We start from the raw sequence: 72,089 nt of genomic DNA, 5'->3' as shown, positions 1-72,089 counted from the left end.
GTCCTTTATGCAATAGAGAACATATCTTGGATAAAACTAATGTGCATTCCACTTGATTTCTTTCTCTTTAAGGTTTTTAAAAGCAGTAGTCCACTATCCTCAAGGGTATTTTTGCCCACTAATGCTTGAGAAAATCTTCTAATGGATAATAATTGTATAACATTGTCCTAATAGGGGTATTTTCTTCCATACAAAAATGACTTATGATCTAGACAATCAGTAATTGAATTTATCCCAAGAAACGTCCTCCTTCATGCTTACGACAGGCGCTTAGGGGTCGAAATGTTTCAACTAACACCGCTGGCTCAGGGTGATTCGTCTTTTCAATTGATCAAATAAATCCAAAACACTAATTCCACCTACCCTAAAATCTTTGGGAAAATCACAAGGCCTTAAATGTCTAAGGCCAATAAGATTATTTTCTTGTCATTATCAGGTGTTTTGATGACCTTCTTGATGGCTTGCCTTGCAGCTCCTTCACCTTCCCCTTTTTTTTTTTTGATCTATTGTAAGGCCCATTTCTCACCTATTCCTGTAACAGTTACTATGTTATTTTTGAACGAATGAGGTTTTGGAGGCCTACTACAAATTCAGCCCACATAAATCTTTTTAAAGTTAAACAAAGCAATATAATCCTCAATGGTTGGGGTAAAATCAATCATGTTGAAAGTAAAGCAGGTGTAGGCTGAGTTCCAAAAGTGAGCTAGAGCTTGGATCAAAGGTTCCTCTACAGTAACAAAAAGCAATCTGCGATGTCACCATATATTCCTCAGAATGTTTGCTTCTCATTATTTTCCAAACTATTCCAGATTCCCTTTAGGTCCTCGATTTCATTTTATTGAACATCAATGTGCATATATCTAGTCAACCCTGATATATGGTCCTCCGATAAACTGTCTCCTCGTTCTTTTTAGCATTCAGATCATACCTGTACTTCAGTATATGAGTAGTTCTGGTTCAAGTACTTTTTCTCCATGTATGAAAATTTTTACAAAGAGATATTCACCCACATATCAATGCCTTCTTTCATGATATTATGATGATATGCACCAACAATTGAAAACAAAGAAAGAGAACAAAAAGAAACATAAGTCAGTTCGTATGCTTTTATTTCATGATAAAATAAAGGTAAAATAAATATTTCCTACCCCATCATGATATTTGCCCGAACATACTTTTATTAAAACAACAATCATACCCATACATGTTCCCTACCCAACATGCTTGAATTAGGAAATTACAACCTAACTGTATGTTGTCTAGTTTGCATGCTTCTATTTGAAAGTAAATCTATTCGATAGACTAAAAGGTAAATGTTAAGAGCTATAATTCCTTTGTATACTTATTAGGTTGATCACTGTCAGGCGGAGTTTCAACATGGTTTCTGTTGGGCAAAGGTTCACTATATACAGGGTTTTAGTTTTAAAGTAATAGAGGTACACAAATTGTCCTTGTTGTTAGTGCCCCTTGAGCTGCCAAACCCTCAATCCTCATCCATTATAGACTTAAGCGGAACAAGTCCAATTTAAGGGAGTACATTCCTTATGTATAACACGAATGGTTGCTCACGAAGATCATAAGGGCATGTACTTCAGGAGTAATTCACTAGCCTATACGGAAGGCTACTCACGAAGGGCACTAGCGATTCATTCCCACTTAGTGGGATAGAGCTCGGGAATAGAGCTTATGTCATGCAAGTGCATGTGATGTGTGTAAGAAATAACTCAGAAACATTTTACCCATGACAAACAAAAAAACCGGTACTGAAATATTTTGAAAAATATTTAACTCATCTAAAAATAATGAAATCCAATCATTAGTGCAATTATTTACAAGAAATCTTTAAAATATGATGCATGATTATGAGTATTGAAATAAAAAAGATCGTAATTCAAATTTGTAAAATTCCAATTACTTGGACAACATATAATTGGATTGGGCCCGACTCTCAAAGTCCCTAGTACAGTCGTCAAGCTGTCATAACCTTATTAAAATGAAAATAAAATTTAAAAATAATTATGACTTTATTTTGGGAAAATTCAAATTTTTATTTAATTTAAAATTTAGTCGCCGTCGACTTTTGGATTAGGTAGGTCGAATACCTAAAATTTATCTTTAATTTTTTTTAATGAAAAATCATTTAAAAAGAAAAAATTGGTCTGCATATTTCCAAAAATTCATTTTTAAGGATTCGAGAGTCGATTACGCGTGGGGAAGGGTGAGCACGCTCACAATGCCCAAAATTGGTACCTCTCGGTCATATGTTGTATAAGTAGTGGAATTTTTTCAAATTTGAGCTCAAGATTTAAATTACGATCCTTTTATTTTTATGAATTAAAAATTAGTGAATCTATTTTTAAAATATTCGAGTCAGTGAAAACGATTTAATTCACTCGAATTTATTGAGGAAGGATGTTCCCTTACTACGTGGACTAATAGAATTTGAAATCCAAAATCCAATTACTTTGGACGTAATTTCGTTAACCCACGACGTGAGACGACATTCCCTTTGAATATTTTATAGAACGAGAAAACAAATGCATAACAGATGAATGCAACAATAATCAGTAACATATATAAAATGGATGAAAATATCGAAAAATATAACAACCAAATAATAAATAATAAAATAGATAGATAAATGAAAAATAACAATAGAAACAGTAAAATATAATTGGTTTTTATCAAAATTATAATAACTTTTTATAAAGAAATATACATGTACATAAAAGCTTTATTTATAATAAAATAAAATACGTCTATATATTTGAAAATATTATAAAGCATAAGTAAATACTAGCATAATCCCTTTTTATGTTCAAATAGTCCTTAGAAGGGCACTCCAAGTTTTTGGAGGTCTACCATAGATTAGTTAAACAATTAGATAGTTTATAACTTTGCAAAACATTGAATAAATTGCCTTGTTAAAAAATATTATATAGATATTCAAATATTAAAAATATTATTTTTAATAAAATATATGTACTTATTTTTTAAGAAAAAAAACAAGTGAAATGTATAAATATATTACTAAAGTAAACAAATAAAAACTTGACACGTGATTTTAAAATGTGTTCTTTATATATATATATATCTATTTAGAACTAATATTATAAAATTAAGCTAACAAAACAATTTATGATAGATAGATACACCTTTAAAACATAAGAGACTATCATAAGGTTTAATCGAAATAAATAAAAAAAATATATATAATCAATAAGGTATTAATCCCATTTTGTTTCCAAGATTTAGCAAAAATCAGTGACTAAAACCACTCCACAACAAACTTCAACATTCAAAGGTAGAAATCATGCATATTATCACATTAAATAAATGGAGGACTAACATATAATAATTCATCAATCAAATTGGCCATAGTCAACAATTTACCCAGATCATAACAATTAAACAGATGTCGACAAAAATGTAAAACAGTGAAGTTTAAAGCTCAAAACATAAGCATAAAAAGTTTCTATTTAGTGACTAAAATAAAATTTTACAAAACTATGATGACCCTCCACGAAATTAGACCATGCCCTAAACACAAATCCTAATCTCCATTATATGACGTCGTTTTAGGGGGATTAAATACCCTTTTTATCTTTTTCGGCTGAAACCCCCTCCCATTTTCTTTCCATGTGTTTCATTCTTTTCCTCTCCCACCTCTCTTTTTTCAACCAAGAGAGCCACCCTAACATAGCTCCGACGAGGAGTCGATTGCTCCTCGTTAGCTCCTTACACCTCCTCTCTTCAAACCCCTAACACCAAATCTAACCTGACCCTTAACATTTTCTCAAAACTAAACCCAAAAGGAAAAGACAAACTACCTTTGGTACTCTGAAAGTCTTCTCAACTCCATTGAAGCAAGGATATATGAAACCAACAAGTAAGTTTTCTTCCTTTGGTTTTTCTTTTCTCATTTTTTAATGGTTGCTTATTTTCTCTCATTTTTTCTATTTTTCTTTCATTTTTTACTCTCTCCCATTTGAATCCCACCTGAATGGTATCTCTCTTACTCTTTTTTTTCTTCACTGATGCATGTTGATTTGATGATGAGTTGTGAAGCCTCCAACATAAGGCATTATTACCTTGTCTCAATCTTTGGCAGTCCCCAAATTTCCTCGGGATTTCTTTTTGTTTGAATAGATTTTTATAATTTGATTTTGCTCTTTTTTCGTTTGACTGATTGATGATGGATGGATGAAACAACGGCGACGTTGGAGTGATTGGTATGATTGGCAGAGGTGACAGTGATGGAAGAGGTTCAGCCTAGGCAACGGTGGTGGCAGTGGGGAGCGGCTAGGGCTCCAAAACCTCAATGTAATATGGACCGTTAGATCTGAACTGATCCAATAGCTCGACTAGCGGGTGGCTAAAGGGTTTAGATAAAAACCCTAACTTCAAGCGATCTGGACTATTGCATGGGTCTAGGTGTAATGGTTGGCGCTGGGTGGCGTTGGAAGGGTTATCATAAACCCTAATATCCTCTCACAAGCTTCTTAATTGGGCCTATTGATTGGTTTACTGTTGGGCTTGTTGTTTGGGCCTTGGCCCGTTTGTATCCGAGTCTACCTTGTGTAATCTGTTAGCATATAATAAAAAATTAATATATTATATATATTATTTAATACTTAATAGCCCTTTAAAATAACATACTAACCTAAATTTATATTTAAACTTAATTAAACGTAATTAACTAAACCTATATAGCAATAATAAAAAAACAACAATTAATCAGTAATAAAAATATGCATGCACATTCATGACATTTGTTAACAGACCTTATACAAAATAAATGAAGTGAAATACTATAGGCTAACTAATAACTGTAAATAGCTATAATAGTATTACTAAACTAACAATCCAGATGAAGTATAGTGTCTACACCCTCCAAAGACGGACCTATATCGATTTGTGAAGTGGCCTAAGGTTGTTCGCATTCAAAGGAAAAAAATGGATCCTTATGCAAAGATTGAAGGTCCCACCAACATGGAACCAATTTAGTAAGACATTTGATGAGAACCTTAAGAGAATCAACCATAGAATCCGTCATCAGAGGTGATTTTCTTAGATTCATGTCTTGTTTGTTATGGTGAATATGTTGAAATACATTACATTTTATTTTAATATTGTAAATTTTGATTTATTTGTTTTGTTAAGTATTTCTACTTAATTCATTTCGTAATTAAATTTTCAAGTTTGTTTTTATTTGATAATTAAATTTGAGTAATAAAGAGCAGAAAAATAATATTTACCAAATCATTTTTGCTTAGTGGAATTTGTAAAAAATGCCACTAAAATTCATGCTCTATGGTGACATTTGGAGGAAAAAAGCCATTAATTTCATACAAAATTGCAACATTTGTAAATTAAAACTCCACTATATACATAGTCAGTAGCAACGTTTTGACTAAAAAACGCTACTATAGTTCACAATATATAGTGACATTTGGGGGATCAAACGCTACTAAAGACAAGGCAATTAGCTACACTAGAGAACAATCGTTACTATATATCACGACGATTAACAGTGTTTTTAGTACAATCTTTCATGACGTTTTATTTTACAAACACCACTAACAATTGCGGCGTTTGATTTAGCGTGCTATTTCTAGCACTGGAAGAGTTTTAGCGACGCTTAAAAACACACTATAAAGTTAAAAAACGCCATTACATACCTATTTTGTTGTAGTGCATTTTCATAGTACAAATCGATTCTTGAATCAAATTTCATGGCTTCATTGGTTTCTTTTTAATATAATATCCTCATGACTGCCACATTTCATGATGGTTAATTGCATCCCATTTATGAGGGAAAGAAATCTCCGATTAGAATATCCGATTTTTTGCAGCCTGCTAAAATGTCTCTAATGGTGGATATTTTAAATGAAGTGTCGATGAGACCAAGATAAACTATACGAGGTTGATTGGCATGTTGCTGGAAGGGACTAGTTTCGCATATGCATATATTGCAATTTTGAGTCTTTTAGTTGGATTGATGGGTATAGTGAAATATAAGAAGCACCCAAATGGTTTATTGGGGGATGGTGGTGGAGCGGAGAACAATTGGAGAGATGAACGCAAAGAGAGGGAAAATATAATGAGAAAATTGGGGTTTAGTCCCTAGATTATTTAGTATATTAGAATTAATCTCAAATACAGTTTAAAATACATATTATTTGTTTTATAAAGATATTCAAAACTTAAATTGTTCTAATGGTCAAGCAATCTAACTGTAATTTTTGTTTAACAAAAGAAATCTATTGTGATCTATTTTGAACATCAAAATAGCCACATCAAAACGATCATTTTGATATGGTGTCCATGTTAGAATTTGTTAGCTATTTCATTTTGTCGTTAACAAGGTCCAATAACAATTGAAACGAAAATCAAATTTTAATGTTGTATTTGATAAAATTGAAAGTTTAATGATATAAATGAGATATTGCCTAGAGTTTAGTGGTATCTAGTGTAATTAACCCAAATTAAATTAGATTGCTCTTCATGAGGATTAAACCTAGACTGATAGAACTAAATCATAATACATATACAACATTACCCTATAATTTATCATGTCGAATAGAATAAAGTATTAGATGCGAAAACATACCTGAATTAATTAATATGTTAAAATGTTTGAGTCTTTCTTTTGTTGTTATCTTCCAAAAAGATAAGTTGCCTCTTCTCATAAAAACTATTAGATGGGATAAGAGTAATACAAGTTAACTTATTCTTAGGATCACTACATCTTTACATATACTAAATATTAGATCAATCTTTTAAGTATTTATAATTTTGTCAATCACCAAATTATAAATACAATTTATAGTATCTACACTTTAATGCCATGAAACTTTAATACCTATGACACATGTAATATAATTGGTCACTTAATTTTATGTCATACTTTATGATAACATTATACTTATGTCCCACAATTGTAACACCCTAAACCTGTAAACGTATACTATTACAAATTAAAGATGTCACATCAAATATTTAAAATATTTCTTAACCCAAAATGGGTAAATTTTTGTTTCTTTCACAAGTTCTGAAATTTAACATTTACTATAAAATAATTAATCACCAAAAATAAAAATATAATATTCTGACTTGTATTTCAAATCCAGTTTCACAGATAACAGGAAGTTCTGCTCTGTTTCATATAATAAATAAAATTATCTAAAAATTGTTTGATTTAAATCCAATTAATTAATATTTAAAACATAGTTTAATACCATAATAAATTTATTCATACTATTAATCATAGTTAATATTAACTATATTAATAATTTACAGACATTTCTTACTCGAATACATGCCAGCTCAAAAATTTAGAATACAATAGGATGTCATTACTGTTTCCTATAAATATTCCTTGATAATTGATGCCAAGCTCAACTCCTTACTCCTCTCAATATGTTTTACCTACACGTGAAAATCATCATACGCTAAGTATACACTTAGTGAGGCAATCAATAGAAATATTCAAGGCAATGCAACACATAAACATAAATGTATATGAGAAACCATATTCAATGCATTATGATCACTTTGCGTATAATTTCAATCATGCAACTACATTAACATGATACTAATCAAATATAAATTTCTTACCAGTCTACTTGTCATTTATTCCATAAGCTCATAAGCTTATTCACCTGTATATCAATTATTAACCAATAAGCCATAGCCCAATTTAAACCCCGAGGACCCTGGATACTCAAGTCAAATATGCAGCGAAGTGCTTACACATAAGGTTGTGGCCACCATATGCATCGAAGTGCTTACACATAAGGTCATGCTCAGCATATGCACTAGGTATCCTTTAGTGCTAAATCGATATGCAGTTGCTACTAGACTTTATGGCATGCCAACTATACCATGTACCTCGATGACTTACTTGGGCATATAGTCTATTTTCATTCCATCCATGGAATTGTATATTAATATAATTTAACATTGGGCATTTCATGCTGCAATAACATTCATAGTAAACATCATATATATTCATGATAAAAATCATATATAATAATAATCAGTGACCAATGCATTTTATATTTAACCTTTGATATATTTTGAATATGTGAATCATATGATAAATGACACCAGTATCATGCCAATACGAACAAGGTAGACTCCTCACAAATCTTATTAATAATGTATAAAACATCCATGTTTTATGTCATGCATGCATTGCACTCACTTTGACACTTTAGATACAAGTCAAAATATAAGTCTCATTAAGCTTTAACTTTATCCTTTTTTTCCAACTTGGTTCGATCCTAAAATTTATCACAATTTCATATTCTGGCAATTTGCACTACTTTCAAAGAAACATTATTTTGTATTAATATACACACTTAAAATTTATTTTTTATACCCATGGAAACTAGACTCCTATAAAAAATCTAACCATATAAGGCACTTCTTCTAGTTCAATTTTTACAATTTATAACGAATTTTCAAAGTTGACTTACATAAGCTGTTTTGAGCGAATATGCTTCCCTATTTTCTAACCTATCCACGATTAAAATTTCATATCGTTTTGTATACTCTTTGAATTCAATAGCCATTTTTTTAAACAAAACTAGACTGATATACAAATCCAACGGTATAAAACTCACCCTCTAATCCTTTCTGTAGTATTTATGTTGTTTTTGTAAACTTACTGTTCAGATCACAAATCTAGGCAGTTTCACCAAATGCACATATATGAATAAATTACAAAGTCACACAACATTAGGAGTCACTTCTTACCATAGCAACTCCATCACTGGCTCATCGCAAGATAATGTTTATTCGATAAAATAAGTACAAATTAAATATGCACTCACCTAGTGTCCTTAGCTTGCAATCTTCCTTAGAAATTCACATTTCATCCTTAAGCTTCTCCTTAGCTTTAATATTGCTTGATCTTGATTTCAATCATAATCTAAATGAACGCCATTTACAACGCATATACAATTCAAACAACATGTTAGAATCTTACTAACATAGGCACTCAATAGAAAATAAATTCCCAACTTTTTCATATTTTTTATTTAAATCTTCAACTTTCACCAACTTTTCAAAATGGTCCAATTTCACATTCTAACATCAAATTCAACAATTTGACATTTATATCTAGCTTAGTACATAAACTATTAAACAATTACACATTGATCCATAATTTTACATAATTGTTGAATAGGTCCCCTAACTTTCACAAAATTAAAAATTGGTAGAAACAACATTATAAAGCTTTTAGAACCTTATAAACGTCATTTCTAAGCCATGGAAATTTTTTCACATTTTCCCTATTTTATTCTTTAGGATGAAAATCTAGGGTATGTAGAATCATGATTTCTACTTTGATTCAAGCATGAAATCAACCTCTAAACAACATTTCAAAGCCTCTACAATCAAAATCCAAACAAAATTTAACCAAACCACAAACTCTACAAAACCCTAGTTAGTCCCGAAAGAAATTAGTGTACTTCTAAGGGTTTTTAAACATCAAACAATCTTGGAAATGATTCTACAACATCAATAACTTCAAAATCCATCATTAATTCATAAAACCCTAACATGTTCATAAACCCTAAAATTTGGGAACTTAGCATTCAAGCATGATTAGCATGCAATAATGGTACCAAATGATAGAGCTCTTCGAATAGAACAATTTTCTATTTTACGTCTTAATCCAAAAACCAAAGGAAATTGCTCAAAAATGAAAAATAATTTTTTCTCCATACATTGCTCACGGCTTGAAGAAGAAAACATGGAGAGATAACATGAAATTTCTAGTTAATTCATGTTAATTTGTCATTTATTAAGCTTAAATGAATTTAAAATTCATTTAATTGGGAAATGACAAATTTAGCCTTAATTAAACTTGATAATTACGTCCATACCAAGCCACATATTACTTATGATCTTTCCAAAGTCAAATATGAACAAATTATTATAGCATTTACAACTTTGCCATGCACTTTTCCAAAATTTTCAATCTTGCCATTTTCATCCAACGGTCCAAATTGAAAATGGAAATAAATTCTCAAATCCAACGATCCATATTATTTTCCATCATTTTAAAATGTGGAAATAATATTTCTAAGCTTAATTTAATATCCTTCAAATTTTCTCAAAATTTATATTGGATCCAATTTACTGAATTGTTACCGAACTTCAAGATTTTATTGCTTTTAATACAAAACCCGAATCAAAAATCTGATTCCCATTAAAGCATCATTCTTGGGGGTGAACTATTCATTTATGGGACCAAAACACCTAACTTTTTAAAATTAGCCTTTTGGTCCCCTAACTTTTGAAAAATACACTTTTGGTCTCCTGAACTTTATGTAACTTTTGAGAATTAACACATACTTTTGACCTTTGAGATCAGTGAAGATATAGCGTCACTTTCCATATAGATAGTGGCATTATGTCAATGAAGTAAACACAATAGTTTCCAACTCAAGATTATGAGTCGGATAATTTATTTCATGATTCTTTATTTTCTTTGAAGTATAAGCCCTAACTTTTTTCTTGCACGAGCACACATCCCATACCGTTATGATACACATTACTAAAAATCACATAATCTTTTCCATATTCTGATAACACTAACCCTAAAGCATATGTCATTATAATTTTTAATATCTTGACATTTTCTCGACACTTATCAGTCCAATTAAATAGCACATCTTTTCTCAATAGCTTGGTCCAAGGGAAAACAATCATCAAAAAGCTCTTCATGAACCTTTGATAGTAACCAGGAAGTCCCAAGAAACTTCGAAATTATGAAACATTATTTGGACTTTATTATTTGACTATGGCTCGTACTTTCTTGAGGTCTATTATTATCCTATCAGCTGAGACCACATGGTCAAGGAATACAACTTTTCTCCCGAAGAATTGGAAGAGCTATACAAAGATATGCATTATGTTCTTCCTTGGTCTTAATAGATAAAAATATCATCAATGAACACAATCACCAATTAATCCAAGTATATATCAAATAATCAGTTTATCAAATCCATAAATGACATAGGAACATTCGTTAAACTAAACAGGAAAATTGTAGTTAACTGTATTACTATCACTATTAGCCTATTCTTGAACTTACATTGGCACTTCCTATTGTTCCGATGCATCATCATTATTAAACTAAATATGAAAATTGTGGTTAACTGCATTACTATCACTATTGACCTATTCTTAAACCTCCTGCTAGGTCACATACTTGAAACCATCGTTACCCACATATAATATGTACACTACATGCATTCACCTTTATGAGTAATGAGTGAAATCAATCAAACCTTAAAAAACACCAGATCAATAACAATTACATCCTAGTGGCATGTATACACTTTTTAACACAAAACAAGCTCGGTTTACTACTAGAATCAGCTAAACCTACAACTCTGATACCAATAAATGTAACACCCTTAACCCGTAAACTGTACTATTACGAGTTAAAGATATCACTCAAATATTCAAAACATTTCTTAACCCAAAATGGGTAAAATTTTGTTTATTTCACAAGTTCCAAATTTTAACATTTATTATAAAATAATTAATCACCGAAAATCAAAATATAATATTCTAACTTCTATTTCATATCCGGTTTCAAGCAGTAATAGGAAGTTTTGCTCTGTTTAATATAATAAATAAAACTATCTACAAACTTTCTGATTTAAAATTCAATTAATTAATATTTAAAACATAGTTTGATGTCTTAATAATATTTATTCATAATATTAACCATATTTAATACTAACTATATTAATAATTTGTAGATATTTCTTACTCGTATACATGCCAGCTAGAAAATTAAGAACACAATAGGATGTCATTATTGTTACTTGTAAATATTCCTTGATGATTGATGCCAAGCTCAACTCCTTACTCCTCTCGATATGTTTTACCTACACGTGAAAATCATCACACGCTAAGTATACACTTAGTGAGGCAATAAATAGAAATTTTCAAGGTTGCTACACATAAACATAAATGTATACAAGTAACCATATTCTATGCATTAGGTTCACTTTACCTGTAATTTCAATCATGCTACTAATATTAACATGATATGAATCACATATATATTTATTACCAATAAACTTGCCATTTATACCATAAGCTCTTAACCTTATTCACCTGTATATTAATTATTAACCAATAAACCATAGCCCAATTTAAACCCTGAGGAACCTGGGTACTCGAGTCAAATATGCACCGAAGTGCTTACATATAAGGTCGTGTCAACCATATGACCGAAGTGCTTACACATAAGTTCATGCCCACCATATGCACCGAAGTTCTTACACATAAAGTTGTACCCACCATATGCACTACGTATCCTTTAGTGTTAAACCGATATGCACCTGCTACTAGACTCTATGGCATGCCAACTATATGATGTCCCTCAATGACTTACTTGGGCAAATAATCTATTTTTATTCCATCCATGGCAATGTATATTAAGATAATTTAACATTGGGTAATTCATACCCGAAATAACATTCATATTAAGCATCATATATATTCATGATAAACATCATATATAAAACCAATGATTAATACATTTTATATTCAACCTTTGACACATTTAGAATATGTCAATCATATGATAAATGACATGAATATCATGCCAATACAAACAACGTATGTAATACCCCAAATTTTGGTTAGGAATCAAAATATAAATTTTAAAAGTTTAGTGCCAAAAGTATAAAGTTAAGAAAGTTCAGGGGCTAAAAAGGTAATTTTCAAAAGTTTAGGGCCAAAAGTATAATTTCCAAATTTTATTTGTTTAACCCCATAAATGAATAGTTCACCCCCAAGAATGATGTTTTCTTGGGAATCAAATTTTTGATAAAGAATTAGCGTTAAGAGCTATAAAGTGTTAAAGTGTGGTAAAAATTCAGTAAATCATATAGAATATAAATACCGAGAAAATTTTAAGGTTATCAAATTAAGCTTAGAAATATTATTTTCACATGTTAAAATTATGGAAAATAATATCGATATTGGATTTGATAATTTATTTCCATGTTCATTTTGGATCGTTGGATGAAAAATGGCAGGATTTCAAATTTTAAGAAAATGCATGGGCAAAGTTATAAAAGGGTGAATTATTTTGTTTATATTTAACTTTGGAAAGATGATAATAGTTATGTGGATTGGTATGGATGTGAATATAAGGGTTTCATGGTAAAATTGTCATTTCTCAATTAAATGAATTTAAAATTCATTCAACCCAAATAAATGACAAATTAACATGAAATTAAGGAAAATTTCATGAAAGCTTGGTTCCTTCATCCTCCCATGACTGTGTACCCTAGATCAAGGTAAGAGAAATTTTATTTCTCATTTTTTTAGCAATTTCCTTTGATTTTTTGATTAAGACGTGAAATAGAAATTGTTCTATTCGATGAGCTCTATCATTTGGTACCAATATTGCATGCTAATCTTGCTTGAATTCAAAGATCCCAAACTCTAGGGTTTATGTTCAAACTAGGGTTTTATGAATTGATGATGGATTTTGAGGTTATTGATGTTGTAGAATCGTTTCCAAGCTTGATTGATGATTAAAATCACCTATGCAAGTTATTATTAGGTTTGGCCTAAACCCTAGTTGGGGGAAGAGATATGATTTGATGAAATTAAGTTAGGGGTTTAATTGTATAAGTTTTGAAATGATGAGTAGAGGTTAACTTCATGCTTGAATCAAGTGAAAACCTTGAGATTTCAAACCCTATATGATTTGTCCCTAAGGGAATTAATTGGGAAAAATTGTGAAAAAATTCCCATGGCATGGAAATGATATTTGGAAGGTTTTATAAGCCTTAGAAAGTTGTTGGGCCACTTTTCAATTTTGTGAAAGTTATAGGACCTATTCAATAATTATGAAATTTTATGGGAATGTGTAATTATTTAATAGTTGTTTTACTATGTTGGAAATTAATGTTAGAATGTTGAAATTGATGTTAGCGTGTGAAATTGGGTCACTTTGGAAAGTTAGTAAAAATTGAGGATTTATATCACAAATATGGAAAAGTTTGGAACTTGTGAAAGTGTTATGTGAAGTTTGGATAAATTCTATAAAAAGGAATTTGAATGGTCAATTTGAAGTGATAAAGTGAGTATGTATGATGTGACATGGAGATTGTATCAAATGAGAATCGAAATGTTTTTAGGAAATTAATTTCTATAGTGGACCTATGTTAGTGAGATTCTAACATGAGGTTTAAAATGTATATGTCTTATAATGATGTTCATTTTGATTATGATTGAATTCAATATCAAGAAAAATTAGAGTTAAGGACAAAGGTGAATTTCTAAGGAAAGTTTGCAAGCTAAGGACAACATTTGAGTGTACATTTAATTTGTACTTATGTTATTGAAGAAACATTGGCTTGCGATGAACCAGTGACAGAGTTACTATAGTAAGGAGTGATTCCTAACTGTTATGTGATTTGTGATCCATGCATATATGTGCATTTGGTGAGCTAATAGAATTATTGAACAAACTGAAAATGCAAATGGGTGAAATCTGCCTAGAAATTTATGTTATGGACAATAAGTTTAGAAAATCACCATAAATTCTTAAAAAAAAATTAGAGGATGTTTTTTATATAGTTGGATTCTTATATCATCTAATTTTTTGGTAAAAAATAGCTATTGATTTAAAGGAGTATAAAAAAGGATATGAATATTTAATTGAGGATAGGTCAGAAAACAGGGCAGCAAATTTTGTAAGTCAAATTTGAAAATCCACTATAAACTGTACAAATTGAACTAGAAGGAGCGTCTTATATGGTTAGATTTTTAATTGAGTCTAGTTTCCATTGGTTTAAACTGGATAAATTTTAAAAGTGTATATAATATAGAATAATATTTCTTTGAGGGTATTACAAACTGCCAGTACGTGAAGTTTGTCATAAAATATGCTTTTATGCTACTCTTATGTTATATGCTATCTTAAATGTTGAAATATGCCAAATCTAATATCTTGCATGATAATTATGATATTTATCATACGATGAAGTATAATGTTCATATGTAAAAAAAATGGCAAGTGATGTTTCCATGATCTACTTATGTTATGTGAAAAATGGAATATTTAGGGTGTGAACTGTCCAATGCACTTTTATGTGATATTTGACATGTTAGAATCTATGGATACTCCTGATAAATGGAAGGTATAATATTCCAATTAAAAACCCATTATATGTGCATTGAGAGTCTTTGGTATAAATGGCACTTTCGAGTGCAAGTGATAGAGGGCACTATGTGTGCAAAGATGGTAGTAGTACATTGTTGTAGTATGGCACTATGCGTGCAAATATGGTAGTAGTGCATTTGGTGTACTGTGACACTTATGTGCTTACTGGGTACACATTGTGTGCAAGGATGGTATTCATAATGAATTACCACTACGAAATTGTTAGTATAGTGTCGTCGTATACTACAGTACCTATACATCATTGTGGCACTTATGAGCTTATTGGGTGCACTTTGTGTGCAAGTATAGTATTCATAATGAATTACCACTCTTGAATTGTTAGTATAGTGTTGTTGCATACTACAGTACCTATACATCAATGTGGCATTTATATGCTTATTGATTGCACTTTGTGTGCAAGGAAAATATTCATAATGAATTACACTCTAGAATTGTTAGTCTAGTGTCGTTGTATACTACAACACCTATGCGTCATTGTGGCACTTATGTACTTATTGGATGCAATTTGTGTGCAAGGATGGTATTTATAATGAATTATCACTCCGAAATTGTTAGTATAGTGTCGTTCTATACTACAATACATATACGTCATTATGGCACACTTTGTGTGCAAGGATGGTATTCATAATGAATTATCACTCCGGAATTGTTAGTATAGTGTCGTTGTATACTACAGTACCTATGTGTCATTGTGGCACTTATGTGCTTATTGGGTGCATTTTGTGTGCAAGGATGGTATTCATAATGAATTATCACTATAGAATTGTTAATATAGTGTCGATATATACTACAATACCTATACGTTATTATGGCACACTTTGTGTGCAAGGATGGTTTTCATAATGAATTACTACTCTGGAATTGGTAGTGTAGTGTCACTATATACTACAGTACCTATACGTCATTGTGGCACTTAGGTGCTTATTGTTGGGTACCTTGCATTCTCATTTGTCATACATTGGGCTGTAAATGGATTTTTGAATACACTGATTGATAAGTATGTTATGCATATGGAAATAATATTTTGCAGGTTATGTGACGAAAACTTGGCTTATCAAGTCAGTTTTTTGTGTTTATATATTTTATATGATTAAATTTGTATTTTGATCTTTTATGGTTTGTTTATGTTTTTAAAATGCTTTACTTAATTTCTTATGTCTCACGAAGTGTATACTTAGAGTGTGATGATTTTCACATGTATGTAAAAGAAGCGAGTGGATTAAGGAGCTGAACTTGGCATCAATCATCGAAGGCTACTTACTGGTATCAGTAATTTAGAGTATGCCCAAAGACCAATCATATGATGATTGTAATGATACATTTTATTTACCCATTTTATTGATTAAAGGCATTGCCACTATTATTTTTAGTTATGTATATGTGTTTAACATAAACTAAAAGATAATAAAGTTTATATACAAATATTATTATTATTAAAAGATCCCTAGTCAAGTATTATTATGGGCATGGACAATAATAATACGCTTAAGACTAACATGTTATTGATTGATGACAATGAGCTGTCATTGACATAGAGATGTTAGAATTGATACATGATTATATTGTTAGAAAACAATGTAGTGGATTGACCCACCATGAGCATATGTCTTGGATTATTATGTGATAGTCATAACATTGCTCATTATGATGACTATATGTATGATCCTCATACTTGAGATCAATGCTATCCCAACATATATTGTTGTATGTTTTGATACGGTTAGACAAGTCATGTAACTGGTTGCAATATAAAGACTGTTATTGAATATATCTCAATATATGTAGTGGGGTGTGCATGATTAAGATAGGATTTGTCATTCCTACATAATAGGAAATATATCACATGCCACTTGATTGAGTGACACTAGAAATGCATGGCCATACTCGAATAAGTTGATATGAGATATCACAAATTATTCGTTAATTATAGTATACTCTAGATATCAAGAAACAATAGATGGGTTATACAAGTGTGACTATTCCAAGACTTGTGCCTATTCTAGATACAAAGGACAAAAGGATGTAATACATAAAAGAGTTAATCATGAAGATGACATGTCAAATCATAATTTCTTGTAACTTGGGTGACAATGATATATTGCTAGATGTCACTCATTGTATGTCATATTAGAATTGTTCTAATAATTACTGCTAATGTTACAATAACCTACAGGGTCACACCCTATGATTGAAATGAACAAAGATGTCAATTTGTTGTATGTTACTAAAATATATCTAGAGTTAATATATGTATATTTTTATATACATATGATTTTAATTATCCCAAATATAGTAAGTAAACATTAAAAGAATGTAATTCTGATTACAACTCTTTTAATGGATATTTAATTTGGAATAATTAAATAAGAGTTTAAATAAACATTAAAGAGTGTAATTCGGATTACAAGTCTTTAATGGATATTTAATTTGAATTAATTAAATAAGAATTTAATTAATTCGAAATAACCAAAAATCCCTAATATGTTAGGGTAACTCGGATATTTAAAATTGTGTAAGGTCTAGTAGTAGTTATCTTCAGCCGTTTTCCCAAAACTATTTTTGGGAAAAATAAAATTTTGCTCTTAATCGGGTGAACTGAGTAGAGGTTGAGACGTATTTTCGTGAAGGCTTACATTCGAACCGTTCGTGATCACTCTTAGTTGCTACTGCCTTTGCTATTTTTCAAGGAACCCATTGTAAGTATCCGCATCTTTTCCTCCTGATTTCAGTTTTTTATTCTTGGATCACTAGTGAGACTGTCGAGTTTTGTTTCTGCTCTGCCATGGGGTGCACCGACGGTCCCAACAATGACATCCTACTATTGTTTAAATTTCTAGTTGGCATGTATACGTGTTAAAAGAGTCTGTATTATTTTAATATGAGTTTGACACATTTATAGTACAAATATATATTATATTATTGAACCATTTTATTTAAAGAAACAAAATTTTACTTGTTTTCGAGTATGGAAAAATGTTTTAAAAAGTACATGATATCTCTTACTCGTGTTTGGGGACGAAAATGGGAAAGAGGTGTTACAAGGTAGACTCATCGTAAGTATTCTTAATGATGTATAAAACATCCATGTATCATGTCATGTATGCATTGTTCTCACTTTGAAACTTTATGTACAAGTCAAAATATAAGCCTCACTAAGCTTTAACTTGATCCTTTGTTTTCAACTTGGTTCGATCCCAACATTTATCACAATTTCATATTCTGGCAGTTTGCATTACCTTCAAAGAAATATTATTATGTATTAATCTAAACAATTAAAAATGATTCTATTTACACCAATGTAAACTATACTCAAATACAAATCTAACCATATAAGTCATTTCTTCTAGTTTAATTTGTACAATTTATAGTGAATTTTCAAAGTTAATTTACATAAGTTGTTTTGAGCAGAATCTGTTGCCCTATTTTCTAACCTATCCTCAATTAAAAATTCATATCTTTTTGTATACTAATCTAAATTAGTAGTTGTTTATTTTAAACAAAACTAGACTGATAAAAGAATCCAACGGTATAAAAATCATTATCTAATCATTTCTTTATAATTTATGGTTATTTTCTAAACATACTATTCAGATCACAAATCTAGGCAGAGTTCACCAAATTGCAATTTCAGCTTATTCACAAATTCTATTAGCTCACCAAATGCACATATATATGCACTCACCTGGTGTCCTTAGCTTGTAATCTTCCTTAGAAATTCACATTTCATCCTTAAGCTTCTCCTTAGCTTTAATATTTCTTGATCTTGATTTCAATCATAATCTAAATGAACACCATTTACAAAACATATACAATTCAAACCACATGTTAGAGTCTTACTAACATAGGCACTCAATAGAAAATAAATTCCAATCTTTTCCATATTTGTGATTTTAATCTTCAACTTTTACCAATTTTCCAAAATGGCCTAATTTCATATTCTAACATCAAATTTAACAATATAACATTTATTCCCAGCATAGTACATCAACTATTGAACAATTACACATTGATCCCATAATTTTCCATAATTGTTTAATAGGTCCCCCAACTTTAACAAAATTGAAAATTGGTTCAATCAACATTCTAAATCTTGTATAACCTTCCAAACATCAATTCTAAGCCATGGGAAAGTTTTTCATATTTTCCCTATTTTATTCTTTAGACCAAAAATCTAGGGTATTTACAATCATGATTTCTACTTTGATTCAAGCATGAAATCAACCTCTAAATAATATTTCAAAGCCTCTACAATCAAAACCCTAACATAATTTAACCAAACCACAAACTCCCTAAAACCCTAGGGTTAGGCCTGGATGAAATTAATGTACTTTCAGGGTTTTTAAACATCAAACAAGCTTGGAAATGATTCTAAAACATCAATAACCTCAAAATCCATCATTAATTCATAAAACTCTAACATGTTCATAAACCCTAAAATTTGGTAACTTAGCATTCAAGCATAATTAGCATGAAATAATGGTACCAAATGATAGAGCTCTTCGAATAGAACAATTTTCTATTTCACGTCTTAATCCAAAAACCAAAGGAAATTGCTCGAAAATAAAAAATAATATTTGTCTCCATACCTTAAGGAGGCTTATGGCTTGAAGAAGAAAAGATGGAGAGATGACATGAAATTTCTAGTTAATTTCATGTTAATTTGTTATTTATTAAGCTTAAATGAATTTAAAATTCATTTAAATGGGAAACGATAAATTTACCCTTAATCAAACTTGATAATTACATTCATACCAAGCCACATGCTACTTATCATCTTTCCAAAGTCAAATATGAACACATTATTATACTCTTTACAACTTTGCCCATGAACTTTTCCAAAAATTTTAATATTGCCATTTTCATCCAATGGTACAAATTGAATGTGAAAATAAATTATCAAATCCAATTTCCATATTATTTTCCATCATTTTAAAATTTGGAAATGGTATTTCTAAACCTAATATAATATCCTTCGAATTTTCTATTTGATCCTATTTACCAAATTTTTACCGGACTTTAACACTTTATAGCTTTTAATACAAAACTCTCGTAAAAAATCTGATTCCATTGAAAACGATATTCTTGGAGGTGAACTATTCATTTATGGGACCAAAACACCTAACTTTTGAAAAATAACCTTTTGGTCCCCTAATTTATGAAAATTACACTTTTTTGTCCCTAAACGTTTCCAAATTTATACTTACCACTAAACTTTGAAAATTTACATTTTGGTCAGTAACCAAAATTTTGGGGTGTTACAACAATTATGTATTTTAATATAATATAGGCCACTTAGAATCCAAAGCTTACGCCTAACTATTAGCCAACATGGGTTTTAATAATGGTAAATTATACATTTAGTACCTAAATTATTAGTTTTGGTTCGCTTTAGTACCTAATTTTTTTATTTTTTCAAAATCATATCTAATGTTTATTTTTTGTTTCATTTTAGTACCTCGCCGTTAAAAACTTAACGACATTGCATTTTTATGGGTAAACTACATCATTCATCACTCATCACTCATTTATCTTCTCACTCTTATTTTGGTACAAAAGTTTAAAAATTTTAATTTAACTACTCAAGTTTGAATTGCTCATATTTCAATCACTATAATTTATTTTATTACTAATTTTTGTGACATGACATATATTATTATTATTTTATTAATATATAATAAAAAATAAATATGAAAAATAGACTAATTAAATTAGGAGTAATTTGAAAGTTAAGTAATTAAATTAAAAAAATTAAACTTTAGTGACCAAAATAGGAGTGAGAAGATAGTTGGGGTGATGAATGATGTAATTTGCCCATAAAAACATGCTACAAGTAAATCATCTATTAAGTTTTTAATGGCGAGATACTAAAACGAAATCAAAACTAAACATTAGATATGATTTTGAAAAAATTAAAAGTTTAGGTACTAAACGGACCAAAATTAATAGTTTAGGCACTAAACACATAATTTACCCTAAAAATAATTGTAACAAAAATAAATATATCTTGCAGTTGAAATGAATTCTAAATTCAGGAATTAACCCACAATTTTCTCATTATATTTCTCTCTCTTGCATTTCATCTCTTATCTCCAAATCTTAAAATCCTAGCAGCGATAACTAAATTCGAGTCTCCTGTGATTTTGAGCTTTAAAAATGTTTTTGAGTTACAACTCATAAATAAGTTGTATTGAGTTTACGCATTTGGTTATTGTTTAACAGATCAGTCAATCTATGTTCTTCAATTTCGATGTATCGGGGATCGAGTACTTCTACTTTGTATATTTTATTTTTTGGTTTTCATGATAGCAAATCATGTTATAAAATAATTAACAATTACAATAATCGTTAGAGATGGAAGAGCATTTAATTTCAAAAGTTCAAATAAAGGAGAGGCTAACGCTATATTTAGGATGTTAGGGTTTAGACAAGAGATATTAAATGCAGAAAGAAAGAAAAATATAATAAGAAAACTGGGGCTTAGTCCATGAGTTATTTAGGATTTTAGAATTAATATCGACTGCAGTTTAAGATATATTACTTGTGTTAAAATTATTTCAAGAACTCAAGTTGACCTAGCAGTCAGGCATGAGCTTTGGATTCTAGGGGCGTTCACTTTTCAGTTTTAACCGGATTAATAAATCGAATCGAATTAGTTCGGTTAATCGGTCGGCCACTAAATTAGTTTGGTCGGGAAACGGTTACTTTTTTCCAATATTCGGTTAACCGTTAATTCAGTTCGAAATCGGTTAATTAATTGAATTAATCGAATTAACCAAAATTATTAAATATTAAATCTAATATATATTAAATACATATCTTAAGCTCAAACCTATTAAGAATTAAGACCCAATTATTTTTTAACTACATTAGACTCATTAAATTATTAATACGTAATTAAATTTTAATCCAAACTAAAAAAATACTTCTATTATATTCAAATTAATTTAATTAGAAAATTATAAAAAAAATCGGTTAATTTGGTTAACCGAACGAAATAGCTGAACTTTATTTGCTTCGGTTAATATTTAAAAAAAATCAATTTATTCGTTTAGTGATAATTCGGTTCGATCGATGGCCGTTTTAACCGTTTGAACACCCCTATAAATAGATTCCAAGGTTTCTAGGTTTGATATTTTCTAAAAGCAATCTAACTTTAACTTTTATATGGAAAAACGACTTCCTTTTAGTTCGTTTTGAACATTAAAACAATCACATAAAAAAGACTGCATTTTATGGTGTCCACATCTCAACTGTCATCCAATTATCGTATCGCTATTCAATTAACGATCCAGTGATATAATTAAAATAAAAAATAAATTTTAATATTATAATTAACAGAATTAAAAATTTAATAGTATAAATCAATATAATAACTAAATTTCAACAAAATCTTATGTATTTTACCCTTTCATTTATTATACTTGTTCAAATCCAATTTAATAAGATGAAATGAATAACTTAAACTTTGAAGAGAGCTTATTACCATTCAAAAAGTAAAATTCAAAACATTTTTTTTTTATTTTTTATTTTTAAAATTTTATTTTATAACTATATTTATTTTTTCCATAAGTTTTGAAAAAAAAATTAATTGTTAATGTTTTTAAATAGTGTGATGAAAAACTGCTTTCTAAAAGTGATTTTAGAAAGTGTTTTTGAATTATTTTGTTTAGGTTGCTGTGAAAAAGTATTTTTAAATAGGTTAAATATTTATTTCAGACATTGTTTTTTGAAAATATAATAGAATGGTGAAATAAATGATGACGAGTAATTTTGCTTAAAATTAAAAGTATTCACAGGGGGTATTTAAGTTTATTTATTTTTAAATTTATATAATTTTATAAATTAAAAATTAAATTGTCAAAAAGTATAAAATAAAGAATAAAATATATTTTATCATTTTATAATGTCAAATCTAAAATACTAATAATAAAATTTGATAAAGGTATCAAACCTTTTAGATTAAAAATATGCAAAATGGTATGTGAGGCCCTCATACTTAAAAAAAAAACAATTTACCGCTTGTATTTTTTTTACACCCAATGTAGCCCTCAAACTTAAAAAACAGGTTCAATGTGGCCCTTTGACAAACGGTTTTCATTGTTGACCATTACAGTACTGATGTGTTACTTCACAATGCTGATGTGGTAATCCATGGAGGTTGGTGACATGTCTGATGATATGGCACACAAGCTGATTTTTTTTTAATTTAGTTTGAGGGCTAAATTAGTTTTTTCCTAAAAGTTTATGGACTTATTTTATTTCTTTTTAGAAAAATTAAAAATATTTCTAATTTGAAATACAAAATTATTCAAAAAATAATAAATATAAAAGTATCGAAAATAAAAATTAAATTACTAAAACTTTAAAATACATAATTATATTTTACCTAAAATTTAACCTGATTTTTTATTTATATAAACATGAATTTGTCCATCCTATACTAATTTTATTTTATAAATTTTACTCTAATTATCTTAAACTCTAAATGCATTTTTAATTCAATTTCACTAATTTTTTTTATAAAATTGAACTAAATAAATATTATAATGTCTTATAAAACATAAAATTTAAAGTTATAAAATTAATATTTATGTATAAGTATCATAAAATATATAATTAAAAAAATATTAAAAAATAATTATACAATTAAAAAGAGTATTTTAGTGAATATAATATGATACGTAGGAAGATTATATTGTCCAGTTTATACCCCATTAGTGTAATAAAGTGGCCCATTCATTAGCATCTTGGGCACTTCGTTCAGGGAACTCAATGTATTTCGACTTGGTTTGTCCTAAGATAATTGCATATGATGTATCAAATGATTACCCTCCTACGTAATACAATGTTTAAAGTACTCTTTTTCCCTTTTAGGACTTAGAGGGATCTTTAACGAGGTCCACTTTCTTCAAAAAGAAAAAAAAACTTGATAGAAGAAATTAAAATTCACTAAATATGGAATCCACATGTTTGAGATTTTTATATTATCTCTAATATATTATTTTATTTTTTTAGGGAATAAAAAATAATGTCTATAAAATAAAAATAAAATAATACTAACATTAAAATTGATATGTATGAACATAACAATATAATTATAAAGTTAGATAAAATAAAATTCACATTAGAATTCATCTCTAAATTGAATGAATCATTTAACAATAACATTTTCAATCACTCTGGTTAATATATATATTTAAATTTTTAGTAATTTAATTTTAATTTTTTAAATATTTTTCCTATAGTTTTATAGTTTAGATTAAAAATTTAAAATTTAAAATTTTTTTCTGAAAAAATCAAATAAACTCTTGATTTAAAAAAATCAATTTGACCATCGAACTCAAAAAAAAAATTAAGCCTATTTGCTACATCACCAGCCACGTCACCAGCTACCGTAGATTACCACATTAGCACCGTGAAAACCATGTTAGCACTGTAATGGTCAATGACGGAAACATTTGGTTAATGGACTACATTAGATCTTTAAATTTTGAAGACCGCATTGAATGGAAAAAAATACGAGGACCAAATTAGTTTTTTTTTAAATTACGAATGACTCGTAAACTCTTTTGCCTGAAAAAATATATAGACTCAATGTCTCAAAAATTAAATTATATTTGTATAGGAAATAAATTTTAAAAGAATTCATAAACTTGTGACATTTTATCTCTCTTAACCATAAAATGTGGGGTCCTAGTCGTTTATATATTCAGACAATAAATATTTTAATTTAAATATTCTCTTTAGTCTCTCTTAAATTATACACAATTTACCAATTTGAATATGTTCTATATGTATGAACCAGATGATCTCAATGGGTAAAGAGATTGTTTTTATCTTTTGAGGCCTTAGTTTAGAGCACCGCTTATATCAAAGATGTGGGCTTTCATTAAATTAAAAGTCTTTGAACATATATTATTTTATATTTATTCAATTCTTATTAAAAATATTATAATGCATTAACATGAATATAAATGAGTAAAAGTATCATAACACTCCATATAATCTCTCATATTGCATTTCCGTCTATTTATTGAAAACAAAATAATCTTTATGTTAGTAAATGATATTGCTGCAAAGAAAATATTATTAGCATTGACTAAGAAATAATAATAAAATAATAAACTATTTCATAACTTTGGGGCCAAGTTAACGAGTATTTTGAAATTCTATAAAAATATGAGAGTCGCCACTAATTATATTTCAGGTGAGATCGAAACACTAAAGTTAAGTAATTTTAATATTTTTTTTATTTTATTAAAATACCTAAGTTTAAGTCTATGAAATCAAAAATCGGGTTCAAAAATCAATTACATGTGAGAAATGATTAACACACAAACGACACCCAAAATCGGTACCTTAGACGATTACCCATTGTTTTAAAATATGAAATTATGAGTTCAAGTTTTTGTTTAACTTATGATCTTCTATGTAAGCAAATTTGAAAAAGGATAGTAATTTATTTAGGAATTAAACATAATCCCCCGAGCATTAGCACAGATTTTACCATTAATACTAATAAATAAACATTACTTTAATAATGTTGAAACTACGATGCTCAAATTTAAAAAAGATATTGATTTATTTTGAGAATTAATAGTGGTCATCCTGAGCATAAGCGGAGGATATGCTATTAATCCCTAAATAAATGAACATTGCCTTATTTTTTTTTGAAATCGTATATATAATCAAGTAATAAATTATTGAACCTAATTATACTAAGTAAGTTAACTAAAGGGCCAAATTATGAATTTTATGAGACTTGATAAAACTTAATATGAAATGTAAGCTATAATATTAAACCCTAATAAATTTAAAATTTTATTGATCGAATAATTAACTAGAATCTCGAACACATGCAAAGAATATTTCAAATATTCTCCTAATTGAACCAATTAAAGATTAAAAGAACTAAACCTAAATTTAATTCAGGAATAAATTATTTATTTAAAGGACTTAATCACATTAAATCTAAATGTAAGGCTCTAATTTTATTCCTAATAAATTTAAAAAATTAATTGAATAACTAAAATAGAACTTGGAGCATAAGTGTATACTATTTTTAAATATTCACCTAATTAAACTAAATTAAGGACTAAATTGAGACAAATCTATACCTAGGGGTAATCTAAATTTGAGAAACTTAATCTACGACAAAATTAAAAATATTAAAATTCAGTACAAAAATTAAATAAAATTAAACAGTATGAGGACTAAATTGACGTAATTGCAAAATTATAAGCCTGAATTAATGAACGAAAGAACTAAATTGAATAATTTGCAAAACTTAAAAGCTGGAATAATGAATGCTAAAATAAAGTGTTAAATTTAAAGGAAAAATGAACATAGGCATTGAAATGTAAATTGCAATAACTTCAGGGCTGAAATTTAAAATGCACTAAATAAAAGGGATAGGAATAAAAATGCAGAAAATAAAAGTGCTAGAGTTTTAAAGACTAAAAATTAAAAACATCAAAATCCTTCATCAATATCATAAACCCTAATGTGAACACAAACCCTAAATTTTGAGATCTTTGAACTCAAACCAAATTAATAAGCAATAAAGGTACCAAATGATAGCGTTTTTTCGAATAGAATAATTTTTTATTTCACAGCATGATCCAAAATCCAAAGGAAATTGCTCAAAAATGAAAAAAAATAAAATTTCTCTTACCTTGTTCACGGGGAGCACGAAATGGAGCTGAAAAATGACCTAAGTTTCATGAAATTTTCATGTAATATCATGTTAATTTAACCTTTATTTAAGCTTAAATGAATAAAATATTCATATAAGGAGGAATGTCCAATTTGCCATTACTGAAACTTGATAATTACAATACATCCAAGACAAATCAACCTTATCATCTTTATAAAGTCAAAGATGAAAAAATTATTTTACCCTTTTCCAATTTTACCAACCAACTCTCAAAAATCGCAATCTTGCCACTTTAATCCAACGGTCCAAATTAAACATGGAAATAAATCTTCAAATCCAATAATCCATATTTTTTCCATCATTTTAACATGTGGAAATAATAATTTTAAACTTAATTTATCATCCTTCAATTTTTCCTGAAATTTCTATTCGATTCGATTTACCGATTTCTTACTGGTCTTTAACCCTTTATTGTTTTCAACATAAATTTCAGATCAAGAATCTGATTTTAATAAAAACCCCTTTCTCAAGAGTAAACTATCTATTTTTGAATAAAAATTATTTTTGGGAAAATTACCGCTTAGGTCTTTAAACTTTTCCCATTTTTATACTTGGCCACTAAACTTTCAAAACTTATATTTTGGTCACTAACCAAAATTTGAGGTATTAAAACTCTGCCCTATAAGAAAAAAATTTCTTCGAATTTTAGTATAGACTTGTTGTGAAGAGGTGCATATACTGTCTTTTCAAGTCCTCTTATCTTCTCATGGTTGCTTACTCGACTTTTTGATTCCACCAAAGAACTTTGACCAAAGGAATTATCTTGTTATGCGGTTCTTTGACTTCTCAAGCCAAAATTTCAATCGGTTCCCTTCATAGGACAAATATGATCGAATCTCTATTTCCGCTTGTATGATAATATGAGACGGATTTGATCAATACTTCCTAAGAATCGACACATGAAAAACATATTGGATCCTGCCCATTTCAGGAGGCAATGCTAACTGATAAGCCAATGGTCTCACTCTTTTTAAAGTCTCACAATGTCTAATAAATCTCAGGATCAACTTTCCTTTACGTCCAAACCCCTATACTCTCTTACAAGGTGATACATTGAGAAATACCTTACCACCCACTTGATATTCAATCTCTTTTCTCTTTAGGTTTGCATATGACTTTTGTCGATATGAAGCTATCTTAATATTATCTTGAATGATCTCCACTTTATTTTTCATTTCTTTCATCAAATTAGATCAAACTAGATTTCGATCTTTTAGCTCGAACTAATTTAATGGTGTTTGACACTTTCTCCCATAAAGGGCTTCATAAGGGGTAATTTAGATGCTCGACTGATAATTGTTATTATAAGAAAATTCTACTAAAGGCAAATACGTTTCACCTATTCCCTTGAACTCAATCACACATGTCCTTAGCATATCTTCCAATATCAAAATGGTCTTCTTTGATTGACCATCCGGTTGCGGATAAAAAACCATACTGAACTTCAATCGAGTACCCAAGGCCTCGTGTAAGGAATTCCAGAATCTCAAAGTAAACCTTGGATCTTTGTCAGATAGTATCGATAAAACCACTCCATATAGTCAAAATATCTCTTTTAAGTACAACTCATCATATTTATCCATCGAATAATCTCTTCGTACTAGAATGAAGTGAGTTATATTGGTTAATCTATCAACAATCACCCATATTGAGTATTTCTTGTTGGGTGTCAAAGGTAGCCCTGTAACAAAGTCCATAGTGATTCGTTCCCACTTCCATTTTGGAATGGATATCGGTTGTAGTAGTCTAGAAGGCACTTGGTGCTCAACTTTCACTTGTTCACATGTTAGGTATTTTGCAACAAACTCTGTGATAGCTCTTTTTAAACCAAGCCACCAAACTGACTCTTTAAATCTTGGTACATCTTGTTTCCACCTGGATCCAAAGTGAACGGTCTATAATGTCTCCAAAACAATATCTTTCTTTAGTTCTTCGTCGTCGGGAATACAAAGTCTCCCACGATAGTACAAATATCCGTCGGACCTAACCTCAAAGTCCTTAATCCCTCCATTGTCTACTTACGCAATTCTTACCAAACAATTTTCTTATTTCCTTTGTAATTCTCTTATACGTTCTAAGAGCATCAGCTTTAACTTTAACTCGACTTCTTTTAAAGACAAATGCGTATCCAAAGCTCTCCAGGATGCAAAAGTCTTTTAGTTAAGTGCATCAAACACCATTTTAGCCTTTCCTGGATGATAGTCAAATATCACATCCTAATCCTTTAAAAGCTCTATCCATCTTCTCTGTCTCAAGTTTAACTCTTTTCGAGTCAACAAGTATTTTTAAACTTTTATAATCTGTATAAATATTGCACCACTCACCATACAAATAATGGCGCCAAATACTTAAAGCAAACAGAACCACTGCAAACTCTAAATCATGCATCGGGTAATTCCTCTCGCGAGTCTTTAACTACCTCGAGGCATAGGCCACAACTTTACCTTCTTGCATATGCACACATCCCAAGCTGTTATGAGATGCATCACTAAAACTACATAGTCTTTACGTAACTCAGGTTATACAAGCATTGATGCCTCTGTTAAAACATTATTTAGCATTTCATAACTCTCTTGGCACTTCTACGTCGAAACAAAGGCACTTCTACGTCGAAACAAAGGCATATATTTCCTTAAAAGCCTGGTTAGCGGTAATGCTATAATTGAAAAGTTTTTCAGGAACCTTTGATAATAATCAACAAGTCCCAAGAAACTCTAAACTTCTGAGACATTCTTTTGGGGTTTTTAATCCACTATAGTATGAATTTTCTTATGATATACCCTTATGTTATCTTCCAAACCAACAAGGCTGTAATTTATGTCAACCAGAATTCATATTTCGACAACTTGGTATAAAACTTTTTCTCTCAGAGAGTCACCAAAATTTGATTCAAATAAAGATGGAACACTTGATTAATCAAATTCATAAATGCTACTAGAGAATTAGTCAAACTGAATGGTATCCAGCCCGAAGATCAATCTTAGAGAACATTGTTGCGCCTTTCAATTTATCATACATACCATCAATCCTCAGAAGTAGATACTTATTCTTATTGTCACTTTATTCAACTGTCGATAATATATGCATAATAGTATAGATTCATCTTTCTTTTCTCCAACAACATAGATACTCCCCAAGGTGAAACACTCAGTCTGATGAAACCTTGATCAAGCAACTCTTGTAACTGAGCCTTTAGTTCTCTTAACTCGATCAGATCCATTTGATACGAAATAATAGAAACATGCTCAATACTCTAATAACCATCAATCTTGAATTTTATGACTCGATTTGGAGGTAACCCAGGTAATTCATCTGAAAATTTCTGAGTTGTGGGAATATCATACAATCTTACTTCAGATACTTTAGTATCTATCACATTAGTTAGAAAAGCAACACATCATTCTAACATCATTTTCTTCGCAATTAATGTCGATATCACCTTGGACGGTGATTTTACTTTTTCACCAATCACTAAAATTTTCAAATCCTCTGCGTCTTTCTGAAATAATTGATTCTTGCAACATTCAAACTAACCATAATGCAGAGAAAACAAACCCATACCCAATATGATCTTAAACTCGTCAAATGAAAATCCCATCAAATTCACCAGATATTGACTACATGTCTGACTCACACTTGCACCATGATCCATTGGGTTTGCCACTATCATATCACTTTAGAACAAGCGAATAGAATACCTCTATTTTAAAATTCATTATTTCATTCTTGAGGTAATTCGTATAACTTTTTTGGATCCATTGAATATATTCTTGAGCAGTTAAAACATTTTCTATCTCAACTATGAAAGTCTAAATGTCCATATCATTTAATAAAAAGAATTGACAACTTTGTAACAATAACTTCATAGAAGTTAATACTAAAATCGAACTAGTAAACAAATTTACTGTTTTTCCTACACTACGAACTAAAAACTTTTCAATTTCATGAAAATCAACCGCAATCTAAGCGATAATTCATTATAGCATGGATGGGGGTAGACAATCAATTCCACAAACTTTAACTTCACAAGGTAACTCTATCAAGTCCATAAATTTGAACATCTACTCTCAGTCAAACTCATTTTAACACCTTTAGAATGATAACATAATTATCATATGATTCACTAATAACTCAGCTTTCTTTAAAGTTTTAGCGGACAACTTACTTACTGATTACTTATTTCCTATAACTCAAATCAACATTTCTTTAAGCAACTTAATGCTTAACTTAAATATTCCTCAAATATTTAACCTTACCTGTAGAAACCACAGAGTCATCAATAAAGTCAATAATCTCCTTTGGACCCTCATCCGATTCAACTTCTCTTATAATCCATTTAAAATTTTTAATGTATTTCTCTATTGCAATAATTTCATTAAATGTTATATCATTTCTTCCATAGAATGAAGGAAAATCCTTTACAGCTCCAACTCTTCTAAGGCGTGATACTAAAGTCATGTCGGATCTTTTTGGGTCGATTTCAATCTCGACCTTCCTTTCAACATGATCAACTTTCTTACATTTATCCTTAGTTTTCCACATATAATAATACACACATAATAACAACTTAAGTTAATGAGGAGTGAAAACAATCATATCATATTGATACCACATCAGTAACTTTGACATCCTAGTGGCATGTACACCTTTTTTCATAAAATATACTCATTTTCGGCCGAGAATCGGCTAAACTTGTAGCTTTGATACCAATGAATTTAACACCCATTTCTTGTATACATCTTTGTAAATGAGTCACAATTGTCAGATGACTTTTAAAACATTTTCGTACTTGAAAACCAGTAAAATTTTGTTTCTTTAAATAAATGGATTAATAATATAGTTTATAAAATGTTCTTCAAATATATATATATATAATAAAAATAACATTTAAAATCCATCAAATAGTAGTTTATGTTTGAATATAATATAATACTACAACCCATATGTAAAACACATACCAGAACATCATCATATAACTAATAAATGGCAACTAGTAATATCAAAAGTAAACATCCAGAGATGTCATACAGTAACTGATGAGACAACCTTGATTTACGATGTCAGCTGCACTCCTTACTCCGACCGTACACTATTACCTACGCTTGAAAATCATCACACACTACACTTAGTGAGGCATAATATAATAAATTAGACATATTAAAACATAAGTATCTTATAAAAGATCAAAATACGAGCTTAATCGTATAAAATATATTAACGCATAAATTTTACTTGATAGACAAATTTCCATCAAATAACCTGTGAAACAGTATTTCGTATGCCTAGAATACTTATAAATAAGTGTATTCCATAATATTCATTCACAAAGAGTCATAGTACACAAAGTACTACTCCAAGTACACAAAGTATTCTTATGAAAATGCAATAATGCATTTTCTAAAATAGATAGATGTCCATCTTATACCACGTATGCAAATTACATACATAGTGCTAAAGTACACAAAGTACTTCTACAATACAACCTTATTTATGGTATTATTATTGCACATATGACTCTCCATGTACATACAATTAGCTTTAAAATCCAAATCGCATGTTATACATTTATTCCAAACAATCAATAAATAATAATTTTTATGGAACATATCCATTCATTTTATGTCATTCCATACCCTAAAATAATTTGTAAAATCATTTTCATAAACTTTATGAAAATGTTTCAAAATATGGTAAAACATGATTTTATAAAAAAATTCAAGGTTGACTCATCGGAATTCATCCTCATATCATAAAACTACATAATAAATGCACTCATCTAGTATGCCTCACTATTATGCCTTACTGACGAAGTCCAACTGTTCTTGAACTTTTTCCTTGCCTTTGGGTTCGCCTTGCCTTTGGGTTCGCTTCTATCCGAAATTTGATCACTATCTACACAAGAATCCATAATCACATATACAAATATAAAATACAATGTTAGTATCCTTACAAACTTTTTTCCAAAATAATAATACTCAAAAGTACTATTATTTTTGAATTCTTTTAATTTTCATCTTAAATTTTCCTTTTTATTCATAATGGGCCCTTGTCATAAATTCTTCAATTCAAGCCCAAAAAACCCTAATAATTTTCCAGCATTAAAGTTCAAGCTCAATACCTCATCAATGCCATAATTACAACTTAAGCCACTAACTTTCTCAATATTCACCATTTTGTACTTAAACTTTGCAAACTTTCCAAAATGGTTTAATTTCACATTCTAAATTCAATTTCATCCCTCAAACACTAATTTCCAGTAATGTATATCAATTATTGAGTAATTACACAATCATCCCATAAATTTTCAAAATTGTCAAATAGGTCCCATAATTTTTCCATAATTTTCCCAACATATTTCCTCATGGTCGAAGGCTTTAGGTTATATTTCTCATGATTTCCACTTGATTCAAGTATGAATCCAACCTCTATTCAACATTTCAAGACCTCTAGAATCAAACCAATAACTTAATTTCATTAAAATACATCTTTCCCCTAAAGATAGGGTTTGGCAGAATTCAACATAGGCTTATATCGCCATGTACAAGTGATTTTAATCAACAATCATGCTTGTATATGATTTTACAACCTCAAAAATGTCAAAATCCTTTATCAATTTAAAAAACCCTAATGTGAACATAAACCCTAAAATTTGGGATATTTTATTCAAACCAAATTAGCAAGCAATAAAGGTACCAAATGATAGCGTTTTCAAAAAGTACAATTTTCTATTTCACGGCATAATCCAAAATCTAAAGGAAATTACTCAAAAATGAAAAAAAAAATTCTCTTACCTTGTTCGTGGGGAGCACAAAATGGTTCTGAAAATGACCTAAGTTTCATGAAATTTTCATGTATTTTCATGTTAATTTAACATTTATTTAAGCTTGAATGAAAAAAATGTTCATTTAATGAGAAATGTCCATTTTGGCATTAATGAAACTTGATAATTACCATACATCCAATCCAAATCAACCTTATCATCTTTCAAAAGTCAAAGATAAACAAATTATTTTACCCTTTTCCAATTTTACCAAGTAACTTTCCAAAAATCATAATCTTGCCACTTTAATCCAACGATCCAAATTAAACATGAAAATAAATCTTAAAATCCAATTATCCATATTTTTCTATCATTTTAACATGTGGAAATAATATTTTTAAGCCTAATTTATAATCCTTCAAATTTTCGCAAAATTCTATTCAATCCGATTTATAGATTTCTTACTGGACTTTAACCCATTCTAGTTTTTAACATAAATTTCAGATCAAGAATATGATTTCAATAAAACCCAACTCTCAAGAGTAAACTATCTATTTATGGAATACAAATTATTTTTGAGAAAATTACCACTTATGTCTCTGAACTTTTCCCAATTTTATACTTTAGCCACTAAACTTTTAAAACTTATATTTTGGTCACTAACCAAAATTTGGGGTATTACATGTTTGCATAGAACTCTCACTCAATGGAGGCATTAATGTTGCTAGGATGTCGAGCAATTTTTCCCATTTGTGTAGATGAATGACTTTCAAGACATCCTTTTAAGATCACCGTAAGAGAACTCAAAGAAAACCTTACGGTTCTTGATAGATTGGAACCGTTACTTTTCTTCATCATCTTGGAATAGTTGAGGAAAATATGGGGCAGAACCTGGGGGACGAGAACGTACCATGACTACTTGAATGGGCAAAGAAGAAAGCAAAAAACTTGGAGTTTTATTGGTTATGGTGTTTTTCGGCTGTGAAGACAAGAGAAGAAGATGAAGTTGAAAAGATGAAAAAGGAAAGAGAGAGTGTAATAAATAAAAAAATAGTGGGGGAGGGGTATTAATGAAGAAACGTGTGGAGGGGGTTAAAAGCAAGGATGAGAATGGAAAAAGGGGTGAGGGAAATTAAATAAAAAGTGAAAAAGGTTTTTAAAAATTGAAAACAACTTATCTCTATCATTTTCTCTTTTTTCCACCCAAAACTAATAAAATAGGGTTTTTTATCCTTTTCATCCTTTTCATCCGTCATTTGCATGGGTTGAATAAAATATTCACCTAGGAAAAAATTAAAATAAATAAAGTACTAAAATAAAAATAAAAGAGTATGTGTTAGAAGTAAAGGAAAAATGTCGAGGCATTTTCAAACTCAGGCATTCTGCAAGTAAAGTGTTGGCTTGTCTCGAATGGGGGCTCTAGTTTATGCCTTCAAGTGTTGGCCATTTACTTTGAAATTGTCCTATCATTCATATTCTTGATCTCCACATCTTTATGGGGATAGACTTGGTGTACCTCAAATGGGCCAGACTTTCTTGACTTGAGCTTTCACGGGAAGAGTTTCAACCTATAATTAAAAAGGTGCACTTGTTGACCAACATGAAAATGTTGTGGCAAAATAGTCTGATCATACCACTTCTTAGTCTATTTCGTGTATAGCTTGGCATTTTCATACGCGTGCGTCCTGAATTGGTCCATTTCGTTGAGCTCTAGTAATCTTCATTCACCAGTTAATTGGGCATCAAAATTGAGTTTCTTAATGGCCCAATAAGCTTTATGCTCTAACTCAACTAGGAGATGTCATGTTTTTTTATACACACATTTAAATAGAGCCATTCCTAATAGAGTATTGAATTCAGTACGATAGGCCCACAACGCTTCATCAAGCTTCGGTTACCAATCCTTCCTTTTGGGTTTCACCACCTTTTCTAGAATTTGCTTGATCTCGCAATTGGAGACTTCTTCTTACCCGTTGATTTTAGAGTGATATGCCATGGAATGTTTGTGCCATAACCCATTCCTTTGCAATGCCTTGCCAATTAACTTGTTGTTAAAGTGGGTGCTTTCATCACTAATGATAGTTATCGGTGCGCTAAATCTCGTGAAGTCGTACTTATGAAGGAACTTAAGTATAGGCTTTGATTCATTCCTTAGCGTCGTAATTGCTTCAACCCACTTAGACACGTAGTCCTTCCAGCAAGATATATAAGTCTCCAAATGTATATGGGAAGGGTCCCATGAAGTTGATAGTCCACACATCAAAAAGTTCTATATCCAAAATATTTTACAATGGCATTTATGTTTTCTTGAGATGTTTCCTGTACGTTGGCATCTATCTCTAGCGTTGTAAAATGCATGGGCATCTTTGAAAAGAGTAGGCCAATAAAAGCATGATTGAAGAACCTTTGTCGCAATCCTTGCACCTCTAAAGTGGCCTCCACATGGACCCATGTAATAATGATAAAAAATTTCTTTTTGCTCCTCTTCAGGGACACATATTCGGATCATTTGGTAGGCACGTCGATTAAACAAGTATGACTCATCCCAAAAATAAAATCTTACATTGTAGCTGAATATCTTCCTTCCCTGGTTGTTTATGTCATAAGGTAAAATATAACTAGCAAGAAAATTAACAATGTCAGCGTAAAATGGAATTACCGTGTCATATAAGATTTTCTTATGAGATAATCCATATTTAATTTCTGCATTATCATGACATTTTGAGTTGTTTTTATCCTAAAAAGATGATAAACCACGGGATTATCTGTACCTTTCATATCTACATCCTCTAAGTTTAATTCTTGCAAAAGTAGTATCCATGTAATAACTCTAGGCTTGGCATCCTTCTTATTCAGTAAGTATTTTATAGCTGAGTGATCAGTGTGAACAATGATTGTGGTGCCTATCAAGTATACTCTTAACTTATCAAATGTAAATACTACGACAAGCAATTCTTTTTCAGTGGCAGTATAGTTAAGTTGTGCATCATTCAATATGCGACTAGCATAATAGATAACATGGAAGATTTTACCTCGGCGTTTTCCCAACACTGCTCCCACTGGGTAGACATTTACATCACACATCAACTTGAATGGAAACGTCCAATCGGGGGAACAATAATAAATGCTAAAATAAGGCTCTGCTTCAGCTCTGTGAATACGCCATGGAAAAATTTGTCAAACACAAAAGGTTGGTTTTGTAGCAGTAAGGTGCACGAGGGCTTGGAAATTTTGGATAAGTCCTTAATGAATCTCATATAGAAACCTATGTGCCTAATGAAGCTTCTAATACCCTTGACTGTAGTTGGTGGGGGTAACTTCTCGATCACCTCAATCTTGGCTCTATCCACCTCAATACCCTTGTGTGAGATTTTGTGGCCAAACACAATGCCTTCATTGACCATGAGGTGACATTTTTCCCAATTCAATCCAAGGTCAGCCTCTTCATGTCGCTTGAGAACTTTTCCAGATTACCAAGGCATATTTCAAAACTGTCTCCCAAGATGGAGAAATCATACATGAATATTTCTAGGAAATCTTCAACCATGTCAGAGAAAATGGTTTGCATACATCTTTTAAAATTTATCAAAACGTTGCATAGGCCAAAGGGAAACCTCCTAAAACCATATGTGCCATAAGGGCGTGTGAAAGTTGTATTTTCCTAATCTCTGGTACTATGACAACTTGGTATATCCATCTAGAAAGTAATAATATTATTTTCCTGCTAATCGATCCATCATTTGATCAATGAATGGTAGAGGAAAATGGTCTTTTTTGGTAGCCTTGTTAAGCTTACGATAATCCATGCAAATCCTCCTTACAGTGATGGTGTGTGTGGGTAGGAGCTCATTATCTTCATTCCTCACTACGGTTGTGCCTCATTTCTTGGGGACGCATTGCACTAGGCTAACCCATGAACTATTGGATAATGGGTAAATAACTCAAGTATCAAGCCACTTGATAATCTCCTTCATCACCACCTTCTTCATGACAAGGTTTAACCTTCTTTGTCGATCTATGAAATTGTCATGACATTCTTCCATTAGAAACTTGTGCATGCAAATGATCAGACTTATCCCTTTCAACTCTACCATAGTTCATCCTAACACTTTCTTATATTGTGATAAAACACTTAACAAACTTCGTTCCTGGTCAGGATTCAGATTGGAGGAGATAATCATCGACAAAGTTTTATCATCATCCAAGTAAGCATATTTAAGATGTCGTGTCTAAGGTTTTAGTTCTAAGATAGGTTCATTTTGTAATAAAGGCTTGGGAGGAATAAATTCATCGAAATCAGGAACATCAAAGAATATACCAAGTCTAGTTGATAGTAGGCTAGCTGTAGTACTTTGAATGGAAAGTCATCAGCCTCCTTTTTGTTGTCCTCTTCCAAGAAATTGTCATACACGTTCAGCTGTATGAAATTGTTGTGGAAAAGTTATTCTACTACCCCTTCTAACATTGAATCTATTTCTAGAATGCTATGGCATTCTTCAGATTCATCCACATACTTAAGAAAATGAAAGACATTCAATGTTACAGTTTGATTGGCTACCCTCATAGTGAGCTCACCATTCTCATAATGAATAAGAATGTGACCCGTGGCTAGGAAAGTTCTTCCTAAAATTATGGGTGCATTGGCATCAACCTCATAATCAAATACAATAAAGTCGACTGGATATACGAATTTTTCCACCCTCACTATGCCATCCTCGATCTTCGCCTCTGGACGAACATGGGAACGATCAACTAGTTGCAAAATAACATATGTGAGTCTTACATTTCCCATACCAAGATTAAAAAATATTAACTTGGGCATTAGATTCACACTTGATCCTAGGTTACAAAGTGCCTTTCCAATATAGTTGTCTCCTATAAAACAGGGAATTATAAAGTAGCTCAGATCTTTCTACTTTGGCAGCAGCTTGCTCAAGGTAGAGCATTACTCTTCTGCCATGGCAATTGTGTCAAACTTCTCAACTTTTCTCTTCTTGGTGACAATTTCCTTTAGAAATTTGGCATATGTGGCCATTTGATCAATGGCCTCCAAGAGTGGGAAATTGATATAAAGCTGGTCAAGAATGTCAACGAATTTCTTAAACTGTGCCTCATCATTGTGCTTCTTTAATCTTTGGGGAAATAGTAGTGGGTGTGACACTTCTTTTACTGATGGTGTGGGAACTACTTTTGGCGTGGAATTTCTGTTTGCCCCATCAAAAGGTTCACTAGTTGAACCCTCATCCTTGTTCTTCTCCTTTAGTGTCTCTTCTAGCAATTTCAGTTTTGCTTGAACATTCATTTGGTGTGATCATCATTCGTTCTTCCCCCAAACTTGTCTTGTTGAATTATTTAGGTTCCACTCCTTAGTGTAAGTGCACTACATTACACATGCCATGGAGTTTAGTGACCTCAGTGCCACTTGGTAGACGACCTGGCTGATGTTCTTATAATACAGTGGTAATCTAGCCAACCTGACATAAAAAGCTCACAGAGATGCGTTATGACTTTGCAGCAATATTCCTTATTTTTTATAGTTGTAGTGTGCTCTTGCAGTATAGTCCTTATTCTTGCTATAAATTCTTGCATGGCAGCCAATAGTGAACTAGTATTAGATGAAGACACTCCCTCTTGTTGGAATTATACCAAGGCATATTCAATTGAAAACCTTAGGGCTCGTTAACAGTTTGTTGTCGAGATTGATGACTAACATTAGTTTCTCATTTAATTTCCCATGAAAAATTTGGATACTGACGCCATCCTGGATTATAAGTGTTTGAGTAGGGATTGTTGTTGTTGTTTGTTTAAAATTCCCCACATAGCTGATAGATTCCTGATTTCTTGGGTATTCACTCTCATGGTGATTGCTACGACATAATAGGCATGCTGATTTTGCCAATTTCACTTCTTTCACCTTGTTGGAATGTTGCATCTTCTTTATCATGTTTGTGATAGCTGAGAGTTAGGTGAATACATAATCCTTATCATCGAGCTCAAAAGTACCTTGTTCTTTCCTTCATGTTCTAAACCTTGAATAATGAAACGAGTAATCATTATTGGTAATCCAATCAAAAATGTCGAATGCCTCTTCAGGTAAGTTATCTAGCAATGTGCCATTTGTCGAGGCATCTCGCATCATCCTGGTGGGTGCATTGACTCCATTGTAGAAAATCACAACTTGAGTCAAATCTTGATATCCATGATTAGTACACTTTCGAAGCAATCCCTTATATCAGTCCCAGCACTCATACTTAGGCTCGTTATCAGCTTGCCGGAAAGAAGGAATGTCATTTCTAAGATGAGTTTTCATGTTCAACGGATTATACCCTAGCAAAAAACTTTTGCACATATCAGCTCATGACCCCAATGAATTAGATGGGATTCCACTCAACCAAGCTCTTTCTGGGTCACGTAAAGAATATGTAAATATTTTCAGCTTCAACAAATCCTCATGCACTCCTTGTTGCCCAAAAGAATCGTACACCTCCAATAAAGCACGAATATGTTACCTAGCAACTTCCTGATGCATGCCCCAAACCATCCTATGAAATTCAGCATGTTGAATATGACTGGATTGAGCTCAATCTGGGTTGCCTGAATATCGGGTACGACAATGCCTGGATTGAGATCATCCAAAATAGGAGTTAAGTTATATCAAATAACTCTAAGTCGGGGTACAATTCTAGTATTCTAATTTGCAGTGGCAATTGGATCAGTTGGATCTTGCAACTGTGGAATGCCTTGGTTTTGACTATTGTTCATAGCTCTATTAGCACGTTGAACACGTCTCATTTGTCTAAAAAGTCATTCAATCTTAGGTACTAGAGGATAAAGAGGTTCCTCAACATACCTTCTAGACATGCAATGGCAAAGCCTGAAAAAGAAAAACAAAGAAAATAACAAGTAAAATATACTAGAAATGAAGACGTAAAATAAAAATGCTATAACAAAACTATAAAACTTCCAATTGCTAATCCCCAGCAATGACTCCAAAAGCTTGTTGCGTGTTGTGAGTTCTATAAATTGGACGTAAATCATGTGCAAGTATACATAATCGCAAAGTAATAAGGAATGAGTGAGTATTGTTCCAACGAGGATTGGAAGAAATTGCAAGTTAAGGAACAAATAGGTTTAATGGTATTGTGGAAGTGTGATGGTGATGTGGCATATAGAAATGTCGTGGAAGTGAAAATGCTTTTGGATTATAACCATCTGAATATGTCAAAGCAAAACAAGTTGAAAATTCAGAAAAATAAATAAGAAGATATAATAATCCTCACACGACAAGCTACTATGGGAATGAATGGTGGGATTTCTAAGGAATCCTAAGCCTTGCCTCTCAGAATGATTCAAGATTCTATGGTTTATTTTCTTGACAAACACAAATGCTACAGAAATTCCTCTGGAAGTGAACAGAAATATAAAACCTATAAAATCTGCACTACTTATTTTATTCAATGAAATCCTATCCTTATCTCTAAGGTGGAATAGGTATTAGTTAGCAACTAAAACCCACTACTCACGTTGATCTTCCCTTAGTTTCTCTCGAAAACTAAGGACCCTTAACCTAGTTTCTCTTGAACACTAAGCAATATAATTAAGTAATGGACACTCTCATGTCTCCTACAATCCTAATTAATTAAGCACAAAGAGCAAGGCAAATAGATAAACATAAAAACCTTAAATCATTCATTAAAATACGTACTCAATCATCCATAAAAATCCACACCATATAAGGTCTAGTTCATGGAGGGGTTTGAAACATCCATGATAATATTCCAAACCATACAACCCAAATCAAAAGGAAAATAAAGCATAAGGGTAAGGAAACTCCCAACGTGCGTTGTCGGCAACTCCTTGAACCACCACAAACGGTACCTTAGCGAGCTAGCTCCTCTCGGTCGCCTAGCATGCCACTTCCTCGAGATTGACTATGGAGGAGATCCTTGAAAAGAAAAAAGGGGAAAGAAAGTTGGAAGCTTTCTAGTTGTCTCTTGCGTAGCTCACTATTTCCTTCTAAAAGAATCCTTTTCCCATTTTGTGGCCACTTTTTCTATTAATACTAGGTTTTAGTGAAAAAATCTTCATAATACCCTAAGGTACATTTCTTTCACGTGAAGGTGCTTTCAAGGGAGAATCTGGTCCCCTCATATGCGGTTGGTATAAAAAACACACGAGTGTTTTGTCATTTTTTACGGACAAGAGTTGTCCCTATTTGCCTCAGTAATTCTCCCTTTACTCACTATCATATAACATCGTGACATTCCTCTATGTTCATCCTCTACTTCATTGACATGCAAATCACTAGCTAAAACACAACCTTTCCTGTAATATTGCACCATTTACAAATAATATACGATGACATACTACACCACCAAATACAATTATATGCTCCTAAATGCACCTAAATGATCATATATGAGCTTTGAAACAACCAATAACTTAAGTGAAAAGGGATATTTTAACATATGAGTGTTTATAGATGTTTTATGGTAAATTTGATTTGTCATAGAGACAAATGAGAGATTAGAAGGATTGGATAAGGTTAAAAACACATTAGAACAAGTGGTGTGATTCTTAGAACTTAATGTCCTTTATAGATGTTTGATGTTTTATGAAACAAGATGAAGGAAAATTTGTATGGATAAGTAGTGAAGAGTTTGTTGGGTGTAAATATAAAGAAATTTGGCCCCATTTGGTTAATAATCTTGTTAAAAACTGGAAAATCTGGGAAAGGGTATCGGTACTGATAGAACAGTACCGATACTATAGGCAAAAAGGAGATGAATTTCCTGGATAGTATCGATACTGATTCAATCAGTATTGATACCGTTGTGGTAGTATCGATACCATTGTAAGTGTATCGATACCAAGCAAACATCAAATCTAATTTTGTATCGAGACCATAAGGGGGTATCGATACTATAGTATAATAGTATTGATACCATGGTAAGGGTATCGATACTAGACAACATCGAACCTAATTTTGGTATCGATACTCGGAGGAAGTATCGAGACTATAGTATTGAAGTATCGGTACTAGGGTAGTAGTATCAATACTACTGAACTTGGAACGATCAATTAGGTTGTAACTGTTATAGAAGATGAGATAATGATATTTTGAATATTTTTATGGTACAAGGTTAAAGAATATACTAACATTGGTATGTTATGTATACCTAATGGATAATGGTATAGATCAGAATAAATCTCCTGAATCAAGTAAAGTAAAAGGAAAAGGTCAAGTTTCGGAGTAGCAGTTGGAGAGTTTTGGATATCAAAGCAAGGCAAGCCAGGTAAGTACATTTATTGTATGTAATATAGATGAAAATGATTAGAAATTATTCAAGATGTAATATTTAAATGTTAATGTATGTTTTACCGTAATTACTTTGTTTTATTGAATACATGGAAATGATATTGTGAATGAGTTTTAGAGTATGAATTGTTCTAAAATGAATGAAAATAATAATGCATATGAATGCATTACCGAAATGAAAGGATGCCATAGTTGAAATGCATATGGGTGCATTATCAACAGAAAAGTAAGATATAGTTGAAATGTATATGGGTACATTATCAAGAGAGAAGTATGCTATAATTGAAATGTATATGGGTACATTATCAATAGAAAAGTATGCTATAGTTGGAATGCAAATAGGTGCACTATCACCAGAAAAGTATGCTATAGTTAAAAATGCATAATGGATCATGGAGGTTACAAATGAAAAGAAAGAATAAAGACCAATGATCATGATAATTGTGAATAAAATACTTATGTATATAGAAGAGTTATTTTACAATAATATGACTTACTAAGAAATATTTAATGGATGTGCTTCCACGCGTAGGTAACAACACATAAAAATAAAGTAAGGAGTGCAACCGTAGCAGCAGATATCATCCACTAAGGTTGACTCGCCAGTAACATTGGGACAATAGTAATCATTTTGGAAATTTGTTTGGCATGTAATAAAATTTAACAAAATATTTTGTAATATGTCTTAATGAATGCTTGATTATTATGTTTATCTATGTGGAATTAAATTTGCAACAAAAATTTAAAGGCTTTTCAAAATGAGTAAACAATTTTAAATAAATGTGACATTTGTATTCATATACGTAAATGTATATAGAATATGGGTGTTACATGATAAGTTGAAATATGAGTTTATATTGAGATTTACAAATAAATTTGACATGTCAAAGAAGTAAATGAGAGATTGGAAGCCTTGTATGTGATTAAAAACATGTTGCAAAATGTAGTGTGATTATTGGTTTGGAGTGTTCTTTAGAGAATTTGGATGTTATAGGAAGATTAATGAAGGAAAGTTAGTTGGGTTAAGTAAAGATGAGTTTAATAGTATTGTTGGAGGTAAACAAAAAGAGAATTTAATGAAATTTGGGTAAAAATCAAGCTGAAAACTGGAAAATCTGGGTAAAGGTATCCATACTGGAAGAACATTACCAATACTATAGGTTTAAATTTGGGGAAATAGGATGAACAATATCAATACTGATATAATTAGTATCGATATTGTTGTGGGTATCGATACTAAGAGGGAAGTATCAATACCATGGATTCCAGAATGCATAAATGGTATCGATACTGAGTGGAGTATCAATACCATATTATGGGTACCATAGCCTGAAATGTTGTAGATATGAGGAATTTTAATACAATTTGAATTTAAAAGTACTTTTGAGTATTATACTTTGGATAAATGGTAGTAAGTAAACTAACATCATATTTATATGTGTGATTATGGATGCTTGTGTAGATCGTAATCAAGCTCTTGAGTCAAGAATTCAAAAAGGAAAAGATAAAGTCGCAGAATAGTCAGAATACATTTGAGCAATTTAGTAAGGTAAACCAGGAGATGCATTCATTATGTACATTGAGAGTTATAGGTGCATGTTGTTAAATGTATATGTTGCATTTGTATATCAATATTATGTGTACTATCGACATTAAGTGTGCAACCCATGAAATTCATAATAATTTATGAACAACTGTATCGGCACTAAGTGTGCAATCCACGGAATTCGTAATAAGTTTATGAACGACTGTATCAACACTAAGTGTGCATCCCACATAATTCATAACATGTTTATGAACGATCGTATCGGTACTAAGTGTGCAACCCACAGAATTCATAATACGTTTATGAACGACTGTATCAACACTAAGTGTGCAACCCACGAAATTCATAATAAGTTTATGAACGACCATATCGGCACTAAGTGTGCGACCCACAGAATTCATAATAAGTATATGAACGACCGTATCGGCACTAAGTGTGCAGCCCACGTAATTCATAATAAGTTTATGAACGACTGTATCGGCACTAAGTGTGCAGTCCACGTAATTCATAATAAGTTTTTGAACGACCGTATCGGCACTAAGTGTGCAACCCACAAAATTCATAATAAGTTTATGAACGACCGTATCGGCACTAAGTGTGCAACCCACGTTATTCATAATAAGTTTATGAACGACCATATCAGCACTAAGTGTGCAACCCACAAAATTCATAATAAGTTTATGAACGACCGTATTGGCACTAAGTGTTCAACCCACAGAATTCATAATAAGTTTACGAACGACCGTATCAGTACTATGTGTGCAACCCACGGAATTTATAACGAGCTTATGAATGATCGTATCGGTACTACGTGTGCACCCCAAAGAAATTATAATGTTATGAAAAAAAAAATTTGTATTTTGATAGTTATGATATTCTTATGTTTTAATTACAGCATTTAGGTGCAATTCATGTACCATGCATTTTCATTCAACATAAATTTGACAAGCAAAGGATAAATTAGAAAATACTGATTGATAGGTATGTTAGGCATACTAAAGACAGTTATCATGTTATTTGATTGAATATTGGTTTGTCAAGATTATTTGATTTATTAATATGAACTATACGATTTTAATTTGTATTTTGATAATTTGGGATATGCTTATATTTAAGTATAATTTTTGACTTAATTTAGTGGCATATACTTATCAATGTCCTATTAGCTCTATTTAAATATTTTGGAAATTGGTTTAGAATAGATTAACTGTATCGTTTTATATTGATTTTAAATATGGAGAACATGAACTAGTATTGCTAATTGGAGTATACTTGTTTAATATATATATATTTGAAGAATGACTTATAATCTATATTATTAAATGGTTTTATCTAAAGAAAAGCAAAAATTTTACTGATTTTCAGGTATCAAGAATGTTTTAAAATTCATGTCACAGCTGTGACTCGTGTACAGAAACATGTATGGGAAAATAGTTGTTACATTTATTGGTATCAGAGCTGCAGGTTTAGCCGTTTCTGGACATGAAACGAATATTAATTTTTTAAGAGTGTATACATGCCACTAGGATGTCAAAAGTTTACTAATAGTTGTATATATATTGTGATGATGCTTATAAGGGAGTAAAGTTACTCTTTATTAATGTAAGATGAATTTGATTGTGTTTAGATGTCAGAAACTAAAGATAACGGTAAGAAAATTGATAATGTTAAAAATAAGGTCGATATCAAAATCGACCCAAGAGAACCCGACATGAGTTCAGTATCACACCTTAGAAGGGTAGAAGCTGCTAGGGATTTTCCTCTATTCTGTGGAAGGAATGCCCCAACATTTAACGATGTTTCTACATTTTAAGAATCCATTAAAATTTTTGAAAGATTTACAAGAGAAGTTGAATCAGATGAAAATCCAAAGGAGATTTCTGAATCTAGTGATGACTTTGAGGTTCCTTCAGGTAAGCTTAAATAATTGAGAAATATTTAAGTGAAGCATTAAATTGTTTAAAACATTGTTAATTTTACTAAGAGGAAATGAGTAAGAGATAAATACGTTGTCCTCTAAAAGTTTATAGAAAGCCAAGTTATTAGTGAATCAAATGATCATAAGTTTGTTTGAGAATAAATGTTAAGTTTTATGGACTTGATAAATTTACTTTTAGAAGGTAATTCTTGAAAATGGATTGTCTATCCATTCCATGCTACAATGAATTATTATTTAGAATTGAGATTAATTCTCGAGAACTTGAAAAGTGTCAAGTTCATAATGATAAGGAAAAAGAGTAAATTTTTTACTAGTGTAATTTTAGCATTAATTGAAATGAAGTTATTGCTACAAAAAGTTGTTAAGTCTTCTTATTAAATGATGTGGATATTTAGACTTTCATAGTTGAGATAAAAAATGTTTCAATTGCTCGAGAATATTTTCAATGGATCCGAAAAAGTATTCTATTCAACTTAATCTCGAGTGAGATGATAGCGGTAAACCCTATGGGTAAGGGTGCAAGTGTGAGTTGGACAGATTGTAAATATTCGAAAAAGATTCAAGGGGCTATGTTCCCGATGAATCTGATGGAATTATCATTTGATCAGTTAAGATCATATTGGGTATAGGTTGTTTGTATCAAGAAACAATTATTTCAGAAAGATGCAGTGGATATGGAAATTATAGTTATTGGAGAGAGAGCAAAATCATCGCCTAAGGTAATATCGATAATGATTGTAAAGAAAATGATGTCAGAAAGATGTATAGGTTTTCTGGCTAATATGATAGATACTCAAATAATTAAAGTAGAATTGTATGATATTTCCACAACTTGGGAATTTGTAGATGTCTTTCAGATGAATTACCTAGGTGACCTCAACTCAAGAGGTGGAATTCATGGTTGATGGTTATCAATGAGCATGTTTCTATGATTTTGCATCGAATAACTTAAGTGAGTTAAGAGAATTAGAAACTCAATTAAAAGAGTTGATTGATTGAGGTTTCATCAGACCTAGTGTTTCATCTTGGGGAGTATTTGCGTTATTAGTGAAATTGAAGAGAATCTATGGGTTATGCATAAATTTTTTATAGTTAAATAAGGTAACAATAAAGAATAAGTATCCTCTTCCGAGGATTGATGATATGTTTGATCAATGGTAAGGCACATAGTGTTCTTTAAGATAGACCTTAGGTCAGGATACCACAAATTAAAGATTAAAGAGGAGGATATATCAAATACAACTTTTCGTACATTACGAATTTGTGGTGATGCCATTTGGATTGATGAATGCTCCTGTAACATTTATGGACTTGATGAATCGAGTATTCAAAATCTTACTTGGATCAATTTATGGTGGTATTTATAGATGATATTTTGGTGTATTCTAAGATAGAAGAGAGCTTTGAAATGCTAAAGATGATTTTAATAGAGGCACCAGTGTCTATACAACTTGAGATGGGTGAAGATTATATAGTTTTTAGTGATGCATCTCCTAACGACTTAGGAAGGGTGCTTGTGGAAGAATATAAAGTTGTGGCATATGCCTTGATAAAGTTAAATACTTACAAGAGGAATTACCCTACACGTGATTTAGAGTTGGCAGCAGTTGAGTTTGCTTTAAAGATTTGATGCCATTATATGTATGGTAAACGATGCTATAGTTATGCTAATTACAAAAGCCTAAAGTACTTGTGGACTCAAAATGAGTTGAACCTGAGATAGGAAAGATGAATATTTCATGATAAGAATTATATATGTAAAAAATGAGAGATTGAGGACTTTTAAGGTTAGGTCCAACGGATGTTTGTACTATCATCAACGATGAAGAATTTAAGAAAGATAATATTTTTGGGGAATTAAGTATGTTAACTATGCATTCAGGTGGAAACAAGAGGCACCACGATTTAAAGAGTTAGTTTGGTGGCCTAGTTTGAAAAGAGCCATCACGAAAATTGTGGTATAGTATCTGACGTACCAGTACTGAACATCGTGTATTTTCTGGATTGTTTCAATCAATCTCGATTCATGAATGGAAAGGGGAAATGAGTCATTGTGAGTTTTGTTACAAGGCTACCTTTGACACCTAGCAAGAAAGACTTATTATGGGTGATTGTTGATAGATTTACCAAAACAACTCACTTCATATTGGTACGAACATATTATTCAATGGATAATTATGATGAGTTATGCATACAAAAGATAGTTTGGCTACGTGAAGTGCCAATATTAATCATATCCGGAGAGATCCAAGATTCACTTCAAGATTTTGGAATTTTTTGCATGAAGTTTTGGGTACTCGAATGATTTTGAGTACAACTTTTCATCTGCAGACGGATGGTCAGTGTGAGCTTACTATTCAAATATTAAAACATATGTTGAGGCCATGTGTAATTGATTTCAAGGGATCATGGGAAAAATCTTTGCCTTTAGCAGGAATTGCTTACAACAACAGTTATCAATTGAACAACAAGATAGCTCCGTACGAAGCTTTATATGGGAGAAATGTTGAACACTATTAATTTGGTTTGAGTTAAAAGATCGAAATCTGTTTGACTCTGATTTAAGGATAAAGTGAAGATAATTCAAGACAATCTCAACATGGAGTCTGATCGGAAAAAGTCTTATGTTGATCTAAAGAGAAATTATATTAGATCAGAATTAACTTATGAAGAATAACCAGTTCGAATCTTGGCCGAGAAATTAGAAATAACGTAGCAAGACGATTCCTCTAGTTAAAGTGCTTTGATAAAAACATAAAGTCTTTAAATTCGAGGATGAATTTTCTTAAGGGGAGAGTTGTAATATCCCAAACATCGGGTCAGTGACCATAGTGAATGAATTTAAAATTTAGAGGATTAAATTGAATGAATGGTAAAGTATAGGAAATGATTTAGGAAATTATGTTAAGACCAATTAGTAAGAATGAAAGAATGAAAGGGTATTTTGGTCCTTTAAAGGGAAATATATTTAAAATTTATTATATTAGGGTTATTTAAGGGAGAAAAAGGGAATTTTTTTTAGAAAAGTCAAGTTCTCTTAATCTTCTTCTCTTTGCTCGTCACGTGCTCTCATCTATAACCAAAGGTAAGGCTTCATCTAGCTAGTTTTTCCTTTCGCTTTTGGGTTGTTTTTGAAACCTTAAGTGATGTGGGAGCTTAAGGAAGGTTTAAAGAGGATTAAAACTAAGAGATGGATAATTTGTTTGAGATTGAAGAAAATAGGTTTTTGAGTGTTATGTTGAAATATGAGTTTGTATTGAGGTTTACAAGTAAATTTAACTTGTCATATAAGTAAATTAGAGATTGGAAGCCTTGGATGTGATTAAAAACATGTTGGAAAAAGTAGTATGATTCTTGGTTTGGAGTGTTCTTTAGAGAATTTAGATGTTATAGGAAGAATAATGAAGGAAAGTTAGTTGGGTTAAGTAATGATGAGTTTAATAGTATTTTTGGAGGTGAAAATAAGAGAATTGAATGAAATTTGTGTAAAATTTGAGCTGAAACTATAAAATTTAGGTAAGGGTGTCAGTACTGGAAGAACAATATCGATACTATAGGTTTAAATTTGGGGAAATATGATGAACAATATCGATACTGATGCAATTAGTATCGATACTGTTGTGGGTATCGATACTAAGAGGGAAGTGTCGATACCATGGATTCCAGTGCATAAATGGTATCGATACTAAGAGGAGTATCGAAACCATAGTATAGAAGTATCGATACCATACTATAGGTACCGATACTATTGAGCCTGAAATATTGTATATAGGATGAATTTTAATAGAATTCGAATTTAAAAGTACTTTTGAGAATTATACTTTGGATAAATATTAGTAAACATACTAACATCATATTTATATGTGTGACTATGGATGCTTGTGTAGATCGTAATCAAGCTCCTGAGTCAAGCAATCAGAAAAGCAAGGATAAAGTTACATAATAGTCGGACTATATTTGAGCATTTTAGTAATGCAAACATGGTAAGTGCATTTATTTTGTACATTGAGAGTTATAGGTGCATGTTGTTAGATGCATATGTTCGATTTTTATATCAATACAATGTGTACTATCAGCACTAAGTGTGTAACTCACGGAATTCATAGTAAGTTTATGAATGACCATATATACACTAAGTGTACAATCCACGAAATTCATAATATGTTTATAAACGACCGTATCGACACTAAGTGTGCAACCCACATAATTCATAATAAGTTTATGAACTATCGTATCGGCACTAAGTGTGCAACCCACGTAATTCATAATGAGTTTATGATCGACCGTATTGGAACTAAGTGTGCAACCCATGGAATTCATAATAAGTTTATGAACGATTGTATTGACACTAAGTTTGCAACCCACAGAATTCATAATAAGTTTATAAACAACCGTATTGGTACTAAGTGTGCAACGTACATAATTCATAATAAGTTTATGAACAACCGTATTGACACTAAGTGTGCAACACACAAAATTCATAATAATTTTATAAACGATCGTATAGGCAATATGTTTCCAACCCACAAATTTCATAATGAGCTTATGAATGACCGTATCGGCACCACATGTGCAACCTAAAGATTTATAATGTTTTGAAAACAATAAATTCATGTTTTGATAGTTATTATATACTTATGTTTTAATTACGATATTTAGGTGCAATTCATGTACCATGCCTTTTCCTTCAACGTACATTTAGCAAACAAATGGTAAATTAGAAAATATTGATTAATAGGTATGCTAGGCAAACTAAAGAAATTATCATGTTATTTGATTGAAGATTGGCTTGTCAAGATTATTTGATGTATTGATATGAACTATACAATTTTCAATTGTATTTTGATAATTTGGGATATGATTATATTTAAGTATAATTCATTTTGTATTACTTTGCCTCACTAAGTAAATACTTAGCGTGTGTTGATTTCATGCGTAGGTAAAAGCTGAGATTAGAACTAAAGAGTGCCGAGTAACTCCAAGCATCAAGGAATATACTGCAATATCATTAAGACATCCTATGATGTAATTTTTGACTTAGTTTAGTGTCATGTACTTATGAATTTCCTATTAGCTCTATTTAAATATTTTGGAAATTGTTTTGCAATAGATTAACTGGATCCTTTTATATTGATTTTAAATATGGATAACATGAACTAGTATTCCAATTGGAGTAAAGTTGTTTAATATATATAATTGAAGAATGTTTTATAATCTTTATTATTAAATGATTTTATATAAAGAAAAACTAAACTTTTACTGATTTCAAGTATCGAGAATGTTTCAAAAGTCACGTGACATCTATGACTCGGGTAGAAAAACGTATACGGGAAAATAGGTGTTACAATGGATGGAAAAATTTTGTCACATGAACTGCTAATTATGGATTGGTAAAAAGGACACTTGAGTTATTTTGTGACAACTAAGTTGCAATCATTTTTTCCTTATACAATAGAAACACCTTAAAGTCTAAGCACGTAGACATTATCTTTCTAGTTTGTTAAAGAAATGTCAAAGTGATTATGTGTTTATAAAGCATATTGATACAAACTCATAATTATGCGCTTACTAAGGAACTGACCCTAGGTCTTACATCAACACACTACTCAAGTGGGTGTAATATCACTTAATGATATTCAGTTTTAGTGGGAGTTTGTAACATTAAAAATGCTTGTTTATTATAAACACAATTTCAGTTTCTCTAGTTTAAGGATATTTATGTTAAATTTATTTTTTTGCATAAATAAAGTTTATTTTTGTTTATCCACTCTGGTCTTGGTAAAAAATGATCTCACTAATTTTTAAAGAGGACCAGTTGGAAAAAATGTGTGGTTCACATTGCATGTAATTTCCATGCTAAACTCCATGATTGATCTATGTCATTTGACTATATTTGCATACGTGACCATTGATGGGTCTAGTCATGATAGATATGGAAAATGCTACTTTGATCCTATAGGATATAGTTAATGGATGATATTTTCATAGAATACCTATTGAATGATAACAAATTTTAAGCTCATAAGGTTATACATTTATCAGGAAACACATGTTACCCAAGTTATGGGGTTGTTATGTAATTGTTCAATAGTTGTTGTACTATGTTGTAAATTATAGTTTGTCAGTTGAAATGGATGTTAAAATGTGAAATTGGTTCATTTTAGAAGCTTAGCAAGTTTGGTGATTAATATGGAAAATTCGAATAGTTTGGGGTGTTTAAATGTAATTATGCCTTTGTAAATATACTTGGCTGTTAATTATTTCAATGTTGTAATTTTAGTATTAAACATTTAGTGGGTAAAATGGTGAAGGACCATTATACATAAATTGGAAAAGTTTGTGCCAAAATTAAACAAATTTGCAAATGTTGAAGTAATTGGATATCGAATAAGTTTCTAATATATTTTTGTGGATTGTTGTTATAGAAATTTATTTATGTTAGTACAATACTAATATATGTTCTCTGAATGTATATGTGACTTTATGTAGATTGTGGTTGAATTTGTGATTGAAACAATTATAAACGAGGAGTAAATTGGAAGCTTAGTGAGGGTAAATATTTTTATATATATGTAAAGTGTTAATGTGAGTGCAATTCATGCATGACATAATACATGTATGTTTTATACATCATTAGGGAGACTTGCGATAAGTCTACCTTGATTATATTAGCATGATATTTATGTCATTTATTATGTATTTGACATGTTTTAAATATGTCAAGAGTTAAATCTAAAATGCATTCATCCCATATTGATACATATATGTGTATACTATTTCAAGTATAAACTGGCCAAATGTTGAATGATATTGATATATATTGCCATGGATGAATTAAAATAGACTATAGGCCCAAGTGAGTCATTGAGGGATAGGGTATAGTTGGCATGCCATAGAATGAGCAACAGGCTGCATATTCTGGATTGCAAAAAAGTATAACTAATGGATATGGTGGGCATAACCTTATCTGTCATATTCAGGACTACAATAAAGTATAACTGCTACATATGGTGGGCAGGACCTTATGTGACATACTCGGGCTAGCACTACAGTTCAAATATTTGACTCGTTTACCCATGGTTTATTGATAATATTTTTATATGAGTTTATTATTATCATGTTTATTATGGTAACATGATGGTTATACATGTATGGTGAACATATTACATTTAATAATGACATTATTGTTCTTTATTTTAATTATCTCACTAAGTATATACATAGTGTTTGATAATTTTCACGCTTAGGTGAAAAGCAGGAGTAGGAGTAAGGAGTACTTAGCAACCCCAACCATCGAGTAGCATATTACAATATCAGTAAGACATCTTTCGATGTGATTTTGACTTAGTTAATGGTGTGTACTTTATAAATGTCTAAGTTTCTTTGTTAAACTATTTTAGAATTGGTTTATAGTAATTAAACTAAAACTGCTTTACTATGGATAATTCTATCTGATATTATCAGTATGAATGGATATTTTATATATTAAATTATGATTTAAAAATTATGTTTTAATTTTACTATGATTAACTATTTTATATTGATAGTTATGATATGGTGATGCTTGAACGAAACAAAATTTTACCCAGTTTGACTTAAGAAATGTTTTATATAATTGATGTGACATCTATAACTTATATTACTATATGTATACAGGTAATGGGTGTTACATTTATTGGTGTCAGAGCTACATGTTTAGCCATTTTTGGACATGAATCGAGTCTAAATTAAGTTGAGAATATATATACATGCCACTAGGATGTCAAAATTTTACTAATGATTGTATATATACTGTAACACCCATTTCCCGTATACATCCCCATACACAATTCATAGATGTCACACTACTTTTAAAACATTTTCATGTTTAGAAACCTGTAAAATTTTGTTTCTTTAAATAAATGGCTTAATAATATAGTTTATAAAATTTCTTCAAATATACATATATATAGTAACATTTAAAATCCATCAAACAATAGTTTAAGGTCAAACATAATATATTACTGCAATCAAATACCAAGTATCTTATCAGAGCATCACAACGTATCTAAGTACATGCCAACTATAAATATCAAAATAAACATCTAGAGATGTCATACTGTTATTGATGAGGAAACCCTTGACAGATGATATCAGTTGCACTCCTCACTCTAACAATACACAATCAACAAACGTGAAAATCATCACAATCTAAGTATTCACTTAGTTAGACATAATAATATAAATGAGGCATAACCAAAACATAAGTATGTAATAAAATATCAAAATACAAATTTTAATTGTATAAATCATAATAATACATAAAATTGACTTGGTAAACCAAGTTTCTTTCAAATAACCTGTGAAACACTATTTAGTATGCCCAACATACCTATCAATTAGTATTTTCCAAAATATTCATTTATTGCCCAATGTATGTTAAATGAGAATGCAAGGTACATGAGTTGCACATAAGTGCTAAACGAAAGCATAGGTTCTGTAGCGACAACAACACTATACTAATATAACGAAATGGTATATTACAAACTCAATATGAATACCATGTATGCACACATAGTATCGAAAGTACACAAAGTACTAATATGAAAATGCAACATATGCATTAACCAAAATTGATCGGTAACAAGTGCTTACTATGTACAACATTAATGCACACATAGTGCCTAATGTACACAAAGTACTGATACGAAAATGCAACAAATGCATTAAACAAAATACACCTATGACTCTCAATCCATATACAATAGGCCTTTAAATCAAATTCGCAAATTAAAAATTTATTCTGAAACATCGATAGATGTTAAAATAATATAAAAGTTCATCAATCTATTTTAGGACAGTTCATACCCTAAAATTATTCGTAAAATCATTTTCATAAACTTTATGAAAATATTTTCAAAATAAGGCAAATCATTCTTTTATAAAAAACGTTCAAGGTTAACTCATCGCAAGTCGTCCTCATATCATATAAGTACAAAATAAATTCACTCACCTTGTATACTTAATTATTATGCATTACAGATGAAGTCCAAATATTCTTGAACTTTTCCATTACCTTTTGGTTTGCCACTATCTACACAAGCATCCATAATCACATATACAAATATAAAATTCAATGTTAGTATCCTTACTAACATTTTTACAAAATAATAACACTCAAAAGTATTATTATTTTCAAATTCTTTTAAAATTCATATTAACGTTTCCTTTTTATTCATAATGGGCCCTTGCCATAAATTCTTCAATCCAAGCCTAACTAAGCCCAATAAAATTCCAGCATTTAATTCGAACTCAATACCTCAACAATACCATAATTACCACTTAAGTCGCTAACCTTCTCAATATTCACCATTTTGTACTTAAACTTTGTCAACTTTCCAAAATGGCTTAATTTCACATTCTCGATTCAATTTCAGCCCTTAAATAGTAACTTCCAATAATTTACATCAATTATTTAGTAATTATAAAATCATCTCATAACTTTTCAAAATTACTAAATAGGTCCCTTAACTTTTGAAAATTGACCCAAAAAATTTCTAATGCTTGTGAACCTTCCAAATATCATTTCTAATCCATGGGAATTTTTCCACAATTTTTTCCAATTTATTTCCTCATGGTCGAATACTTTAGGGGTATATTTCTAATGATTTTCACTTGATTCAAGTATGAAACCAACCTCTATTCAACATTTCAAGACCCCTAGAATCAAACTGTTAACTTAATTTCATTAAAATACATCTTTCCCAAAAGTTAGGGTTTGGTCAAATTCAACATTGGCTTATATAGCCATGTACAAGTGATTTTAATCTATAATCATGCCTGTATATGATTCTACAACCTCAAAAACATCAAATTCCCTTATCAATTTCATAAACACCAATGTGAACACAAACCCTAGAATTTGAGATCTGTGAACACAAGCAATATTAGCATGCAATATTGGTACGAAATGATGTCGTTTTTCGAATAGAACAATTTTTTATTTCACGGCAAGATCCAAAATCCTAAATAAATCGCTCAAAATGAAAAATAAAATTTCCCTTACCTTGTTCATGGGGAGCACGAAATGGAGATGAAAAATTACAAAATGACCTAAAAAAATTACTAAGGCTTGTAGAACCTTCCAAATATCATTTCTAATCCATGGGAATTTTCCACAATTTTTTCCAACTTATTTCTTCATGGTCAAATGCTTTAGGGGTACATTTCTCGCGATTTTTATTTAATTCAAGTGTGAAACCAACCTATATTCAACATTTTCAAGTCCTCTATAATCAAATCGCTAACTTAATTTCATCAAAATACATCTTTTTCCTAAATCTAGGGTTTGGCCAAATTCAACATAGGCTTATATAGCCATATACAAGTGATTTTAATAAACAATCATGCTTGTATATGATTCTACACCCTTAAAAAATCAAAATAAGTCATCATTTTCACCCAAATGTGAACAAAAACCATAGAATTTGGGATCTTTGAACACAAGCAAATTTAGCATGCAATATTGGTACCAAATGATAGCCTTTTTTTAATAGAACAATTTTCGATTTCACGGCATGATCCAAAATCCAAAGGAAATTGCTCAAAAATAAAAAAGAAAATTTTCTTACCTTGTTAATGGGCATCACGAAATGGAGCTGAAAAATTGCCTAAGTTTCATGAATTTTCATGTAATTTAATGTTAATTTAACATTTATTTAAGCTTAAAAGAATACAATATTCATTTAGTGTGAAATTCCCATTTTCCAATAGTGAAACTTGATATTTACCTTAATACCAATCCACATAAACCTTAATACCAAGCCCATGTCATTTTCCAAAAATTTTAATCTTGATATTTCTCATCCAACGATCCTAATTGAAAATGGAAATAAATTCTCAGATCCAATGCTCCATAGTATTTTCTATCATTTTAATATGTAGAAACAATATTTTTAAGCCTAATTTATCATCCTAAAAAATTTACTAAAATTCGATTCAATCCAATTATCCAGGTTTTTCTCAGACTTTATCGCTTTATAGCTTTTAACACAAAATGCGTACGAAAAATCTGATTACCATGGAAACGTCATTCTTGGGGTTAAACTATTCATTTAAGGGTCTTATTACATAACTTTTAAAATTACATTTTAATCCCTAAACTTTTCTAAAGTTTATACTTTGGCCACTTAACTTTCAATATTTATATTTTGGTCACTAACTAAAATTTGGGGTATTACAAATCTTTCCTTAAAAAAAATTCATCCTCGAATTTTAGTATGTACCTAATGTGAAGAGGTGCATATAATTTCTTTTCATGTCCTATTCTCTTTCCCCGATCGCTTACTGGACTTTATGATTTTACCGAAGAACTTTGACCAAAGCAATCATCTGGTTTTGTAGTTATTTAACTTCTCAAGCCAAAATATCAATCATTTCCTTTTCATAGGTCAATTTTGTATTTCTTATGGGGTGATAATATGCGACGAATTTGATCGATACTTCTTGAGCATCGACACATGAAACTTTTACAGATCTTGTCCACTTCGAGATGCAATGCTAACTGATAAGCCACTGGTTTAACTTTTTTCAAAATCTCATAGTATCCAATAAATCTCAGACTCGGCTTTCCTTTGTGTCCAAACTGCAATACTTTTTTCCAATGTGATACCTTGAGAAATACTTTATCACTCATTTGATAATCAATATCTTTTCCTTTTAGGTCTGTATAAGACTTTTTTCATACAGAAGTCATATTGAGATTATCTTGAATGATCCCCACTTTATATTTCATTTCTTTTATCAAATCAGGACCAACTAGATCTAGATCTTTAAGCTCGAACAATTTTAATGGTGTTCTATAATTTCTGCCATAAAAGACTTTATACAGAGCCATCTTGATGTTTGAATGATAGTTGTTGTTATTAGCAAATTCACTAAAGGTAAATACTTTTCCCATTATCCCTTAAACACAATCAGACATTCTCTTAGCATATATTCCAATTTCTGAATGGTCTGCTCCGACTGACCATCCGTCTGTAGATGAAAAGCTGTGCTAAAATTACATCGAGTACCCTAGTAATTGTGTAAAGAATTCCATAATCTCGAAGTAAACCCTGGATTTCTACATGATAAAATTGACACTGACACTTTACCCAAGGCGTGAGTGAGCAACTGCAGTGCTTTCTCACCGTTTTACCAACCAACCTTCCTTTGTGTCCTCCATAACCAAGCTGTAGCAGAGCGGTGATTAGGTCTCGAGAAAGGCTGATCACCAAGGCAGGCGTGGTGCTGATTAGAATCGTCACAACATAGCCCCCGATTTTTTAGAGTTGTTCTTCCTTTTTTCTTAATATCTTTATATGTTTGGGGTTGTATTAAACGTTGTAAACTTGGATAATTTTTTATAGCACAATGACTGTCTTACTTGGTGTTAAACTTTGTGTTGCCTGAACAATTATTTTATGTTTAATGAATGATGAATTATGTTTTTGCTCATGACGGTTTTGTCATTGTTTGAATATTTTCCCTTAACACTATAAGAGTATCGAGAGATCGCCTAGGGTTTTGGTAAAATATATCTTGGCAGTGTAAGAGCATCGAGAGATTGCCTTTTGTTTAGATAATGATTCTTAGATTTGAGAGAATTAAGATAGATTCACGTGAGCAACGGAATGAATCCGGGATGGTGAAGTTCTAACTTGTTTACCTTAGAGATAAGAAGCGAGTTTCAATCGACTAAAAGGGATAGATACTAGAGTAGGATAGACAATGCTTATAGTTTACGCTGAGAAGTTTTGCTACAACAACAGTTTGACAAACCAAGGGTTGTAGTTAACGCTGAGGAGTATTGCCATAACAACCGTCTAAGAATACCTAGTAATCCTATCGGGAAGCTTTAGCAAGTTATAATAATTCATTCTAGACCTAGAATAATTGTTGCCAATACAAAAGTTTAGCATAAGTGCTCTGTGAGAATCTGAGTATGTGAGGTTGTTTGCATTATATTTAAATCAACACTTGTTTTATTTCATTCTAGCATTCTACATATTTATTTTACCTTGAACAAACTTTTCTGCAATCATTATATCACTTCCTGGTTTGATTAATATTAGTTTTTAAGTTGATAATCCAGTAGGAATTAGTTTGTGACCACTAGTTCTAGTTGTGGTGAAGATAAATTTCTAATCCAATCCCTGTGGAGACGATACTCACTCACTATAATATTACCTGATTCGATTGTGTATACTTACACATAATTGATTGCCTTAGCATATACATTTACAAGCGATCAAGTTTTTGGGCCGTTGCAGGGGATTGACAACTGACGAAGTGTTTATTCGCCATAACAAGTTCTTGTCACCTTATATTTATTCTAACGTAGTTTATTATTTTATTTTGTAGGTTTTTATTATTGCATGACCTTGAGATCTGCTAGTAAACCTTTGGAATCATTCGACCCTGAAGTTGAGATATCGTTCAGATAAAGGTTACGTGCCCAAAGAACCAGAGAACATTTAAACCAACTTCAAATGCAAGACAACATGAGAGATCTAGGAGATCCTGATGCATCAATTAATCTTCAAGTTGTAAGACCAATAGTGATAAGAGATCACTTGAACCCAATTCTCGATGACCTCAGTCCAGGCATAGTGGCACCTGAAATACAATCAACTTATTTCAAACTTAAACCGGTGATTTTTAATATGCTAAACTCAATTGGCCAATTTGGTGGTTCACCCAATGAGGATGCTAGACAACATGTTTGTGTTTTCCTTGAAGTATGTGACTCGTTTGGACAACAAGGAGTACATTAAGACATATTAAAATTGAAACTTTTCCCTTACTCCCTACGCGTTAGAGCAAGAGATTGGCTCAGGGGAATTCCTTCCGGCTCAATAGAGTCATGGGAAAACTTATGCAAGAGTTTCTTACTTCGATATAATTCTCCTAATATGAATACACAGCTTCACTATGACATTGCAAGTTTCACCAAAGAGATGATAAATCAATGTGTGAATATTGAGAAAGGTACAAAAGCCTACTTCGCAAATGTGTCAACCATGAATTTCTTGACTGGATGCAAGTGATGATGTTTTACAATGGAGTCAATACACCAACTCAAATAATGTTAGATGCCTCAGTAAATGGCACCTTACTGGACAAATCACCCGAGGAAGCCTTTGATATCCTCGATAGGATAGCAAATAATGATTATTAATTCCCAAATACAAGATTGGAAAGAAATAGAAAAACATCTGGAGCATATGAATTAGAGGGTAAGGATTCGGTAGCTGCTCAACTTTCTGCCATAACTAATATGTTGAAAATTTTGCAACGTCCTAATGAGGTAAGAGAAGTCAAGGTGACCAATCACGCATGTATATTTTGTCACGGCAACCATCATGAGAGTGAATGTCTAAAAAATCATGAGTCAAACAATTTTGTGGGCAACTACAATCGGAGCAATAATAACCCCTATTTAAATACGTATAATCCTAGTTGGAGACAACACCCAAATTTCTCATGGAGTAATCAAGGGAAAAACAACAATCAAACAGTAAATTACAGGTCACTTTAAAATAATTATGACCATTAACACTTTCAGAATCAGCATCATCAGCAACCCTGTCAAAATAATAAAGGTATAGCTTCTTCCTCTAATAATAACTCCAATACTAATTCCTTGGAGTTATCATTACAGGAATTTATGGCATCGACAAAAGATTTCATGGCCTCAACAAAGACCTTGACGCACGAACATTCTGCAATAATTAAAAATCAAGGAAATTTGTTACAAATCCAAGCAACACTTTTGCAAAGCCATAGTTCATCTCTAAGAGAATTAGAGAATCAAATTGGACAAATTGCTATGACATTACATTCTCTCCCACAAGGAAATCTCCCTAGTTATACGAAGATCAATAAACATCATGGGAAGGAGAAATACAGTGTACTTACACTAAGGAGTGGAAAATGGGTCAACCAAAATGATAAATTTGAGGGAGAACACCTGAACAGTCCTCACCATGGCATAACACAACCAGAGGATCGAGCTGAAAATGTTGAACAAGATGAAGCACCTGAAGATAATGAAAGGAATGAAGGCTCAGAAAAACATCGCTAAAACAATGAGAAATTCATGGCCAAGGCCAGAGATTCTTCGGCACCAACAACAGACAATGTAAGACCTCCACCAACGTTCCCTCAACGGTTAAAGAAGCATGATGATGACATCCAGTTCAAGAAATTCATTGATGTTTTAGACCAATTGCATATCAATGTGCCCTTGCTTGAAGCCATCGAGCAAATGACATCCTATGCCAAGTTTCGTAAGGACATTGTTACGAAGAAATATAAGGTAAAACGTGTTGCCACAGCAACAGAAATCTGTTCGACAATAAGCAAACTCCCACCAAAACAAAAAGACACTGACATCTTTATAATACCATTTTCAATTGGTAATGACTTCATAGGACGAGCTCTTGTTGATTTGGGATCAAGTGTAAACTTGATACCAAAGTCCATATTTATGAAATTCAAAGGGTCTCACGCTTGTCCAACCTCAGTCATCCTACAGCTGGCCGATCGATCATATGTATGGGCCGAGGGTAGAATAGAAGACGTTATAGTAAAGGTGGACAAATTCGTATTTCCAGTTGATTTTCTCATCTTGGATTGCGAAGCCGATGAAAATGTCCCGATCATTATAGGATGACCATTCTTAGCCACTGGGAGAATCCTAATAAATTGTGAAAAGGGAGAGTTCACAATGCGACTAAGAAAGCAAAATGTCATCATCGATGAATTCAATTCCATACAAATTAGAGGAATAACGATGCATTGACAAAGTAGAAGAAAAAACAATCCTTGGACGTGGTGAATCCCTAAGGCTCAAAGAATACATCGTTTTGTATCATGACCCTACAACCGAGATGCTCGAACAAGACACTTTTGGCCCAAACGAATTATTTTTAGAGAACGATTTTGAAAATTATGGTCTTGACAACATAAATCTGAACAATGAGGGACTTGAAAACGACACCAATGTAGGATACAGTGGAAACACAAAAGATCAATCCAGACTTCTTCAGAATAAATCAGGTATATAATTCAAACCCTTAGATTATGATGAAGTTAAGACTCAAGAGCCATCCTTACAACATGCACCGAACTTGGAACTTAAAACTTTTCCATCACATTTGAAGTCTGCATATCTAGGAGATGATGAAACTTTACCAGTAATTATTTATGCCATCCTAATCTCTGAATAGGAGAATATTTTGTTGAATGTTTTTTCACAGCATAGAAAGGCTCTTGGATGGACAATGGCCGACTTGATGGGAATCAGTCTGACTATATGCATACACAAGATCAATCTAGAAGATAGCCATAACACTTCGGTGGAACCCCAAAGGAGACTTATTCCGATTATAAAGAAGGTAGTCATGAAGGAGATTATAAAATGGCTAGATGCGGGAGTAATTTATCCTATATCTGATAGTTCATGGTTCATTCTAGTGCAGTGTGTGCCAAAGAAGGGTGGAGTGATCTTGGTTAAAAGAGAACATGATGAATTCCTCACCACTAGAACAATCACAGGCTGGTGCATATGCATGGATTACAGGAAACTTAATAAGGCCACAAAGAAAGATTATTTCCCTCCATTTTATATACCAAATGCTTGATAGTTTAGCAGGAAAAGCATTTTATTATTTCCTCGATGGATATTCAGGATATAATCAAATAGCCATAGCACCAGAGGATCAAGAGAAAACCACTTTCACATTCCCATATAGTACCTATGCGTTTAGACGAATATCGTTTGGGGTTGTGTAATGCTCTAGCTACCTTTCAAAGATGCATGATGGCAATCTTTTCAGATATTGTGGAAGAATGCATGGAAATATTTATGGATGACTTCTCCGTCTCGGGTGATGATTTTAACCGATGTCTCGACAATCTATCTAAGGTACTGAAATGATTTGAAAAAGCCAAACTAGTACTGAATTGGGAGAAATGCCATTTTATGGTGACTGAAGGAATAGTGTTGAGTCACAAAATTTCATGCCAAGGGATTGAAGTCGATAAACCCAAGATGGATGTAATTGCAAACCTTCCCCCACCCACAAACGTGAGAGGTTTACGCAGTTTCCTTGGACATGCAGGCTTCTATAGGCGGTTCATAAAAGATTTTTCTCCATTTTCTAAACCATTGTGTCTTTTTCTTCAACAAAATAATCCATTTGAATTTACTAATAATTGTTTGAATGCCTTTGCATATTTGAAGAAGAAGCTTTCGGTAGCACCAATTGTTATCCCACCGGACTAGAACGAACCTTTTGAGCTCATCTGCGACGCTAGTGACTATGCAGTCGGATCAGTGCTAGGGCAACGAAAAAGTAAAATCTTTCATGTTATCTACTATACAATTCGTACCCTTAATGATGCACAAGTAAACTATACCACCACTGAAAAAGAAATTTTAGCTGTAGTATTTTCATTTGATAAGTTTAGGCAATATCTAATAGGCACTAAAGTAATTATGCATAGAAATCACTCTGCCATTAAATATCTGTTAATAAAAAAGATGCAAAGCCTATGCTAATTTGATGGATATTATTACTACAAAAGTTTGATTTAGAGATAAAGGATAGAAAGGGTACAAAAAAATATAGTAGCAGACCATTTTTCCAGGCTAGATAACCAATTTGAATGCCCTGACATAACAAAAATTCAAGAGGATTTCTCGGATGAGAAAATATTATTTGTCACGGCTGCAGCGTGGTATGCTGACATAGTTAACTTTATTGTTAGTGGTATTGTCATACTGATCTATCAAACCAGGGTCGAAAGAAGTTTCGAAATGATGTGCGACATTACTACTGGGATAAACCGTTTTAATTCAGGCAATGAGGAGACCAAATAATCCGAACATGCATTCCAGGAGAAGAGAATAAAGATATTCTACACCAATGTCACTCGTCACCATATGGAGGACACTTTAGTGGAATGAGAACAGCGGCAAAAATGCTTCAGTCTGGATTTTATTGGCCAACCTTGTTCAAAGAGTCGCATGAATTCTATAAATCATGTGATAGATGCCAACGAATAGGGAACATATCAAAACGACATGAGCTTCCATGGAAAAATATTATGGAGATTGAACTTTTGACGTATGGGGAATAGACTTCATGGGACCCTTTTCCACATCATTTAGAGATCTGTACATTCTCTTGGCAGTGGATTATGTATTCAAATGGGTTGAAGCCATCGCAACACCTAAAAATATTCCAAGAAAGTGTTAAAATATTTGTCCAAAAATATATTCACACGCTTTGGAACACCACAGGCTATTATTAGTGATAAAGGCACACATTTTGACAACATATTGATTGCCAAGGCTTTGAAATGATATGGAGTGTGAAATAGGATCATATGGCATATCGGCCTCAGACTAATGGACAAGTAGAAGTGTCTAATCGAGAAATCAAATAGATCCTTGAGAAGGTAGTCAACCCAAGTGGAAAGGACTGATCATCGAAGCTAGATGAAGCACTATGGGCTATCGCACAACATTCAAGACACCGCTGGGAATGTCCCCATTCAAATTGGTCTACGAAAAAGAATGTCATCTATCGGTGGAACTTGAACATAAAGCCTACTGGGCCATCAAAAAGTTAAACATGGATGCTCAGCTTGCTGGAGAAAGAAGATTCTTGGAACTGAACGAGATGGATGAATTCAGAGCACACGCATACGAAAATACCATTCTTTACAAAGAGAAAACAAAACGATGGCATGACAGAAAAATATTGCTGAGGCAATTTTATTCTGGATAACAAGTATTGATCTACAATTCACGTCTTAAGCAATTTGAGGCAAGTTAAAATCACGATGGTCAGGACCGTTCATTGTACACCTAGTACATGATAACAGAGAAATCGAAATCCAGAACCAAAACGATGGTTCCATCTTCAAGGTGAATGGGCAGAGGCTAAAGAAACCCCAGTCATGCGCAACAAACCGACATCGTTGCCACCTGATGTCCAACAGTTTGCCCTATTTACTTAAACAAAATTTGTTGCCTAGGCAACGAAATCTGAATTCTGTACATAAATAAATTAAGTTATTTTTTGCTTTCATTATCTGTTTTATTTTATTTCTTTATTTATTGTAGGCATACAAAGCACACGTGGTACCATGGGGAGATGGAGCATGCATGAAAAGAAAAGAAACCCTAGGGTGACATAGTTTAGGCGGCAGAATTAAAGACAGAAAGAAATATTTTTCCCAACTTTATGTCCAATCACATATCTCACATTCAATGCAAAATATTTTCCCCGTATGTAAGGACCAATTTACCCCAAAACAACCCATTACTTTCCAAAGAAAAAAACTGCCCAACTTCTTCTTCATCTTTATTGTGCCTTACTCTCTCTACCAAGCAAGAAACCTTTTCTTTCTTTCAATAAAAACTCCCCATCGCTTCCACTAATTTTAACACACTAACAAAGTACCATGGCCATATCAAGGAAAACCCCAGCCCCAACATCGAACTCTGAGCGTTTCCAAACAACCGAGGATGAAGCACTCTTCAAAATCCTCTAAAAACAACAAGTGTATTTGGAATATGGGTTTGTCTTACCAGTATAGGATGAAGAGTTGTTTGGACCAGAGGTGATGGACGTGATAAAGAAACATAACTGAGAGAAGTTCGCTCGCCACCCCAAAGCTTTAGCAACAGCGATGGCGAGGGAGTTCTATGCCCATCTTGAAGACCCGTCCAACCACAAGGTATATGTCCGAGGAAATCTCCTTTAATGTTCCCCATCAGCACTCAACAAATAATTCTAGTTGGGGAGGTAGAGGAGGAGCACAATAAATTTGTGGATAAGATAGACCAGGAACCATACAACAGTTCTAGAAGATTTATGCTTCGGGTGGGCCATGTTCAAAGGGAATGCCCAAACGTGGAAGAGAGTCGATCGTCGAGCCCTAAAACTAATTGTGAAGTTTTGGAACCATTTCCTTAAAGACAAACTTATGCCAACATCTAACAAAACCATTGTGCTCGTGAAAAGATTAACGCTCTTGCACTCGATAATATACGGGAGGAAGATCAACATTGGAGAACTCATCTTCAAGCAAATCCACAAGTGTGCAAAAAAGAACTAGGGCAATCTATTGTTTCCTAACTTGATAACCAGGCTCTGCAGGAAAAAAAGAGTTCTGAAGGATCCATTGGAGGATTTCATTAAATCCAAGGAGGGTATCACCAAGAAAAAGGTACCCGAGCTGATGTGTTTTGATAACAACGCCCCACGTTAAGGTTTGGAGCGAGGAGCAAAATTTATTACCGCGACCAGAATGGTCGCAGTGGTCATGCACTCTCAAGAAACGCGTGAGAAGATAGGGTACCTAGAGGATCACATGGAGATCTTTTTCGAGTATGTCAAGACAAGGGACGTGCAGCTCAACGCCTTCTTAAAGGAGTTGCTACCGAACACAACCACTAATCTACTGCCCTTCCCCAACATCATCCTCAAATAAAACACTGGCAGTAAGACATTCCATGCCTTGACATCAAATGTCCCTCTAGAGGTTCCACCAGAAGTTCGCACAGACGTGCCACCACTGACACCACATGTCTCACCCGTACCAGAAGAAGGCCAAGGTGACATAGAAGAGTTTCTTAGCTCCTCATCTTTCTCGACCTCTGAAGCAGCCATGATAGCCCACCAAACTTCTTCTCCGATGAAACTTTTACACCAGCCCTAATGCAACCCGAGTGTGATCCCATTCAGTCCCCTATCAGTCAAGCACCACCAGTCAAGAAAGCAGCTTAAAGTCCAGCACCAGTTCCAACACAACCAACTCCTACTGCCAGACAACCAAATCCAACACGAGCCTCGACCAGCAAGAAGCGCTACAACGGAATGACATGACGTATACTTCAGCTGTCACCATCGGCAATAGTAGTAGTAGACTTAGGATCCGAGAGTTCCTCTCCTCCCAAACGACGTCGAACAAGGGCGTCCAGTCACGCCATCCCACCACATTAAGTTTACATTCTAGATTTATTTTTTCTTCGCATTTGCATATAGTATCATGTAGTTTTAGTTCTCATGCATCGAGGATAATGCATCCCTTAAGTTTGGGGGAAGTATTGTGTCATATTCTTCCATACTTTGTTAAATAGTAATTTATGATAATTTGTTGAAAATTTTGGTTGTAATGAAATAAGCAGGTTAACATTGTTGTTAGGATGAATTAGGGATGCCCAATGATTAATGCATAATTTGATTGCCTAGGCCAGAATTATTATAAGAATGTCTAAGGAAGAGAACCAACCCTGGGCCTAATTCTTTGAGAATTTTACAAACACGATTATAGGTTGTCATTGCTTAAGGTAATCTGTAAAAATTTTAGGAAAGAACTTTCTGCTTGCCGAGACTTCAAAAATATTTTAAAGGCAAGGTGAAACTCCCTAGTGTTTAAAAATTGAAAAATAAAAAGGGACACTCCTCTATGCAAAGGCATAAACAGAAAATTCCATAAGGCATTAAGAGTTGCCAAGGCATATGAGTGAATGAAAGTAGTCACAGGATGACTCTGCATGACTAGCTTGGGGGTGGAAGGTATACTCCCTTTTACCTAGAGTGTAGAACGGTAGGTTTGATGAGATGACTCCCTTATATATAAAAAAAGAGATAAAAAGTTGATAAATAACTAGGAGTATAGACTAAGCCTAGAAAATAATTTGATTCCATGACAATCCATAATTTCTTACATTAAGTTTTCTAATTACCTTTATGCATAGACTAGCTACAATCACGCACACACAATAGTAAGAAATCCTAACTAGGAAAGAGACTTGTCTGATATGACTGTCGAACATATTGAGGCCAACTATTTTTTGCTGAGGACTGAAATATCAAACCATATGATTTTCTTAACACTTCTTTTCCATGAAAATTTTAATTTTCTTCTAACTATTATACATTGCTTGAGGACAACCAATAGCTTAAGTTTGGGGTGTGATAACTCCGTAAAAAGACTCAATTTCTAGTATTTTCACTTAAGTTATTACTCGTCTAAACAAAGTATGCATATCATTTTAGTTGCATTTAGTTGCATATAGGTTATGTTAGCTTGCGGTGGATAAGTTTTGCTTCGGCAATATTTATTTGGTTTAACTAATGCTGCTAAGGAGAAAGGGTTTGTTTGGGTTGTTCTTGTGTAGGAAACTTACAAAGAAAGAACATTTCAGTCATAGCAATGTAAATTGCATGGGCCAGTGTATCAGATAAGAATATGTGGAGTAGATTTATCTCACTAAGTTAAGGTTTATCTAAAGAGTCTGAAGCGGGTATGACGAAACCGCCTATGTCACACGCCAGCTGGATGACCTACTTCACGTGCAAGCAAGACTTTAATACTTGGACAGCCACCAGCCACTTTTCCTTTTTAAGCATGGGAATATAGCAACAGTTATTTAAGGAATCTCTAAATTACGCAAAGCCCTAGGAGATTATTCCTTATAAATAACCAGCCGTAGCCGCTAAAGAAAGTGGGCGAGTAAGAAGAGAGAATAAATTTTCCCAAGGCTTGAGTGAGCAACTGCAATGCTTTCTCACCGTTTACCAACCAACCTTCCTCCATAACCAGGCTGTAGCTGAGCGGTGATCACGTCCTCGATTTTGGGAGTCGTTTTTTCTTTGTTCTTAATTTCTTTACTTTGCTTGGGGTTGTATTAAATCGATGATACTTTAGTTGACAATTTGACAACACCATGAACTGCTTTACATGGTGTTAGTCTTTGTTTTGCCGAAAACATTATTTTCTGTTTTATGAATGATGAATTATGATTTTGCTCATGTCTGTTTTGTTCATTGTTTAAATATTTTACCTTGACACTGTAAGAGCTTCGAGAGATTTCCTGGAGTCTAGGTGAAACACGTCATGACATTGTAAGAGCTTTGAGAGATTGTTGTTTGTCTAGATAATGATTCTTAGATTCGAGAGAATTAAGATAGATATACATGAACAATGGAATGGATATGGGATTGTGATATTTTAACATGCCTACCTTAGAGATAAAGAGAGGGTTTTAATCGACTAAAAGGGATAGACATGTTGAAACCGCCGGCACACCCAACGGCGCAGCGAAAATAAAACTCGAAGGTCTCACCAGTGATCCAAGTACGTAAAACTGAAATCGGGTGATAGGATGTGAGTACTTACAATGGGTTCCTTGAAAAACATCAAAGCCAGCATCGAGAAGTGGTGATCATGAATGGTTCGAATCGTAAGCCTCCACGAAAACACATCTCGACCTCTACTTAGTTCACCCGAGTGAGAGGAAATTTTCTTTTCTCAAAATCGGTTTTGAGAAAAATGGCTGAAGTTAAAAAGCTGCAAGACCTTACCTCATTTAAATATATCAATTACCCTAACATCTTAGGGTTTTTTAAAGTTATTTCGAATTAATAAATAAAATATTATTTAATTAATTCAAATTAAATATACATTAAAGACTTATAATCTAAATTACAATCTTTAATGTTTATTTAAAAAACTTATTTAATCATTCCAAATTAAATATCAATTAAAAGAGTTGTAATCTAAATTACATTCTTTTAATGCTTACTTACTATATTCGGCAAAATTAAAATCATATGTATATCAAATATACATACCTTACCTCTAGATATATTTTAGTAACATACAACAAATTGGGCATCGTTGCTCATTTCAATCCTAGGGTGTGACCCTATAGGTTCTTGTAACGTTAGTAGTAAATATTAGAACAATTATAATATTACATACAATGAGTGACATCTAGCAATATATCATTGTCACCTATGTTACAAGAAATTATGATTCGACATATCATATTCGTGATTAACTCTTTTATGTATTACATCCTTTTGTCCTTTATATCTAGAATAGACACAGGTCTTAGGATAGTTACACTTGTATAGCCCATCTATTGTTTCTTGATATCTAGAGTAAACTATAATTAATGAATAATTTGTGATATCACATATCAACTTATTCGAGCACGACCATGCATTTCTAGTCTCACTCAATCAAGTGGCTTGTGATATATTTCCTATTATCTAGGAAGGAAAAATCCTATCTTAACCATACACACCCCACAACATATATTGAGATATATTCAATAACAATCTTTATAGTGCAACCAGTTACAGAGCATGTTTAATTTTATCAAAACATACAACAATATATATTGGGAAGACATTGATCTAAAGTATGAGGATCATACATATAGACATCACCATGAGCAATGTTATGGTCGTTACATAATAATCCAAGACATATGCTCATGATGGGTCAATCCTATACATTGTTCTCTAACAATATAATCATGTATCAATTCTGACATCTCTATGTCAATGACAACTCCTTGTCATCAATCAATAACATGTTAGTCTTAAGCGTATTATTATTGTCCATGCCCATAATAATACTTGACTATGGATCTTTTAATAATGTTATTACATTGACTTTATTATCTTTTAGTTTATGTTAAACATAGACATATAAATGAAAATAATATTGGCAAATCCTTTATTCAATAAAATGTAAATAAATACATTATTACAATCTTCATATGATTGGTCTTTGGGCATACTCTAGCAAGACACTGGAGTATGATAGACAACGATTATAGTTCACGCTGAGAGGTATTGCTACAACAACAGTCTGACAAACCAAGGGTTGTTGTTAATGCTGAGTAGTATTGCCACAACAACTATATAAGAATACTTTGTAATCTTGTTGGGTAGCTTAAGCATATCATAACAAATCATTCTACTCTTATAATAATTGATTGTCATAACACACGATTAGCATAAGTGCTATGTGAAAAGTATGAATATGTGAGGTTGTTTTGAATATATTTGAATCAACATTTGTCTTTGCTTGGTCTATTTCAAGTTGATAGTTTTGTATATTCATTTTTCCTCGACCAAATTTATATACAACCATACTTTATAATAATATTTTCTTGCTTTATTTTGTTACTAATAGTTTTCTAGTCAAACAAGACTTCAGAATTAGCTTGTGACAACTAGTTCTAGTTGTTGTGAAACTTAAAAGAATCGACCAATCCCTGAGGAGACGATAACTAACTTACCCTTTATTACTTAGTTCGACTGTGTATACTTGCATAGATTTGCATGCCTTAGCATATACATTTCCAAGCGATCAAGTTTTTGGCGTTGTTGATGGGGAATTGGCAACTGACAAAATTTTTATTTTTCACCATAATAATTTTTTCTTTTCACCTTTCACTTAGTTAGTTTAAGTTTAATTATTATTTATTTTCTTTTAAAGGTTTTATCGTTGCATGACTCTTAGATCTGCTAGTAAACCATTAGAGCCATTCGACCCTGAAATTGAATAGTCGTTCAGACAAAGATGACGTAATCAACAAGCCAGAGAGTATATGAACCAACTACAATTTCAAGGCAACAACAATATGGGAGAACAGTAGATCCTAATGTAGCAGCAAATAATTTTCAGATAGAAATTGCAAGACCACTACCAATACGAGATCA

The sequence above is a fragment of the Hibiscus syriacus genome, unplaced genomic scaffold (genome assembly GCF_006381635.1).
Source record: "Hibiscus syriacus cultivar Baekdansim isolate YM2019G1 unplaced genomic scaffold, ASM638163v2 tig00110076_pilon, whole genome shotgun sequence".
Taxonomy (NCBI): domain Eukaryota; kingdom Viridiplantae; phylum Streptophyta; class Magnoliopsida; order Malvales; family Malvaceae; genus Hibiscus; species Hibiscus syriacus.
Note: the sequence above shows the minus strand (reverse complement) of the source record.